The 62,100-nt window shown below is 45.8% G+C and overlaps 3 protein-coding genes across 5 annotated transcripts; all 3 read right to left on the bottom strand.

Moving 5' to 3' along the window:
- Positions 1-164: 164 nt before the first annotated feature.
- On the bottom strand, positions 165-5,290 carry PRG3 (proteoglycan 3, pro eosinophil major basic protein 2; the record flags this gene model as incomplete). Its single annotated transcript, XM_080928032.1, has 5 exons — positions 165-223; positions 764-872; positions 2,153-2,284; positions 4,537-4,850; positions 5,230-5,290. 5 exons carry the CDS (start codon positions 5,288-5,290, stop codon positions 165-167), a joined length of 675 nt encoding a protein of 224 aa, XP_080784158.1.
- A 6,291-nt stretch (positions 5,291-11,581) lies between these two features.
- PRG2 (proteoglycan 2, pro eosinophil major basic protein) lies at positions 11,582-13,834 on the bottom strand (the record flags this gene model as incomplete). The annotated part of the gene is made up of 5 exons (XM_080927436.1): positions 11,582-11,640; positions 11,776-11,887; positions 12,338-12,469; positions 12,886-13,193; positions 13,777-13,834. 5 exons carry the CDS (start codon positions 13,832-13,834, stop codon positions 11,582-11,584), a joined length of 669 nt encoding a protein of 222 aa, XP_080783562.1.
- Positions 13,835-38,535: 24,701 nt separating this feature from the next.
- SLC43A3 (solute carrier family 43 member 3) lies at positions 38,536-59,742 on the bottom strand. Of its 3 annotated transcripts, none has more exons than XM_080928128.1 (13): positions 59,658-59,742; positions 58,683-59,029; positions 58,255-58,384; positions 56,111-56,157; positions 53,383-53,459; positions 53,107-53,199; positions 49,532-49,671; positions 48,272-48,369; positions 46,527-46,718; positions 46,274-46,393; positions 41,802-41,988; positions 41,120-41,234; positions 38,536-39,270 (listed from the first exon to the last, which is right to left on the bottom strand). In XM_080928128.1, exons 2-13 carry the CDS (start codon positions 58,864-58,866, stop codon positions 39,172-39,174), a joined length of 1,482 nt encoding a protein of 493 aa, XP_080784254.1. In that variant the 5' UTR covers positions 58,867-59,029; positions 59,658-59,742; the 3' UTR covers positions 38,536-39,171. The 3 variants fall into 3 exon arrangements, with proteins under 3 accessions (XP_080784254.1, XP_080784256.1, XP_080784255.1); XM_080928130.1 differs by having other exon boundaries at positions 46,527-46,715; XM_080928129.1 differs by having other exon boundaries at positions 59,643-59,729.
- Positions 59,743-62,100: the final 2,358 nt, after the last annotated feature.

Raw genomic sequence — 62,100 nt, 5'->3', positions numbered from 1 at the left:
GGGTCTCCAAGAAAAAGCAATGAAGAAGCAAGACTTGGGGGATGCTGTGGAAAGCCTGACTTTATAACTAGGAGAGACTGAGGACCTAATCGGATGCCAAAGGATGGGATATGTACAGCCAGGACTGTGGAGGCAGGAGGTTCCAAGCAGGGTCTAGCTCCATCTTAGAAGGAACAGATGAAAGGCAGGTGACTTTTGCATGAAGCTCTTCGCCAGTGGCCTCCTGCAGCAGAGAACACAGTGACATGAACTGGCTGGAGCCCGCACTGAGCTCCGCCCCACCCTTAGATCCCAGTCCAGCATCAGCTCCAGAGGAGGAAACACACTGTAGCAATAGCCTGCCATACCATAGCAGGTGGGTAGGCAGCTAGGCTGAAATGGGACCCACGGCTCCTTTGCCCCAGCATGCACAGTTTCTGCCACATCTGTCATACATGCTGTTCCCCACATCTGTAGCTGAAGATGTCCCCACTGTCACTTATTCCTACATCCACACCTTCTATTCATATCTGCTGGTCTGTTGATAACAGAAGCCATTCAAGTTTGTCAGCCACCTATCAGAGAAGGTAAAGGACTCCCAGCTGCCTTCTCTACAAGGCACAGCCGGAGAAGCCTTCATACCTCAGCCCTCCCCACAGACCGACTTTGAGTTCTCCATGGAGTGAGTGGGTTTGAAGAGGTGCATCCAGGCAGCTCAAAGGAACAGGTGTAAAAGCTCTACTCTTACCAATGCAACTCCTTGGCTGGAGCCTATTCCTCTCACCTTTGGTACACAGAGTCACACAGTGTCCCCTCCCATTCCCAGGCTGCCCTGGGGCCCAGTATCCAAAATCCCAGCAGCTCTCATCAGTCCAGCAAAACTTCTTCCAGAAAAACTAGAGAAGAAAGAAAGCGAGTCTGAGAACCAACACCTGGCAGGAAGATCCAAGCCACGGCTGACTCCCCTCACTGACTGGTGGGAAGCTGCATGCGTGCCCTCACAGCCATCCCTCGGGGTTTGTAGGGGATGTGATGGGAAATAACCATTACTCCTGACACCATATTGGGCAGGTTTCCCTAGCTGTACTGTGAGATCTTATTAACAAGCAGGCTCAGCTTCAGGAGATCGGGCATGGAACCCATGATTCGACGTCTCTAGCTGATGGTGCTGGTTCGTTCATCTACCATCTTAGGACTACTCCTAGGGAAGTAGATCCCCATTTTACAGTAGAAAAAAAAGCTAAGAAAGCTCCTCGGCTAGTCAACTGAGATGTGGCTTGAGTCAGTCTCTTGGAATCTGTCTCCTCCCTTCAGTTTTATATGACTACATGTTCTGAAAAAACAAAAAACAGCTCTGAGGACTGAAGGATCTCTGGAACCCACATTAAACATCCAGGCATGTCGGTTCACACTTGTAGTAGCAGGGTTGGGAAAGGAAAGATAAAGAAATTCCTTGTGGTTCATGGTCAGCCAACCTACATGATCAGTGAGCACCAGGTTTTAAAAAAGTAAGTTAACCAGCTTCTGAGGAATGACACCTGAGATTAGCCTAAGGTCTTCACATGTACACAAAAAGGAAAGAGTGAGAGGGAAGTAAAAAGGAATCTATTGTAACATGCTCTAATTTTGATCTGAAGTGTCCCCCAACTCATAGTAGAGTTGGGAAGTGACAGAACTTTTAAGGGACAGACATTACTTGGAGAAAGTTAGACCATTTGGACCATGTTCTTGAAGAGGATACCAGGACCATGAAACTTTTCATTGTTTGATTCCCTGCACCACAGATCAATAGTCAGTCCTCTTCTACACACTCCTACTATGACATACTGTGTGTCCAGACCAACACGCCATGTGAACTGAAGTTTGCATGTCAAAGTAAGTCATTATTCCTTACAAATGGATTCCCTCCAGCATTTATTTCACAGAGCTAACTACGTGATGGCAATTGCCAATTTTACTGGTGTAAATTACCATGGCTAATTTTGAACCACAAGCCTGAATATTTTGAACATGGAGTTAGTGAAAGATATGGGTACCCAATTCTCCCAAGACAATCCAGGCCATCTTCAGCATCTTATTTCCATATCATTTGAAGGACACCTTAACTACTGAGCAAACAAATGATCCCTCAATATAATCAAAACCTTCTATACTGAATTGGGTCCTAACTTACCCATCCCTTGAGGATGCCTCCAATCCAGATGATGGACCCATTGATCTTCCTGGCCAAACTCTGAATTTGGTAGTTGAAACTATAGCTGTGGATGGAAGCAAGGTTGCCTCGGTAACATCTCCTGCAGAGCCTCTGCAGAGAGAAGAGGTAGGGTAGAGAATTCACTCTCTTTTGCTTCAAGATCCTGAATCTCCAAGAAAAATCCCTACAATTACTCACAGACTCAATATAAAGGACCCACTTGCTTCCCTCAAACCTATGTTTTGCTTCTTTATCAGTGGTCAGGACATCCTTGCAGGAAGTATTAGTCCTCGTAATTATAGCCACCATGTTTAGAGTAATGGTTCAAATGCAGTATCTCTTTTGCTTTCACCACACACACACACACACACACACACACACACACAAAGATACCATAGAGTGAACCCTCCCTTTATGTGGATATCTCACCCACATAACCAGCCATTCATTGGAGATATTTACTGTGTGGTTTGTATGCGAGGATGTGGGAGCAGTGTGTGTATGCGAGTGTGTAGATGCACACATGCAAAGTCCATAGTAGGACATCAGGTGTGGTGTCCTGTAGTATTCTTTGCCTTATTGTCTTGAGACAGGGTTTCTCACTGAACCAGAAGCTTGTTCCTTGACATAGGCTGCCTGGCTGGTGAACTCTCCGGTTCTACCTGTCTCTGCCCTCAGTGCTGAGGTCACAGGCATGCCCTATCACCGTCACATTTTTCCATGGATCCTGGAGACTGGAATTAAAGTCCTCATGCCTCATGCTTGGAGACCAAAGTTACTACCACATAGCCATCTCCCCTGAAAGTGTGCTTTTTAGTCATGTTTACTCGGAATAATACACTTTCCTTTGACAATAGTCTCCAAATAATAATGTATAAAGACTATTCTCATGACATTTACACTGCAGAAGGCACTATAAATAATGTAGAGATGGTTTAATGAATAGAAGAGGGGTAGGGAGACAGCTTAGAGAGTAGGTAAATGAGTTTGAGATCCCATGTGGAAGAAGGAGAGAGCAAACTCCTACAAGGTGTCTTCTGACCTACATGTATATGTCATGGTACATGCATCCCTACACAAACATACAATAAACAAACAAATGAAAACGAGCATAAAAATTAAAAATACTATGCCAGTTATATGTAAGCACTTTGAACATAGTCAGATATTGGTGTCCACGGTGGGGGTGCCAGTACCAAAATCTCATAGAGACTAAGGGACAATTATGTGTCTTCATTTGGAGGAGCTTGATTTCTAGAAGATGAACAGAGGTGTTCAGAAAACATTCAGTAGTCAATAGTCACTGAAAGGAGACAGTATTTAACACAGGGGTTTCCTTCTTTCCCTTTCTAGAGGTAAGATTACTCTCTTAAAATTCATTTCAGTGCAACTATCAAATCTTGAGATTTCCTAGTTATCATGTACATGTGTGTGTACACATGCACACACACACACATGTGCACACACACACACACACCATACATTGGGCCACACAGAAGTATTGACAGAGGTGCAAAAAAGGGCAGGTCTGTCATTTTGAATATTTCCTCTTACAGGAGTTAATAGTTAATGACTTATGTGGTTTTAATATAACATTTTATTTACTGTGAGGTTCTCATATATAGAATGTGTTTCAGTCATGTTCATGTTCATAGTCCCCTCCTCTAGCTCCTCCTGAGTCATGTACACACACCAGTTTCCCAGCTTCATATCCTCTTTCTAGCAAATATGTGACCCATGAAGACTAATTAATGCTCCCCAAACATGTATGACCATAATCAACCTACCAGTGGCCACACCCCTAAAGTTTACTTTCTCCCAACAGTCATCAGTTGCTAATAACCCTTGAACTAGAGATGAGGGCTTGTTTCCCCTCCACATCCATACTTGAATATTAAACGCTTGATACTGTGCAGGGCTTGTGCAAGCAATCACAACCATTGTAAGTTCACGAGCGCAATGCTTCTGTCATGTCCAGAAGACAACACTTCACCCTAATTTCCAGCCCAGCCTTTGGATCTTACACTTTTTCCACCTCTTCATCCATAAAACACAAGTGTCTCCATCACCAAAGTGTTTTTACTTTGTTTTAGATCAGTGGATCTACAGATGCTGTTCTCAGACCAAGAGGGTCTCTATTCCCAGGACTTCGTTACAAATGGCAATCCTCAGAACAACCCCCCACCCCAAGCCTCTTGATTTAAAGACTGTGAGGGTAGAACTGCAATTTCTATATCTTAAGAAGCCCTCCAGGCAGTTCTGCAGCTTTGAGAAATGCTGATCTAAATGAATAAAGAACAGAAGTTCTAGTCCAGTCCCTTTCCTTCCCCTTGACCTTTTCACCATGTCTTTCTGTCTCTTACCTCAGCCTTATAGAATGACTTGGGAGTCCTCACCAGCACATAGCGGCAGCTCTTGCACCCAGGAATTCCCTGAAAATGAGCTGTGTCCTCTTCCCTGGGGCATGCCGAGTCCTCATCTAAGACATCTATATTTGACTCCATTGCCTCCTCATCCTCAAAGATGTCTTGATGTTCAGAACCCTCAACCTCCTCTCCCTCTGTCTGCATTGTCTCTCGAGTCAGAACCAACTCTCTCCCCTGCTTCCCCGAACCAGCTGCTTCCTGCTGCAGTTCTTCCTCTCCGTTGGGAGTCTCCGGATGAGGGTGAACAGTCTCTAGGAAGAAGAGGTAGTCTGCCATCACTTGAAAGGCTCTCTTCCTCCAGCACCTCGGACAGCTCTGACTATCCACTTGTGCTTTCCCGGGTGCCAATTTGGGGCCACACAATAGAAAGGTTAGGTAAGGAGAGAGGTCTTAGACCAGACTCATAGGTGGTCAACAGCCTGAACTCTGTCTGACACCACAGGTAGGTAAATGGGTGGGAAGACCTTGTGTGCGAGCCCTGTTATCACTAGCCCTTTATCTAACCAGAGAAGTGTGAGCAACCTGAAAAGAACACACTGTCACCCTGGCTCTATGACAACAACAGTGACCAAGAGATGGGATAGAGGAAAAGAAGGAAGGTGGACATGAGACTAAAAGGGAAAGACTCACCCAGATGAAAAGCAGAAACCATCCCCAGCAGGAGGAGAGACAGGACCAGGGGTTGTTCCATGTCTACTTGATCCTGTAATAGAAACAACTTCACCTTCGTCCACACAGCTGGCGTTTGTGTCCAACACAGCTTCTGGCACATGGCATGATACTTGTTTAATTACAGGATAAAAGGGGGGCAAAGACCTACTGCCCCCCCTTCTAAGGACAGACCCTGAGCTGCAGTCTGAAACAGGCATCAAGGTAGGCAGGATGGGCACCTGAGCTGCAAAAGTTGCCTCCTACGATCTTCCTGACTGTTCCCTAGGACCACATTTTGCCGAAGTTCTAGACCAGCAGGGACAGGTCAGTCCCAAGCCAGAGCTGACTTCACTTATGTTGGGAAAGAAGAAAAGACAGTAGCTATGGTGGTCCTAAGAACAGGCCCCTTAGCCGCTTGCTTTATAGTGTCTTCCCATTTTCTCCATGAGCACTCACCTCTCGAGGATATATAGCCTCCACTCAAAGTGGCTGTGGCTGCTGCCCCACAATCAGCCCTTATACCGCGTTTTTGGGGAAGTAGGAAGGGACCAGGGTGATTGCCCCAGGCCAAGCTTGGGGCTCACAGAACTGATAAATTTTTTCAGTTTTTTCACCCCAGACCCTGCTCTCTGCTAACGTGGCAGAGAAGAACTGCTTTCAGGGACCTGTGACCCTAAAAGGAAGCCCACGCCCACCAGTTTATTTCAGAGGCATGTGTAAAAATCATGCCTATCAACCAGAGGTAATTAGTATTGGTGTTTCTAAAGTGTCCAGCCTGGAAGATATCCCTTTCTTCAGAAGCACCTTTCCGAAGTCATCCTAGGAAGTGGCATGCAGATTCCAGGGAACAAGCATCTAAAAACCTTGAAGGGGAGGAGGGAGGGGGAGGGGAAGCTGAGCATCTACATGAGGTGCTTCGACAGCGACAGCGCAAAGCCCTGATCCCCACCTTCACCTATCCCGACTGGAACTGTAGGGTTTCCCTGCTTCTCGGATGTAAACAGTAGGACTCAGAGGAGGAGAGTTCACCGAGCTTACCTGACGGCTTCACTAGTTGCTATGTCCGATGAAGAGGAGTGCTGTGGGTGCTGCCATCCTGGTGGACCTGGGTTCTACAAGAAAGCAGGCTGAGCCTTAACGACTTTCAAAGATGGACAGTTATAAGGAAGTGTGGGCAAAATAAGCCATTCCTCTCTCCAAGTTGCTTTTGATCATGGTGTTCCATCACAGCAATAAGAACCCTAACTACGATTCATAAGTCAGGGATCTTTCTAAGTCCTAAACATTCTCTCTCCCTCTCTTTCTTTCCTCCCCTATACCTCCCTCCCACTCCCCATCCCTCTCTCTCCCTCTCCTCCTTCCTCTCATCTCCCCCTCCTCTTCCACTCCCCCTCCCCTCTCCCTTGCTCCCTTCTTCCCTCTCTCTCTCCTTGCACCTTCCCTTCTTCCCTTCCCCACCCCTGCCTTCTTCCCTCTTCACAAGCCAATCCCTTTCCGTTCTCACCCTCAATATGCATACGGTTGCTTCTGTGCTGTGGATCTGCTTTGTTTCTCAAAACTTTGCTCTTAACACTTAGGACCACATATTAGTTATGGGGACTGCCCTATGCATTATCTAAGGTTTAATAGCACTATTACTCCATATCCATTAGATGCCTGATGTACACACACACACACACATACACACACACACACACACACACACACACACACATACACAGGAGGTTTTCAACCATTTCCACTGATTTCATTTCCTAATGTTCCATTCAGAGACCACTAGCCTAGACTATATCACTTCGTCCAGCCTCAGGGCTGGATAAGAAGTAGGAACTGGAATAAAAAACCTCATGCTAAGTCTTTCAATCAATCTGTGGACCACCTTGCCCTTCCCACACTCATTTCCTACTTCTCACCAGCCCCCTGACACCACCAGAATTAGGACTAGGATCTAGCAATGCAATGCTAATCTCACACCACAAATTTAAGAAGGCACTAAAAATTAAATATAAGTAATATTCTAACACAAATTTTCTTAAAACCAAATTGAATGCAAATATATTCCCAATGACTAATTTTATTTAAACAATCAAGCTCCAGTTCATCCACTGTTGCCCAAAGACAAAACAGTGAGTGTATAGCCCTGGCTTTGCTACCTCTTCCTGTCAACTTGAGCTGTGGATTGTTGGAAGTGAGGTTGATGCAGTTTGGAGGTGTTCTGTTGGACGGTGCAAACCTATTATTTATATACTGGCCCACATCTCCAAAAGAACAGACACAGGTCATCTAGAGAGCAAGATAGCCTGGGTGCCTTTCTTCCTCTGCTCTCCCAAGGGACCTACAATTGGAGGAGAAGCTAAGAGGTCATTTCCTGGCCTGATTTCAGAGCAACGGTCTTGACTCTTATCTCTCCACCCACAGACCAGACCACCCGATTATCTACCTGACACTGGGAAGGTTGGTCAATTCCAGTACCCTCAAAACTAGGTCTACAATTTTCAAGTTTGAGATTGCTCCAATGAGGAAAGGAGAAGCATAGATAACCTTATCTACTTTTCTCCTTCACCCTGGGGCCCATAAAGCCTTCACTAGATGGCTGGGATGAGCCCCGGGGGAATTGCTGTTCTCATGAGCCAGCACCACCATAAGCTTTGCACACATTGCTTCTCTTTACAGATCCCCACATGTTTAAAGGAGTTGCCCAAAATGCCATGGCAACTCAGATACTAGCCTAAGTCCAGGGGTTCTATGCCCCTTACCTACCCCATAGCAAACTTCTCATGCGTTCTCTCTTATCCAGCCTCATCCATCCATTCATTCATCCATCTATCCCTTCATTCATTCATGTGGATCCTATTTTCCATGCACTCAAATCCTGACAAAAGAGGTTTCGATGCCTCAACAGCCTTAACACCGTTCACAGTGTATCCTCTCCAACTGAAAACCAGAAGGAACATTTCTGAAGTTTTACTCCAGACCAGGCACAATGTTTCCATAAGATTCTTTTTACAAAAATCTTGACAAACCATCCTACAAATTGAGTATTGCCACCTTAAGTTTATAAATTTACTTTAAAAAAGCATAATAGAAGTAAATGAGTGTTCCAGTTCTCACAGCTCGAACACTCTTGTTCACACTCAGATGTGTTACCCTGACATTCCAGCCAGTGCTTCCAACAATCAGGACCACTATTCTCATTTATGTTCAAATGAGTTTCTAAATCAACCCCATTTTACCCAAAGGATGAGTCTCATGACGATGAGAAGCCAGCATCATGATATATAATGAACTCACAAGGTCAGAGGCAAGCCCTGCAAAAGTGACAGTGATAAGACCTCCCTCTAAAGCAGTGGTTCTCAAGCCGAGGGTCACGACTTCTTTGGAGGTAAAATAACCCTTCACAGCGGTCCCATATCGGATACCCTGCATATCAGGTACTTACATATGATTCATAACAGTAGCAAAGTCACAGTTATGAAGTAGAAATGAAGTAATTTTAAGGTTGAAGGTCAACCACAGTCTGAGGAACTATATTGAAGGGTTATAGCATTAGGAACGTTGAGAATCACTGCTTTAAGAAAGCAGCTGGGGCAGAGCCATCAGAGAATGAACTGGCATGTGGAGCAAGAGTGTCCTTGTGAAGTGAGGCACTTCAAGCTTCATGCGGCCCTTGTCAGTGAAGGGGTGATGAATGGTTCTTGCTCAGGAGGTTGTGCTTTTTGTAGTGGAGCAACTCTGGGAACTCCATCCCGAAGAATGGCCTCTTCTGCATGAAACTTCATCAGCATCTCACTAGAAAGGAAAAAATGCTCACACAATCTGCCTCTTGGGATACAAAACCAGTCTTCTTATTTTATTTATCTCATGAACTTTACCCCTCCTCCTTCTTCCTTAAGCGGGATCTTATGTAGCTCAGGCTGGCCTCACACTCACCATGTGGCTGATGCTCATGATGATCCTGAAGTTCTGACCGTCCTGTGTCGGGAGTAGAACCTAGGGCTTCATGCATGCTAGGCGAGCACTTTACCAGTCATACCACACCCTTAGACCCACTTTACTTTAAAAGACAGTTTCACGTATTAATAATGTATTCATCCTTCGTGTGGGCTTCCAAATCTTTGTCTTGTCCTAAAACTCAGTCCAACCCCATTGTCCTGAAAGAATGATCCTCTTTCCATCACTGTGATAAGTAATAAAATTTCAAGGTCAAAGCAACGTACAGGAGCTCAGCCTACTGAGAAGTCATAGTGCACTGATTACTCACTGACGACACTGGAAGCATTTGTGAACGGACTGGACAAGAAAACTATAGTCACAGCATGTAGACAGCCACAGCCAAACCCATGTGCAGAACACGGTGAAGGACCCTCCTGCCTTCTCCTTGGTATCCTCTAAAGAGACCTTCATGGAGCAGGGGTCACAAGAGAGCAATTTCTGAGAAGCAAAACAAAATTCTCCCTAACTCTCAGCCCGGAGTTCAGAATGTAGTAAATGCCTAGCAAATGGTGGTGGGGCATGTCTTGTCCCAGCCACGCACTTACTTAGCTGTTCACTTATTTTCATGCTCAACTCCTGCTCAGAGTTGCTAAGCAGCTCCACCACAGAGTCATAGTCCCAGTCCCTCATCGTCGGTATTATTAATACGAATGCGAAGACAGTGGTTCTGTGCCACAGCAGACTACAGCATCCATGAGAGTTTGCGGGTCAGCTCCGCCTCAGCTACATCCTCACAGCACCCACCACAGACGCAGAGGCATGGACTTCCAAAGTATAAAACCAACAGCTAACATGACATGGAGGTTACATGGACCAAAATGTGGCTGTCAGCTAACCTAGAACAGACAGCTCCCCTTCTCTGAGTCACTCAAAAACTCGGAGATCTTTTGCCTCCCCAGGTCCCTGGACCAATCTAGAGTTGGAAAATTCTTAAAAGAAAGGGGTTCTTTCAACCTGCTTGTCTGCCTGGTGATAGTAGAGTTGTTCATCCCATCTTTAATTGAGGTTTCTTTGCCTCCAGATGGGTTGAGTTTTATGCCTCAAGGTGAAGTCCAGAGTGAGAGACGTCAGTCAGGACTTCCAAAAATGGAAGCAGTGGATAAAAGAACAGGCTTTGGAGCTAAGAAAGTCAAAGCTCAGCATTGGGAACATCCAAATGCTCTTGCTTGAACAAGTCTTTCATCCGTGTATAACTTCTCTGGACCTGTTTCCACATGACAGGGACAATTGGTGGTATAATGTGATCTGTGCAAGGCACTTGCCACAGCTGGTGAGTGCTCAGGAAGAGGTAACAACCAGCACCACACACACACACACACACACACACACACACACACACACATCTTATATTTCCAGGCTTCACTGAAGGTCTGACTCATAATAAGGAGTTTAATATTGGGTTTTCTCCAAAGCAGAGCCTGAGATAAGGATTTGAGAACACATCCTATATTGGGGAAATGCAGAAACATTGCTAGAGGAAGAGAAGATTCATCTGGGGAGAGGCAAGCAGCCAATAAAATATACGCTGTAATGTCAGCCAGCTTAATAGATAACGGAGAAGTGGCGCCTAGTACACGCTGTGTGTTTGTTCTGTTTAATATGTGTGATGGTTAATATTGATTGTTAACTTCATAGGCTCCTCAGTTACCTAGGAGACCAGCCTCTGGTCATGCCTGGGAGGGATTATCCTGATTATGTTAAGTGAGGTGGGAAGACCCACCTTTCCCTGGGTTTGAATCCTGGATTGTGTTTGGAAGAAGCTCACCACACACACACACACACACATTCAACTTTCTGCTTCCTCAGAATGGATACAATGTAACCACCTGCATCCAGTCCCTCCACCAGGACTTCCTACCATAATAGACCTTTGACTTGTGAGCTCAAATAAGCTGTCTCCCTGAGTTAGGTCATTTGTCACAGCAACAGGAAAAGCAACTAACACAGCGGAGACAAAGAGCCTGGGTAGGTAAGAGTTCACCCAAAACCTTCACATGACCGGAAGCTGTTTGTGGGTTCCTGACAATACCCGATCCACATCTACTATGTAATTGGGTCTTCGGTGAGCACTTAAGAGACATTTGCACTCACTTCTCTATGGTCAGAATGTTTCTTGGACCCCGCTGCACCATGACTCTGAGGAGTGATAAGGTTGTGGCTCCTTCATAAAAGGATGGAGCAGAATGCTCAAAATGAGGTAGCACGACCAATTACCACAGGAAAAGGGGAATCTGAGTAAAGCGGCTTTATTTTAGGGAGGTGAAAGAAAGCAGACATCTGGCAGGAAAGAGGCAGTTACCCAGGAGAGGTTAAATTTGAACTCCCAGATGGGACCAGCTCAATACGAACAGATGAAAGGACGGCTCTGGCCACATGGAGATCGACGCCAATGGCCGCCTGTGAGGAGAGAAGGGAAGAGACTGAGCCTCTTGTCTACCCTCACATGAGACCAGGAAGGCCCCTGTTCCCACTTCCTGCTACTCTTCCTTGACTCTCCCCGCCTTCCCTTTATTCATCTATAGCCAGCCTCACCTCGGGTACACAGGGTTACACATCTGCCACCACCATGGCGAGGCTGCCCAGCAGCCCAGTATGCAAAATTCCAAGAACTTCCATCAACCCATTGAAAGCGTTTGCAGCGACCCTAGAGAAGGTAGAAACAAAGGAGTACATGGGGAAGGAAAAGAGGCAGAGCCAGATCTGTCCCTGTTAAGTACCCCTGAGATCCATGACCACAGGACCACAATAGATATTGGGCAGTTGAACTAATGGCCCACAGCGATCGGTACCACTCCATTGTCCTCATCTCTGTGGCATGAACATCCTTTTATCACAAACAAGAAATGGGGCAGAGGAAAACATGTGCAACCTACAGGTAAGGACAGAGTCCCCAGGCCTCAAAGATAGAAAAACTGAGAGGAACTTGGACTCAAACCTGATTCTAAACCCTTGGTGGCACCTCAATGTCTTGCCCAGGTGTCCTTCTGTCCCCAGCTCTTCAGGGGATAGTAAAGAGAAAATACAGACAAAGCTGCAGCAAGGTAGATACTAGGTGGGATCACAGGGGGACATTCGGGTCTGGTATTCCTCTTACCCAGCCTACGATCCTGCCTCCAATCCAGACTTGACCCTGGTTGATTCCCCTGACAAAAGACTGGATTTGGAAGTTAACACTGAAGCTGTGGATGGAGGCGAGGGTACCCCGGTAGCAGTTCCGGCAAATTGACTGTAGAGTAAAACAGAAGAGGAAGAAGAGAGTGTCCCTCTCCCACTAGGAATTCACATGGTCTCTGAGTCTCCCAAACCCATTCCTTTCCTCCCTCCCACCCTCTGCCCTTTCTTCCTGCTCCTTCCCCCCCTCCCACCCTCTGCTCTTTCTTCCTGCTCCTTCCCCTTCCTCCCACCCTCTGCCCTTTCTTCCTGCTCTTTCCCCTCCCTCCCACCCTCTGCTCTTTCTTCCTGCTCTTCCCCCCTCCCTCCCACCCTCTGCCCTTTCTTCCTGCTCTCCCCCCCTCCCTAGCTACAACCATTAGAAGACAATAGAACAAAGTACAGTACATGACTCTCCATCCAGCATCTCCGGCAGATGGAGACATGTCCCTTGTCTGTCCCTGCTCCCAGCCTCAGACACAGGCCACTTACCTGAGCTTTGTCAAAGCATTCAGACCTCCTGACTAGGAGGTAGCGACATGTCTTGCATCCAGAGTCACCCATCAAGCTAGTTGTGTCTTCTTCCTTGGGGCACTGGAGGTCCTCATTTGTCACATCCTGACCTGAGACAGCGCCTTCATCCCCAGGAGCGCCTTCACTTCCAGAACCTTCTTCATTCTCCTCCAGTGGCATTACATCTTCCCCAGAAGGACACTCTTCTACTTCTGGTCTTGATATCTCTGCATCCTGAGGCAAGTTCTCATCCATCAGTGGGCTTTTGGAATCAGAACTTTCAGAGCCTGGGCAAGTAGAAAACGGAAGTGTCCTTCCTTCATGCCTTCCCTTGCTCTCCCCAGAACTTGGGTGTTTCCTGCCCCACTCCCTGAACCAGTGTGCACAATCCTGCCTAGAAAGGAACCTATAGCCACATCTCCATGAGGAGACACTCCATCGCACACATGAGATCAAAATAGCTAAACAAGGTAGCTTTGAGTCCAGTCTTTGTGGGTTTGGTTTCTGGATCCAGCAACTACCAGCTCTATTTCTGTTTGTGAAATTAGTATGCAATCCCCAGTACTTCATGAGGGTGCTCTGGGGATTAAAGGACATAACATGCCGAGAAGATGCTCTCAGTAAACTCAAAGTAAAAAGAAGCCATGGTCACTGTGAAGGACATTAGAATTGAGTAGAAAGGACAAAATTGGAAATGGCACAATAGATCAAGGCTACAGACATGACAGGTGCTCTTGGAAGCCTTGCAGAGTCCCTGCTCCGATGGTGTACTGGGATCTGAAATCGGGAACGATGAGTGTGTGGTACCGGCTGTGATGCAGAGTTTATCTACTACACACAGAACAAGAGAGACCTAAGGTGACAACTCACTCAGATGAAGAGCAGATGCTCCACTGACCAGAAGAGCCAGAAGTAGAGGGAATTTCATTTTGACTTTGTCCTGAAATAGAGAACACAGATGTTTATACACACACACACACACACACACACACACACACACACCACAGCCAGACCATTTCAGACCTGCAGGAAGAAGGTGAAGAAAAAGAAGGCAAGAATTCAGAATGAACCAGCCCATGGTGTCCCAGAGAATTCATTTATTCTGGTTTTGCTTATAACAAGGTTTCATGTAACCTATGCGGTAGCCTGGAACTCTGTGTTTAGCATTCGAAGGTAGCATAGAATTTCTGATTATCCTGCCTCTACTTCCCAAGTGTTGAGATTATAGGCATGTACCCTCACACCTGGGGTGTGTTTTGTTGGGAAATGAACCCAAGGCTTTATGCTTGCTAGGCAGGTGCTCTATTGACTGAGCCCCTGCCCCAGCTCCAGGAAGTCCTTACTGAAGTAAAGCAGACCATTAGAAGCAGCTCAGGCTAGCCTTCCTACAAGCCTGTAAGTAAAATGGACTACTTATTTATTTATCTGTTTCTTCCCTCAAAGCTGCATATGACCTTCTTTTCCTCTCACCTTGTGCCCCTCCCTGACAAGGAGAGTTTGCCTGTTGCTCAGAAGCAGATTCATTGCATTAGCACCAGCAAAAGCTGAAAGCCTCATGAAGCCCTGCTAGCCTTCCAGAACCCGCAGCCTAGGTCAGGGGACCCCCAAAAGCAGGACATCCCAGTCAAGAAAACACTTACACTCGTGGGTCTTGTCAGGTTTGCAAAGCTGGATCCTCCCTCACGCTGTCTCACAGTGGCATTTATAGTCACCTTGGAGGAAGTCCCCTGGGGAAGGGAGGTTATGTCAGCCAGAGGTAGAGGGTGGGCTGATAAGAGCCCTTTCATCATTTCTTTGAGTAGTCTACTCCTTAGCCACCACATGTGGAGGGAAACACTGAGTTCTTGGTCGGAGCTCAGAATTCTCACCCTGGGCTGCATCTCTGACTCTCCTCTGGAGCTTCTCCATCTTCATCTGAGGCATTGGAGGAAGCACCATTCATTGTTAGAGGTTAACACGCACCTCTGACCAATTTTGCTCAGTATAGACTATTGTTTTAGACAAAACTATTTTCCCCACCTGTATGTAGGGAAATTTTTACAAAGTTATTTATTGGTTGATTGTACTGTCAAAACAGCTGGGCTACTCACAATGGGACAATGACTAAAATATGTCTTTCTGCTGGAGAGAATGTCCATATCTACACCTGTTCTTCCGAGCCTAAGGAGCCATGTGTGCGTGCGTCGTATTAGGAAGGCAACAAAGTAAGACAGACAGGAAGACATTAAGGGTCTTCGTGTTGTCTGTTCATTGCCTTTGTTTGTGCCTTTGTTCTTTTTTATTTCGTTTTATTATTTTTTTATTTGCTTTTAGTTTTCGAGACAGGGTCTTGCCATGTGGTCCTTGTTGGCCTGATATTCATTATAAAGCTCGGACTGTCCTCAGACTCGTAGCAATGCCCCTGTCTCAGTTTCTATAGTGCTGAGATGGCAGGCATGTGCTACTACCACACCCAGCAAGAAGAAAATAATGCAGTGTGAGAACACAGTTTCACAGGGAGAAACCTTGGGCGGCTCTTTCCTGTGAGACCATATTTAGATACGTGAAAGAATTCACACCAGCCTGATGACCTTGGTGGCCTCCACGAGTGAGCAGGAAAGTAGCTGCTCCTTCCTTCATTATTCTCTAGTGATTGCAATCTATGTGCACAGAATCTATAATGTGAAGTGAGACTTTATTAACGAGATCTTTTAAACAAAAACACATCAGACCTTCTCTGGGAATTGAAAACGGATAAATGTATGCCTGCATTTAACATGTTAAATTATTAGGATAGAAATAGGCCTGGGATCTAAATCACTGAGCTAGGGACCTCAATATCCAATAAACATTCTCCGGCTCCCAGCCACTCACCTTCAGAATCATAGTGTTGCTCCAACCCTGCATGTGGAAATATTATCTCATTTAATCTTTGTCTGCAGTATACACGTGCATGTGTGTCCACCTTAATTTTGGATGAAGATCTCTCACTGAACCTGAGACTCTCTGGTAAGCTAGACTGGCAAGCCAGCAAGCTTGGGAGAACTGACTCCATATTCCTCCCCTCCCCCATAGCATGGGGGTCACATATGTGTGTTTCATTTTGTTTTGTTTTGCTTTGTTTGTTTTTTTTACAAACTCAACCCAAACATAGGTCCCCACAACTGTGCCACAAGCACTCTATCCACTGTGTCATCAACCAGCCTTACTTAAGAAGGGAAGTGAGCTACTTAGTGATCTCCGTATTCACAGTCCACACATGTGCACACACACACACACACACACACACACACACACACACACAAACACAAACACTCAAGAGAGTATGGAAGGAACCAATGTCTATGTTGGTGCCAAGGGCATAAGTAAGAATGACATCCACTTTCCTAAGCCCTATGAGCAGAACAGTCTGTCCTCGAATCACAAGCTACAGTGTGATCAACTGGCTTATGCTTTGCATGAGCAAGGAGCAGGGGGCTCAGAGGCTAGTATCTTCCAGGAAGAGGGTTTGCTGACCATCATCAAACTCAGACTTGCCTCCTTCCCCAAGAAGTGGTGGATCTTTGCAGGGGCCTGATCTTTGGGAGTTCTTGTTTCAGGCCTCAAGGTCACATCAGTACTTCCGTAAAGGGCCTCTAAAGGCTACCCTTGCCTTTAGCTTTATAACGTCCTCTGGGATATATTCTACCTTCAAGCATATCACCCCAGTGCCAAGATGTTGACCTGGGAGTCAAGGGTCTATCCTGATATAATATGGGCTATTGCCCTAGGTGTACACATGTATATACCAGACACTGAATAAAAGTCACCTTGACCACTGTGGTCAAAAGCAAGAAATGAGTTTACCTCCCTTCCATGCTCACCCCCCTGGTACACAGCAGCTTGAAGGTAGAAAATGCTGCAGCTCCAGATACAATCAGTATCTCCAACATGCCTGTGAATTCCCAGCACCAGATGTTTTTTAACCACCTGGGAACTAAATAATGTCCAAAGAACCATGAAACCTCCAGTCATAGATAATTCATGTGTGATGTTCCCAGAGCAAAGATCCAAATCACCAGTGAAGTATTTTATGACCGATCAAAAATCTAAAAAGACAACTAACTGTATTGAACGATTTGTTTCTCCCGAGAACCAGAAATGACTCCTGTGATGGAAAGAGTCCTGTGGTTCTCTCTAAACTGTCACCATTCCTGCCTCATAGTATGTATACTCTACACATTCCTTGGGACTATTGGAGTGGGTTTTCCTCCTGTGGTCGTGTTATATATTCTATAGTACAATTAATTATAAAGTGGAGATAGGAATGGAGCTGTGGCTCCATGGTAAAGCACTTACCTAACATTCGTGAGTCCCTGGGTTCGATTCCCAGCATCGAAGGAAGATGGGAGAGAGGGAAGGAGGGAGGGAAAAAGAATAAGCAGGAAGAGAAGGAGGAGGAAGTGAAGGAGGAGATGGAGGAGGAGGTGGAGGAAAAGAATGAGGTGGAGGAGAAGATGGAGGAGGAGGAGAAGGAGGAGGAGGAGGAGAAGAAGGGGGATGAAGGAGAGGAGAGGGAAAAAGCAGAAGGGAGGGAAGAGAGAAAACAAGATGAGGGATGGAGGAGAAACAGAAAAAGAATGGCTATATTGGATGAATCTGACCTATCCAAACAAACCCTTAAAAACAACTGGACTCTTCCTAAAGTCACGGATCCTGAATATGAGGGGAACCTATTGCTAACTTTTAGAATAAAGAATACCATGGCAAGGTATGTGGCGGTCCTGAGGACCCAGCTGAGCACCTTCTTACAGACATTACGTGATCAGGAACCTCAGTGCCATACCCACAAGAAGCAGGACTCTGCCACAACCCTATTAGTTCATAAATGTCATCAAGCAACGTTTTCATTCGAGATGTAAGAGTCCCCAAACAGAAAGCCCCCAGCGATGCCATGCTCATATCTCTGATCTACTGACCTGTAATGATAAATGCATGTGGCCTGACATTGCTAAACGTGTAGCAATATGTCCTGTGTCATGAATAGCTAACAGCCTCAGGGCCACCTCCCTCTTAGTTGCCACACTGGGCAGAAGGGGTGCCATAGACAATTGTCCCAAAAATTGGCCTGAGGAGCAGGCAGTGGACAGTCCCTTCAGATCACAGAAAGATCAATAGTAGCCTCTTCTAGACTCAAGTTCTGCTCAGTTGAACTCCCTAGCCTCATTAAAAAAAAAAAAAGATGGAGTCCAAATCTGACCAACTGCCTGCTGGCTGGGCTTGGCCAACATTCTTGTGGGGCAGATAGAAGATGGTGAAAGTCCCATTATAATCCTAGGGGCAAGTGGCCCAAGAGATAGAGATGAAGCCGTTGCTCTGCGAAACCAGTCTTGACAACAGCTTCTCTGGCAGTTCCTCATTTAGATGTCCCAACAGGTGTTTAGATTAAGGTGTCCCACATTCTGATGTGGAAGGACACCCTGAATTACACTGGGAACCCTGATCCTTCCTGCTGCTTCTCCTCAGCTGCGCCTCACTGGCCCAAGCCACCATGTATGCTTTGATGATATACTAAACCCATCACCCCACACTTTCTGATAAGCCTCTCTGCTCACAAGCAAATAACCTGATCTCATTGCTGCTGTTGCAAGGTTGGGGCAGGGTCTCATCCGCTGATCCAAATTCACTAGAGTGATAGACTCTCATCATATTGATCCCGGCTTCACTGACCAAGCTAAAGCCTTTGTACACACTCCATCTCATCTGCTAATCTCCAGATAGTGCTCATCCACTCATGAAAGGCTCCTCTAAGAACTGAAGCCCACACACGTCACCATCATAGCCAGTTACTGCTGTCGCAAGTCATTCTGTTTCTTTTTGTATTTTAGTTTTACTTTACTTGACATTATAATTATATTTTTCCCTGATATTCCTCTAAGTCCTCTCATAAACCTTTCCCTGCTCCCCTTCAAATTCATTCCCTTTAAAACAAAACTACTTGTTATGGGAGGTGTGCTTGTGTGTGTGTATTCCTAAATGTAACCTGTTCTATGCACTCCTATGTACATTTTCAGGGCTGGCCGTTTGGCCCCAGACAACCAATCTGTCTGTTCTTCCCTGGGGAAGGCCATCTCTCCTACTCCTAGCTTTTACTAGTTGCCTATAGTTCTTTGTGTATAGGGTTGAGACTTTGTGGGCTTTTCCCTTTCTATCTTGGCATGTCCATTGGTGTCACCTTTGTTCAACTAACATATGGGCTGTCTTAGGGTTTCACTGCTGTGAACAGACACCATGACCAAGGCAAGTCTTATAAAGGATAACATTTAATTGGGGCTGGCTTACAGGTTCAGAGAAGTTCAGTCCAGTACCATCACAGTAGGAACATGGAAGCATCCAGACCTACATGGTACAGGAGGAGCTGAGAGTTCTACACCTTCATCTGAAGACTGCTAGTGGAAGACTGACTTCCAGACAGCTAGGGTGAGGGTCTTAAGCCCATGCCCAACAAGACCACACCTCCTAATAGGGCCACTCCTTGGGCCAAACATATACAAACCACCACATGGACATTTATGTTGATGGAACTTTATGGGTGTAGCTTCTGACACTAATAAGATACAATATCTCACAGCAAACTCCCTGGTTCTCTGGCTCTTACAGTCTTTATACCCACTCTTTCCCTGAACTTTAGGTATGGTAGTGTTTTATAGATGTAGCCATTGGGATTGGGCTTCACAACTCTGCATTTTGGTTGGTTGTGATTTTCTGACATGATCTCTGTCTGCGTCATTTAGAAGTGCCCTTGACTGTGTTTATCTGTGGGTATAGAGACAAATGTTTACAGGTTATTGTTAGGGATTATTCTGGTTTAGGAAAGTAGTGCCTACAGATGCTTCTCCAATAGTCATGACTTCACTAGCACTGAACAGTTAGCTAGGTTTCCAACACCAGGCATGGTTTTTCTCTTGTTGAGTGGGTCTTAAGTTTAATTAGAGAGTGGTTGGTTGTTGTAGTAAATATTTAATATGATGACTTATCACTTTATCAGCCTCCATGGTCTCACTCTGCGGATGCTGCTCTAGTGTGGAGCCAGCGCATGAACTCTGTCACACGGTTCACAAGCCACACTCTCCTCACGATTCCCTTCCCAGACGGTTCACTCCACCCACCCTGCTGCTTCTGTCTTGGGTGGATACAACCGCCCTGTGTTTCCTTCCTCCACTGCCCGGCACAAACATGATTCCAAATCCCAGTAGCTTTTCATGGTAGGTTTATATATTAAATTCTCAATCCACAAAAAAAAAAAATTACAAACTGCCCTTCTATAAGAGATAAAAGAACCTATAGAATCACTTAAGAATATTCATATCTACCTATCGCCAGTTACAGCCACCAGGACCTAGGTCTGCTTTCTCCACCTCCATCTGGATTCTCCCCCAATCTCTGCTCCTCTTCCGTTTCCTTACCTCTTTCCCACCTACCTCTCCTCTGTCCAATCATATATCACCTTAACATCAATCCACAGTTGGCTGTCACCAAGGTATGTGTGCCACTATTGAACCCGTAGTGTTATCACGCCAGGCTAGTCCCTGACGTGGCTCATAACCATCGTAGCTGCATGAGTGTTACTTGCCTCCCTCCTTTGGAAGGTTGCACGGCATCTTCTGGCATTACGGCAGCTAGCCACAGGGAGGGACATTTAAGTCAGTTCCACTTTAAGGGTCTCTGGAACCTATTTCTGAAGTTCATGGTGGCATCAGCACTAAGGGCTCACCTTCTATTTCTGGGAGAGGGACAACAGCAGTAGGTTGTATATTTGGGGGTGGTCCTGACAATAACTCAAAAGAAGGCTTCTCATGTCTAGTATTGAGATTCTGCTAAATGGTCTTTGACTTGTGAAGAGAAAACACCATCAGCCCAGTTGAAAAAAGTTCACTAAAAACTGTGTGTGTGTGTGTGTGTGTGTGTGTGTGTGTGTGCGCGCGTGAGCTCGCTCACACATGCACGTGCTCATGTGTATTATAGGTGTGTTTTTTAGTTAATTAGTTAGTAGTATAAATCCTTGTGGCATTTCCAGACATCCTTATTGTCACTATACCCTCTTTCTTTCTTCTTCTCTCTGTACCTCTCCTCCTCTCTTTAAATATCCTCCCCTTTTCCATTACACTCTACTATTCTCCTCTCTTCTGCTCCCAAACCCTCATTCAGGCAATGATTCTGGTTGTTCCAGGTTTTGTAGTTACTAAAAAATTATGAACTCAATTCTGAAGATCTGGAGGTAGGAGCCTCCACTGAAAGAGAACAACCAACATGCTTTTTGACCTACATATACTACGTTTTTATTATCCATTTGTTAGTTGTAGGACAGTTAGGTTGCTTTCATTTCCTAGCCATTGTGAATAGAGCCGTAGTGAACATGGCTGAGCAAGTGTCTGTGGAGTAGGTTGTTGAGTCCTTTGGCCAATGCCAAGGAGTGCTATAGCTGTGCTATACAATAGATATCTTTTCATCCTTTTGAGAACTTTCCACACTGATTTCCATTGTGACTGCTCCACTTTGCAATCTTACCAACCATAAATGAGGTCTTCCTTTTCCCTGAATCTCCTGTAGCATTGATTTTTAGTTGTTCTATTGATCTTTGCAATTCTGACAGGGGTGAGATGAAATCTCAAAGTTGTTTTGATTTGCCTTTTCCTCACTGCTAGGAATGGTGAGCATTTTTGACATATTTCTTTGCCAATTTTTATTACTCTTTATTTAGGCTTCAGACCTATTTTTTAAATGGGTCATTTTGTTTTGATTTTTTTTTTTTTTTTTTTTGTATTTTGAGTTCTTTGGGTATTCTGGTTAATAATATTCTGACAGACATATGGCTTACAAAGATTCTCTCTCATTCTATAGGCTTCCTCTTCACCTAGTTGACTGTTTATTTAGCTGTGCAAAAGCTTTTTACTTTCATGAATTCCCACTTGTTGATTTTTAGCCTTAATTCTTGGGCAAATTGAGTCCTATGCAGAAAGTCCTCTCCTATACCATGTTGGGCACCATCAATGTTTTCTTCTAGTTTCAGTGTTTCATGCTTCACGTGTAGATATTTGATGGATTTGAAGTAAATGGTTATACAAGGTGATAGACACGGGTCTAATTTCATTCTTCTATGTGTGGTCATTCGTTTTTTCCAGCACCATTAGTTGAAGAGTGTCCTTTCTCCAGTGTACGTTTTTTGGCTTCTTTGTCAAATATTAAGAGGCTGAAGTTACATGTATTTGTCTTTGGCTCTTCAATTTTGTTCCATTGGTCTAAAAGTCTGCTTTTGTTCAAGTGCCATATTGGTTTTTCTACCATGGCTCTGTAATGGGTCTTAAGAACTAGGATTGTACTGTTCCTTTTGCTCAGGATTGTTCTGGCTATCAGGGACTTTTGTTATTCCATGTGAATCTTAGGATAGTTTGTTTGTTTGTTTGTTTTTCCATTTCTGTGAAGACTGAAAGAGGGATTTTGACTGGGATTTCATTGAATCCGTAACTGACTTTTTGTAGACTTTTCCACAATCCTAATTCTACCAGTCCACAAGCATGGGAAGTCATTTCCATTTTCTAGCGTCTATTTCTTCAAAGCTTTAAAGTTTCCATCAAAGAGGTTCTTCACATCCTTGATTTTGTTTATTTCTAGATATTTTCTTTTTAAGGCTATTATGAATGAGAGTATTTCCATAATCTCCTTCCTTGTTTGTTGGTGGTGTGTAGAAAAGCTTTTGATTTATATGAGTTGATTCTTTTTCCTGTCACATTACTGAATTATTTATCTTTTCTAGAAGTTTTTTGGTAAAGTTTTGGGAGCTCTAACATATAGTAGCATATCATCTACAAATGACAGTTTGAATCATTCTTTTCTTATTTGTATTCTTTAAATTCCTTCTTTTGTCTTATTGCTCCAGCTGATATTTCTAGCACAATATTGAAAAGAAATGGAGAAAGTGAACATACCTGTCTCATTCCTGACTTCAGTGGGATGCTTCAAGCTTTTCTCCATTTAAAATGATGTTGGCTGTGGGTTTCTTGTAATCCTCTTACTGTGTGGAGGTATGTTCTATGTAGCTCTACATTCTTTAGACATGTTGAATTTTGTCAAAGGCTTTTCTGCATCTATTGAGAAGACCATGTGATTTTTGTCTTTAAAGCCGTTTATGTGCTTTGTTAATGTATTGATTGTATATGTTGAACTAGCCCTGCATTTCAAGGGTAAAGCCAACTTGCTCATCATGTATAATCTTTTTTATGTGTATCTGTATTCTGTTTAAAAGTATTTTATTATTATTGGGGCTACAATCATCTGGAACACTGACCTGTCATTTTCTTTGAGTGGTGTGTGTGTGTGTGTGTGTGTGTGTGTGTGTGTGTGTGTCTTTACATGATTTGTAAAAGAAGTTTGAGGTATTCTTCTTTCTTTATTTGTAATAAATTATGAAGGACAGATTATAGATCTTCTTTGAATGTCTGGTAGAAATCTGCTGTGTATCCATTTGGTCCTGAACTTTTTTAGCTGGAAGACTTCTTTATTACTATTTCAATTTAATCATTTATTATGGGTCTATTTAGGTTGTTGGTTTCTGGGTTTAATTTTGGTGGTTTGGTTGAATCTATAAATTCATTCATTTCTTGTAGATTTTCCATTTTAATAAGTGCAGGGTTTTTAATTGTGCCTTATGATTCATTATTTCTTTGGTGTCTGTTCTATTTCTCCATTTATTCCTGATTCTGGTAATTTGGGGCCCCTCCTTTTTTCTTAGAGTTAGTTGGGACAAGAATCTCTTAATTTTCTTTATCTTCTCAAAGAACCTGACCTTAGACATGTTAATCCTCTTTATATTGTTTTCTTTTTCCAATTTGTTGATTTCTGCTCTGATTCTTATTATTTCTTGCCATCCACTGGGTTTAGGTTTGGTTTATTCTTGTTTTTCCAGCTCTTTGTGTTGCATCACTAAGCCATTTATTACGATCTTTCTGGTTTTAGTTGAAGCTCTTAATGCTATAAATCCCCCTTGTGGAGTGCGTTCAGTATGTCCCAGAGGTTTTGTGCTGTGTCATGTTTTCATTTTCATTTAGTTCCAAAAAGTTTTTGTATTTCTCTCTTGATTTATTATTTAACCCATTCATCATTCCATAATAAGATGTTTGATCTCCTCCTGTTTGCATGTTTGCTGGAGGTTTATTTGCTGTCAATTTTAAGTTTTTATGTATTGTGGTCAGGTAGAATACAAGGAAATGTTTTATTTTTTTAATTTAAAAAGATTTGTTTTCTGTTTCAGACTGAGATCTATTTTAGAAAACCTTCCATGTACTGCTGAGTGGGACATGTGTGTTCTCTGGAATCAGAGTAGAATGTTTTGTACATGTCTGTTACGTCTGTTTGATGTATGATGTCAATTAATCCTGCTGGTTCTCTGGATTTGGTTGGATTTTGTTGTTGGTAATGGTAGTGGTGGTGGTGGTGGTTGGTTGGTTAGTTTTGGGGGTATTTAATCACTTACTATGAATGGATTGGTATGAATCTGTGTATCCAGGAATCATTTTTTAATAAAAATGGGTGTCCTAGAGTTTGGTGTGAAAGAGTTACAATTTTAAGCTAAGCCCCACTGACCCTACCCTGGAGACAAGTATGCCTCAAGGCTAAGAATAACAACATGTTTCAAGAAGTGGCCTGATCACAGACACCACAAACCATCTGGTGTTGACGAAGTCTGACTCTGCAGTCTGGAGAATAACAAGTATGAAGGTCAGTGTGCCCCAAAACAGGGTGGTCTGGAGTTGAATCATATCCAAAAACAGACAGAGAGTGCCAATTTGAATAAACCAATGAAATTGCTATGTGCTTGTTTCTAAATACCTAGGTAATTTTCCCTATAAATATATCCCCTTAATTGAGTTCGGGGTCGACTTCTCTATTTCCTGCATTTGATAAGAGTCCTCAGAGCTCTGATTTCCTAAATACACCTCTTGCCTGATTGCAGCTCTTTGTGAGTTCTCAAGTTTGCATACTCCTGGTACTTGAGTAAGGGGCTTCCCCAATTCGGTGTGTATGTATTTAAGAGTAATGTAATGTCTTCTTGGCCAACTGTTCCTTGCTTAGGATGAAGTGTCTCTCTTTCTGTCCTTTAGTTTTACTTTGAAGTCTGCTTTGTTAGATATTAGAATACCGACACCTGCTTACTTCCTGGTCTCATTTGACTGGACTATTCTCCTCCAACATTTTATTCTAAGACATTGCCTATCTTAAAACTAAATGTGATTATTGGAGGCAACTGAGAGGGATTTTATTTATTGATCCATTCAGCCAGACTGCGTCCTTCATTGTAGAATTGGGGCCATGGATATTTAAAATTACTATTTGTTTGTTTTTGTTTTTTGAAATATGGTTTCTCTGTACAGACCGGGCTCACCTCAAACTTGGGGGTCTGCCTGCTTCTGTCTTCCAAGTGCTGGGATTAAAGGTGTGTGCCACTGTGCCCAGCAGCATTTAAAATTATTATTAGCAGGTGTGTTAACTGCTGTCATTGTCTTGTTGATTTGGGGATGGTATTTTTTGTGCTCTCAGTGGTATTTTGTGTTTTAATAATTATGGCTTCATATTTCAGCCACAGTTGCTGATACCTTAATCCTCTCTTCAGCTCAACATAATGCTTCCTGTATTTTGTTTAGGTTTGTTTTATTGTATATAAAATTTTCTAGGCTATGCTGTGGAGAGATTTTTTTCCATCCTCCAATGATGAAAGGTACTTTTACTAGTTATATATATTCTAAATAAGCCATTGTAGTTTTTTCAGTAGTCTTGGGATGCGTTGCCCTGGGCTCTCTGGCTCTCAAAGTCTCCAATGACAAGTCAGCAGTTATTACGATGGTCTTTCCTTTATATGTGACTTCTGGGTTTTCTTTTGCAACTTTCAATACTCTCTTTGTTAAGTATACTTAGAGTTTTAACTGTGGGGGTTTCTTTCCTGGTCTTGTCTATCTTGTGTGCTTTTTGGGTGTATGTTTTCTTACTTTGGGGAAGTTGTCCGCTGTGATCATGGGATGAGTTGGTCTATGTCATAGACTTGAGATTCTTCTCTTCATCTATGTCTAAAATTCAAATGTTTGATTTTTTATGGTGTCCTATGATGCCTGTGTGTTCTTTTCCTGTGCCTTTTTAAAAAAAAATCCATTTTCCTTGTTTACTCACCCTAGATCCTTTACTTGGTCTTTGAGACCTAATATCCTACGCTCTGCGGGGTTCAGTGTGCCTGTAAGGCCTTTATTCGAGTTTGTTTTTTTTTTTTTAATTGAACAACTTTATTTTTAAAAACAAAGATAAATGTACAGATTTTAAGCGTTTATGCATAAAAGTATGCGAATATATTTTTGTCAATACTTGATTTTTTTAAAGCTTTGATAGTATGCATTAAAATCTTACTAGTTACAATGAGCATAAAGTACATATAAAACAAGATGTAACCTGGAAATAGTCAAAGTTTTCGTGGTGTGTAAAGATTAAGCATAATGGTTTTTCATTTTCTTTCTTTCTTTCTTTCTTTCTTTCTTTCTTTTTTGGCCTTTGTTTTTTCTTGAACTTCATATACTCTGTGAGTTGTTTCTGGCGTATTCAGAGCTTTCTGGGGTTAGTATCCAGTTATCAGTGACTGCATATTATGTCTGTTCTTTTGTGACTGGGTTATCTCACTCAGGATGATATTCTCTAGATGTATCCATTTTCTTAAGAATTTCGTAAAGTCATTGTTTCTGATAGCTGAGTAGTACTCCATTGTGTAAATATACCACAATTTTTGTATCCATTCATCTACTGAAGGACATCTGGGTTCTTTCCAGCTTCTGGTTATGAACTTTGTGGTGCATGTGTGTTTGTTGTATGTTGGAGCTTCTCTGGGGTATATGCCCAGAAGTGAACTAACTGGGTCTTCAGGTAGTACTATGTCCAATTTTCTAAGGAATCGCCCGACTGATTTCCAGAGTGGGTGTACCAATTTACAACCCCACCAACAGTGGAGAAGTGTTCCTCTTGCTCCACATCCTCGCCAGCATCTGCTGTCGTCTGAATTTTTGATCTTAGCCATTCTGACTGATGTGAGGTGGAATCTCAGGGTTGTTTTGATTTGATTTTCCCTGATGGCTAATGATGTCAAGCACTTCATTAGATGCTTCTCAGGCATTCGATATTCCTCAATTGAGAACTTTTTGTTTAGCTCTGTACCCCATTTTTTAGTAGGGTTGTTTGATTCTCTGGTGTCTAACTTCTTGTGTTCTTTGTATACCTTGGATATTAGGCCTGTATCAGATGTGGGGTTGGTAAAGATCTTTTCCCAATCTGTTGGCTACTGTTTTGTTTTATTGACAGTGTCCTTAGCCTTACATTATTCGAGTTTTCTAGTTGAGTTATTTGGTTTTTTTTTTTTTTTTTTTTTCATTCCATCTTCACTTCTGCTTGAGTCTTCCTCAATGTTTCTATCTCCTGATTGAATTCCATTCTCAAGCCCGGGACTCTTCTTCATCTCAGACTGTCTAATGTTTGTGTTTTCTTGGGCATCACTCAGATGTTTATTCTCTTTAATTTCATTGAGCCACTTCTTTGTCTGTTTTTTAACTCCTTGAGTCCTTTTATGGAGGTGATGGTTTTCGTTAATTCTGTCTCCTGGAGCTCATCTAGGTAACTCCCATTGCCAAAACATCTCTTCAGGACTGGTAAGTTAAGTTTGTGGGAGAAGATACTGGCTTGATCTTTCATATTTTTGGTATTCTTGCAATAAATCTGAGTGCATGGACTTCTTTTGTTAGCTCAGACTTTGGCAGTGGACAGAAGTCTGAGTCCACATCATTCCATTTCCCTCCGTGTTAAGCCAAAAAGTGTCTTGGTCATTTCTTACTCCCCTGTTTGCTGTCAGTTTCTCCCTTACTCCTAAAAAGAAATAAGCTTGAAGTGGAAACTTAAGGGTTCTTTGGAAAGTCAGTTGTGCTGGATGGTGCTTTGCTGGGCAAACATGTGAAGGGGCATTTTCCTGAAGAGCACACAGGAGAAAGGCTAAGGCCGACTCCTAAAGGAACATTTAGCTGAAGCAGACACGGTGAAGGATGTTGTGCTAAAGCAAGCGCGTGAAAGGACACGTGATGAAGGGTCCTTTGCTAACAACACGCATGTATTGTTCACCTTACATAGCTGAGCTCCATTTGTCAAGATTCCATAGGGAAAAAACCCCAGCAAATCTTCTGGGGATGTGCCAGGGTTTCTTGTCACTTCTCTGGTCTCCGGCTGATTGGCAGAGTGATGTCAGCTGAGACAGATGCACGTGCTGGACACACGCACCCGTGGAGAACACATGATGCTTGGAGGAAGGACTCCACTGAGAGAGACACAGATAAGAACTTCTGGTGCTCCTGCTGGTCCCTCCTGCTGGCTTGTGCTGAGGCAGAGGCCTGGCTGTCTCTGCTTGGTAGTGCCTCTGCTGCTGGTTTGTGTTCTCTAGTCTGACTCTACCAAACTGGACTGCCGCTGTATCCATGAAGTGTTTGCTGGTGAACTGAGCTGCTGATGCTGACCTTTGAACTGAGCACAGTTCACAGACAACAGACAGGACAGACACACGGACACACCTTTCTAGACAACACAGATGGGAGTTGCTCCAAAGAACCTTTCTAAACAGGTCCATTTCCCCCATATCTTTTCTTTTCTACTGTCTCTGGTGGGTGGTGGGCTAGAGGAAAGGTTAAAGCATTTAAGAGCCATTATTAAAAGCAGACACTGAAAAAAATTTAAGTTACATAAGCTTCATTACACCAGACGCTACCTGCAACTCCGCCATAAATCATGCAAAGTTTGCAATGATGTGCTGAATTAATTAAGCAATCGAACCATATATGCTGGAGAAAGTCCAGTTGAACTTAGGTCAGAGTATAAGGCCATTCATTTTGATTCTGCAAATGTTTCCTGGGCTCACCCTATCATAGAGACAATGGAAGGCCTGACTACGTGCCCTGAATCACTCATTTGCCAACTCACTTGTTCATTCATCAGCTCCTTAGAAGCGTCTCTGCTCTCTGGGAAGTTTAATATAACAAATAAATGTGGCACACAGAATAATCCTACTAATAAACCATTGTACTTAGAAGCACACATCATGTCTAAACTGAGAGCCCCAACTTCCAACACTTCAAGAGTCATATGGCAGCCAAAAGTGACAGAAAGAGCCTCCCCTTAGGAACTGGCAATTATGAATGTCTGACAGGCAGGGTAAGGCAGGCAGAGACAAACTTAAAGGACATGAGGCCAGCTACATGGCTCATGTGGCCACCCGCCACCAAACCTAGTGACCCAAGTTATGTATCCCTGGACCCCACATGGTAGAAGGGGGACTGAAAGGGACCTGGTACTGGTAAAATAGGATCCAGATAATAACTGCTTCTGTCCTCTCCAACTGTCCCTCCTGCCAAGGCCCTAACTGTCAGTCCAGTTGCCAAACTCAACAGCCCGTCTTCAGTCCCTACCCTCCTTGGTTTCTGTGGTACACGGCACTTCCTCTTTCTCGATGTCTTCATCGTTAGAGGTGTGTGTAGCCATTCTCTCTGAGTTTCTAAAGACAGGCTTCTCCTCTGCAAAGCTAAGTGTTGGAAGCCATGTGGGTCCTTGGCACTCTCCTCTCCAACCCCACACACTCTCTATGGGTAAGGCCGATCATGCGCATGACTCCAGCTAATGAATACATATCGTTTCTTCCCCAGTGGTTGTCTGTAGGCCACAGCTTCTGGGATCAGCAGACTCATCCGGAGAACCACAAAGGTGTGCCTCAATGTGTGTTTCTTTTTGTAAATTCAGTGTGTCTCAGACTGAACTCACGTGTCCTATTCTCCTTGGAAAGCTTATGAGCCAGGCCCCCAGTGCACAGGTTTCTCTCAGCATCCTGACCCTCTAGACTCCTATCAGAATAGCTTTGCTTACTTAGCATTCTAGGGTTCTCTAGCTCAAAAATCCTCCTATAAAGAATTCAATAAAAATAAAAATAATTCCAGGGGCTGGAGAGATGGCTCAGTGGTTAAGAGCACTGACTGCTCTTCCAGAGGTCCTGAGTTCAAATCCCAACAACCACAATGGTGGGTCACAACCATCTGTAATGGGATCTGATGCCCTCTTCTGGTGTGTCTGAAGACAGCTACACTGTATTTATATACATAAAATAAGTAAATCTTTTTTTAAAAAATTAAAAAATCTTCTAAGGGCCCAAGAGCCAAGTGGTCAGGGTCATCACATCGACAGCCTGAATTCTCAGCACCGGTTTTCTGTATTTCCATATGTCTATGACTTAAGATTGATTTGGCCTTACAATTTGAATAGGTACATCCATCATGGTGGGAAAGAAAGTATGGCAACAGGAGCGTGAGGTGGCCGATGACATCGCCTCCACACTCAGGAAGTAGAAAGACGTGACTACTGACGTTCAGTCTACTTTCTCCTTTAACTCAGCACAGGACCTGAGTCCCTAGGACATGTCATCCACGTTCATACCATCTGGGAACACAATTACAGTCCGGCACAGAGGAGATCTACACGCTAGTGCAGGTGATAACGAAGACTATCACACCACATAGGTAAATCCATTCTGAGAAACGTCTCTTGTCTAAGTCTGACACCGCTAAAGTTAGGCAGACCTCTCTCAAATTTTCAGGCAGAAATTTTAGTGACGACAACAGCAGCCACTACTGAGGAAGTGTTTTCAGTGCTATTGTCACTGATTCTTATAATTCAAAACTCTAAGCAGCTCTAAGAGGTAAGGAACAGACAGAAAGAGCAAGGCTCTGCACCTAAGAATCAGAGCTGAGCCTGAGTCCGGAGCTCAAACTCAGCTTCTCAGCAGTGAGCAGCAGCAGCTCTTTAGTGTGAGGTTGTGGCAGCCCACATAAGCCCTAAAAACGTAAGTGTAATGTCCCAGGCTCTGCCACTCACCACCTCGACCACACCCGCAGTGTCCTTGCCTCCTAAACGCCTTCTACCCATGTGTGAGTCACAGATGACCACCTCTGGGACTGCTGAAGAAACAAACAAGATGCCAGTAACTACAGACCTACTGTGTGCCGGGGCCAAACATGTTCATGGCCGTCTTCACTGGCCCTCACCACTCGGTGAGTAGGCTGAGTGGGTGTAACTGAGAATGACGTAGTGTGAGGGCTCGAACTGTTGCCGGGCCCTGTACTGACAAGCGGACGCAGCAGCTCCGTTTCAGGAGTAAATACAGAGAATATCCAACAAAAACAAAAAAGAGAAAGAAAAATATTACTTTTTTTTTAGTGTATACAGTTGGATGAAAAATAGACATTTATTCAAAAGAGAGACTCCCTATTTTTACAGTTTTTAATAAAAAAATATAAAAGTTTTATTTAAGAGAGAGAGAGAGAGAGAGAGAGAGAGATCAAAAGGATGAAGTTGTGACTCCCATCCAACCTGCTTGTAAATGGCGGAGCTTAGGAGAGAATTCTGACTCAACTGTCACTCCCAAGAGTCTTTTAAGGGTTGATTTGCTTGTTGGTTTCGGCAGTGTTGGCTAGTCATATAGCTCAAGATGACCTCCAACTTGTAACCCTTCTCCTGTCACTTTTTCTGTGCTCAGCTTACGATCCGGCATTGTCATTTTCATCCTGAGTATCTTTCCCACAAGTCTATCACCTTGTGGATCAAGTCAGTTGCTCTACCAAGAGTCTGACTGACACGCATTTGGATGGTGATTCTGCTCTTACTTGCTGCAAGCTCGGAGCTCTGATTGTTTCCATGTCTGAGAAAACTGAGACTAGGTAAAAGATAGGGGAAAATGGAGAAATTGGAGCCAAGAGATAAAGGGCCTTCGGGAACAAACTATGGAAAGGCTGGGGCTTATTTAGAAGAATAAATCAAACCATGTCACACTTAAATGGAGCACAGATTTGCAAGGTGACTTTTGCATCCTTCATGAAAAACGATGTGTCACTAATTATAGACCTACTGTGTGGCAGAGCCAGTATATTCACAGGGAGCCCTACTGATTCTCATTCCTCACTGAGTAGGCATGATTAAACACACACACACACACACACACACACACACACAGATGGCTATCTAACTCTCAAGGACACCTGGCCCAAGGACGTGAGAACAGCTCTCTCCTCTCCACCCCCTGGGCTCCAGGGAAATCAAAAGCCTTCCCCCAAGCACTGACATTTCTGTGCATTTGGATTTTCCACATTGACTGCTGGAGAAACAAACATCTCACACACACACACATTTATATATAAATGAATATAAAGATTGATATTTTCATTGACTTTGGCTTCAGGTTTTGGATAACGAGAAAGTCTGTTGTTTCCTTTTGCATTTGCAGTTTTCCCATCGCAAGCAGTAAGGAAGAGCGGGCTTTCCTTCACTGGGCAGAAACAAACCTGAGCTAAGGCTTGCAGGGTGGTTTTCCATCCCAGCCTAAGGTGGTGCCTTTCCATGATCCAGCAGAACCGAAATGTCCTCCCTCTGCTCGTCCCTTGTCACTGCAGATCTCTGGAGCCATGCTCGGCACACCTGTGGCCAGGCAGGTGGTGTGTGTACAGGTCTGAGGTGCGGGATGTTCCCTGGGAAGCTTCATCTCTGTGTTACAGTTAAAACAAATGCTAGCATTAAAACAAATGTGAAAGGTGGGTAGATGACTGGAGTTTGGTGCCAAGCCTGGCCAAGTTTGATCCCCACATGGTAGAGAGAGCCAAAAGAGAACCTACCTCCAGATGTTACCTCACATGCGCACTGTAACGCGTCCTCCCCTCCCCCACACAATAAATAAATAAACATGTAATCTTACAAATGAATGTTAGGCCGGAGCTCTGAGGTCAGGAATAGCGGAGATGATTGAAGTCAGAAGACTCACACCTGGGTATGACCTATGCACGATAACTACATAGCAGGGAGGGAAAGGAAAAAGTATGTGTGGTCCTGGCACATTTCAGCCTGCCGGTTCTCCGGGGAGTGTGCACAGGGCACAGGGAAGCTAACTTTATGGGTAGTCTCACGTAAGTGTTGTAAGTCATCTAGGTGAGACAGACTGCGCCGTGGGTAAGCATCTAGAAAAGGTGCTGATTCCAAGGACGCTGTCACCCCCCAGACCTTCCAAAGGAGGTTTGGCACCAAGTTAATGATGTGCTGGAAAGAAGGGAAGATAGAGAGACAGGAGACGGGGACCTGAGTGTGGAGGCTGCCTTTGCGACCCTCCTCCTGCTTCTCCCTGGGCCTCAGTGTGGGTTCTTCTCCTTTGAGGAAGGCTGTGGAGGTCAGCTTCAGCAGGAGGCCGCAGCTCCTCAGCTCCAGGACAGTGAAGAGATGAAGGACAGGAAGCCCCACAGCCCCAGAACTCCCAGATGCCAATGCCGGGGCCTAAGACAAATTGAGTCTTTAATTCCCAAATTTCCTCTCTCATTCTTGGAGTTTATATCTCCCCTACAGCTGGGGAATGTGAACTCTGCCGTGAGCAAGGGTTTGTTACTCCCCCAACCCCCACCCTGCCACCCCCAAGATCACATAGCTGCTGAAACCTGCAACATCCAGAGTCTTTCTCCCACACACATCGGACCCAGGAAACAAACTGAAGAGAGACATGAACAAATGTTTGGTGTTAGAAAATGAAAACTTAAAACCCCTGGAATAGAATCTGGTATAGGTGGCCATAGTCCTGGACTTTAAGACCATGCTTGGTGAGTGAGCCCCGCTGTGGGAAGCCACACAGGCTGCTTATACATCCAGAAGCAAAGAGGCTCTGTGAGCTCTTTATTTGATCAACAAAGCACAGGAACAGGCTTTGAAGTGGACAGAAATGCTGTAGCAAAGAATGTTAGAGGGAGGGCGGCTTACTGTCTGCTGAGAGGGGGCTTCAAAACAAAAGCACGGGGGTCCTTGCTCAAAGCCCTGAATCTGGGGAGGAGTGTTGTCTGTACTGGGACATTGACATGCGGTACCTGCAGCTGAATAAATTAGCATCAGATGATCAGTGAGGATTAAGGGCTGCACATCAGGTCATGACAGGAATCACGAGCCTGAGGCAGCATGGTAAACGAATGCACCAGACCAGAAGTGGAATAAAAGTTTAAACTGTTAGTTTGATTGTTTGTGCATGTGTGCGACATGAAACTGTAGAGGTCATAGGACAACTCTTATAACAGTCCTTTCCTTCCTCCTACAATGTGGGTCCCCAAGAATCAAACCCAGTTATCAGGTTTGGCACCAAGTGCCTTTACCCACTGAGCATTCTCATCATCCACAAAAAGTTTAATAGTGAACAGACACACTCTCTCTGTATCTCTCTTTCTCTCTCTGTCTCTCTGCGTGTGTGCGCATGTGTTCGTGTGTTTGTGTGTGTGTGTGTGTGTGTGTGTGTGAGAGAGAGAGAGAGAGAGAGAGAGAGAGAGTGAGAGAGAGAGAGAGAGAGAGAGAGAGAGAGAGAGGGAGAGGGAGAGAGAGAGAGAGAGAGAGAGAGAGAGAGAGAGAGAGTGTGTGAGAGAGAGAGAGAGGAAGGGAGGGAGAGAGAGAGAGAGAAAAAAAGAGAGAGAGAGAGAGAGAGAGAGAGAGAGAGTGTGTGAGAGAGAGAGAGAGGAAGGGAGGGAGAGAGAGAGAGAAAAAGAGAGAGAGAGAGAGAGAGAGAGAGAGAGAGAGAGAGAGAGAATTGTTTCTCTGAGAAGGAATAGGGGTCTTTGATAGTAGTTAAGAATAGAATTCTAGGGCTGGAGAAATGGTTCAGTGGTTAGAGCAATGACTGCTCTTCCAGAAGTCCTGAGTTTAATTTCCAGCAACCACATGGTGGCTCACAACCATCTGTAATAGAATCTGATGCCCTCTTTTGGTGTGCTGAAGATGGCTACCGTGTATTCATATATATATTTGAAAAAAAGAATAGAATTCAAAAGCTATCTTGCTTATTTCTAGTAAATCTCATAATACTACGTGTCCCACTGGGAGACCATTTGAGGTTTGGCACCAGGGGTCATTAGGAGTCAGGCTATGGTTGCTTGAATACATTATTACAAGTCACTGTATCTGACTGCTAGGAAGTTTCCATTTTATTTTTGTTCCTTATATTTGGGGACTTTTTGTCTCTATACAGCACTCTCTGGAAACTCCCTTTGTGACAGTTTTGCAATGAGACCTGACAACGTCTTGCCAGTTTCTGACTTCTGCTGTATTCCCGCTCTCTAGTCTGCTTGCTCAGTCTGTTCTGTGACTCCAGGCGGTCTGGAACCCCTGTGCTGACAGCAGAAAGAAAGTAGAGGCACAGCATCCCAAGGATATGTGTAAGAACAGAGTATCAGTAACGGGATGGATGAATGTAAGGGAATCATAGCCTCGTGATAGCATCATAAACAGCTGTTTAAAATCACGATGCTGGTGACTATTTGATGACCCTGGCTGATAATCTTATAAAATGTTTCATAAGCTTATAAACATTGATAAGCTCATAAAACACTGGTTTCGATTTAGAAAATAGGGCTGACCACATATACTTCTCTGGCCAAACAGGCCTAAGGAGAGCACCATACAAACCCTTAAGCCAACCGCGAACTAAGCTTCCTGTGAATGGTACTCCGCCCCAGTGGCGACCCCCCACGGTGCACAGTGAAAACAGTTGCCTCTGGTCTCTGCCAGAGGCTGGTGGCAGAAGTCCAGGGTTACACTGAAAGTGCAAGTGTCACCTCAAACCTGGTGAACCCTGCACCGCTGGCTTCCTGCTGTGAAACTGCAGAAGGTCCCTTCCAGGAAGAGGCTGCCCAGGGAGGGAGAGCTCTCTACATAGGCTCCCAGGGGAGGACGGCTGTTCTCACTTCTTTCTTGCTTAGTTTCCCAGGAATCACTCCTAACGCTCAGGAAGTGAGTGTTCTCTGAATTTCTTAGCATTTCCAAGCATTTAAAAAGAAGCTCTTCTCTGTGTATTCATGTCCCACAGGGCACATCCATTTCTGTATAAAACGCAGTGCCTTCGCCTCCCTCAAGTTTTGTTATTTATGATCAATGTTTGTGGTGGGTTTCTTTGTTTGTTTGTTTGTTTGGTTCATTGTTTTTTTGGTTTTTTTTGTTTTTTGGTTTTTTGTTTTTTTTGTTTTGTTTTGTTGTTGTTGTTGTTTTTTTTTTTTTTTTTTTTTTTTTTTTTTTTTTTTTGAGACAGAGTCTCTCTGTAGCTTAGCCTGGCTGTCCCGGATTTATGTAGACCAAACTCTTGAGGGCTAGGATTAAAGGCACACATTACCATGACTGCTCTAACATTTATTTGGCTTTCTTTCTTTCTTTGGTTTTTCAAGACAGGGTTTCTCTGTGTAACAGCCCGGCTGTCCTGGACTCACTTGGTAGACTCACTGGCTTCTAACTCACAGGAATCCACCTGCCTTTGCCTCTTGAGTGCTAGGATTAAAGGTGTGCACCACCAAGCCTAGCTTTGCTCTAACAGTTTTTAAAAGCCCAGTCACTACCAATGCCCTGCCCACCAATGCAGACAACTACCAGTAGGCCTCCGTCTCCACGGAGTTGCACATGCTGAACATTAGTATGTAAACGAGAATCTATAATCTTTCACGTTCCTTCACATTATGGCATGTTATTGTCTTGTTGGTTTTTATTACCAATATTCCATTGTATGAGTATGTTTTGTTTGCCCTCTTCCCATTGACAGACCTTAGATGTCTCTGGAGCTTTATCATGTCGACTGTAATGATAGCTGTGTTTGTCACGGTAGTGTCTATGGGCCATGCATTTGACCGAATTCCTATCCCTAGCAACACCTCACAGAGACAAGTCTCTTTTTCCCATAATAATGATGAAGGACATGAGGTGTAGGGGTGAAGTTGCCATCCGAGGTCATACAGGTAAGTGGCAGAGCTGGGATTCCCAGGGGACCCCACTTCACCTTAATCCTTCCTACCTGATATTCTTGTTTCCTTCCAGTTGGCAATGAGGCCGGAACAAGGGAAACTCTATTCATCCCGTGGCCTTTCACTCTATGGGCTGACTGGTTTCGCACTGACTTGACACAGCCTAATCAATGGAAAGGAGGGAACTTCAAATCCTTTCCTAAGATCCAGCTGGAGGGCATTTTCTTCATTAGTGATCGACGGAAAAGAGCTCAGCCTGTTGTGGGTGGTGCCACCTCTGGACTGGTGGTCCTTGGTTCTGTAAGAAAGGAGGCTGAACAAGCCATGAGGAGCAAGCCAGTAAGCAGCACCCCTCCACAGCCTCTGCATCAGCTCCTGCCTCCAGGTTCCTGCTGCATTTGAGTTCCTGACCTGCCTTCCTTCAACTTCCTTTCCTCCTCAACTTGCTTTTAGTCATAGTTTCATTATCGCAACAGTAACCCTAAGGGAGACTCTATAACTTTTCACTGACAGCCTGCACACAACAGGCCTTCCAGCAGGTGCTACTCGGAGTTTTGATGCCCAAGGCAAAGCCGTCTGATGTTGGTTGTCAAGGAAGGTGTGACCAAGTGTTGGGACTTCACACTGCTGGAAAGCCCAAAGGACTTTGTAGAGATTTGAACACAGGAGGTTCCCCAGCAGAGAAAATTGACTTGTCTACACAGAGGGATCAGCAGACAGAGACCAGGACCCTTGGTCCACAGAGTGGGCTGTGCTCCCCTGAGGATGGAAGTGGGGGAGGCAAGATTGAGGGGTCACACTGCAGGGACAGACTGAAGCTTAGATTAGTGGTTCTCCTTTAGATCTGTGAATCTCAACTCTCTCAGGGGCCACATATCAGATGTTTACATTATGACCCATAACTGTAGAAAACTTATGTCTATGAAGTGCACACCTTTGAACTCTGGGCTGTTTGTTCATCGCTACCTACATCCCTGCACCCAAGACAGCAGCACCTGATGCCTTGTAAAGGTACAGTGAACAGTTGCTGAACGGCTGAATGAATTAGTGACTATCAGCTGACCCTCTCTCTTCCTGTTACCTTTTCTTTGCTTCCCCTTTGCTGGGTAGAGTAAAAAGACAGAATGTTCTGGATGCTCCCACCTTACCCACCCCCATCTCTACGTGAGAAATGGCGCTCACGAGCTCCCAGGCGACAGGAAGGAAACTGCCCCTTGCAGTTGGGAGGTCTGCGACTCAGTAGTCACGTGGCTTTCCCTGGGGCTGCTGACAGAACTGAGACATATCTGTGGATCTTCTGAACACAACCAGTGCCATGAGTCAGGCAAACAGGGTACTGACTGAGGTTGAAGAAGGGTATAGAGAGGGGGACTCAGAGTTCACACCTGAGGATCCAGGAGCTTGCCCCACCCGAGCCCCAATTCTGTGCCAGGCTGCCATGCCTGTGTGTACAGCCAGAAGCCTCCACCTCCACCCTGCACCCAGTCCCCAAAGTGACACCTCCCCACAAGCACACCCATTCACTTGTGCAAGCACATGCTCATACAAACTCAAAGAGGGGGCTGGACAGGTTGCTCAGTGGTTAGAGCACTGACTGCTCTTCCAGAGGTCCTGAGTTCAATTCCCAGCAACCACATGGTGACTCACAACCATCTGTAATGGGATCTGATGCCCTCTTCTGGTGTGTCTGAAGACAGCTACAGTGTTCTCACATGCATGAAATTAAAGAAACAACCCTCATAGAGGTAGAAGCAGTAGTTACCTTAAACACAGAAGCTTTATTACTGTATAAAATCATTACCTAGAAAAGTTATTTATTTACTTAATGTGTACAGATGTATTGTCTGCATATATGTCTGTGTATAAACAGGCAGCACCCATGGAGGGACTGTAGTTACAGTTTGTTAGTTGCTTTGTGGGTGCTAGAAATCAAACCCGGTTCCCCTGGAAGAGCAGCCAGTGCTCTTAAAAGTTAAGCCACCTCTCCAACTCCAGGCTCATTACATATAAAAAGTGGCCCAAGTCAATAAACATCCCTTTTCCTGAAGAGGGGACATTGGCATGGCTCTGTGACATGTCTCCCCGTCCCTTCAGCGAGCTCTGCTGTGGCCCTGTGCAGGGAGCAACTTTCTGCTCCCAAACTAAGAATTCACATAGAGCTTTGCTTCCGATTGGTATGAAGGCTAGGTACTTGGCCAACTGAACTTCTCTTCTTGGTAATTAAAAGTCCTGGATGACATTTTAATCCTTGGTTTTGTTTGTTTGTTTGTTGCTATTGTTGTTTAAGAAAAACTATGGCTGCCTACTCCAGTTCTCCTAGGTAGGCAAAGTCTTTGTGGACACCGGATCATCAAAGTCGGGTAATGAGCAGGGAAGACGTCATCAAGGCTAGAGCGTGAGGGCTTCTGGGTCAGGCGTCCGCAGACGCTTTTGACTTCTCCACACGGCACTCACGGTACACCAGGCAGGGATGGACCAGTGTCAGAAATATGGCAAACCCCATTGATACCTGAGGAAACAGGAAAGAGGGGTCACTCCAGCAACGCGGAGCTGCACCCATCACCAACAGAAGGACCAACGGCCTGCTGGGTCTGTAGCCTATTTACCACCTAACAACAGGTGACCTGAGGACTTCTGGGTTGTTTTCATCTTCTTCTTTCTTAAGAGAGGCTCTCAGGCTGACCTTGGAAGTCTCTGTCTCCCAAGTGCTGGAATTGTAGGCATGTACCATGCTACGTGACTGAGTCAGCGCTCACAGCTGGACTCGGCCTTGTGCTAAGCAAGCCCCATAAACCACACCCAGCCCTGTTAAGCCCATTCTATGGATGAGCAAACAGTGGCCTAGAGGGCACCAGTGACCTGCACCAGGTCCTGTGAGAAGCTGGGGAGGCATCTGTCAGACTCCATCTAGATGTTGAGTTAGGGCTCCTGATGCCTTCAGCATGGTCTTGTTCCTTCTAGTGACAGACTTTTACACTTACTTTACAGTTTGAACTTTAAAAAAATTATTTTATTTATGTGTGTGTGAGTGTATATCTCTGTGTGTGCATGGATGTGTGTATCAATGTGTGTGTGAATGTGTGTATCAGTGTGTGTGTAAATGTGTGTATTAGTGTGTGTGTGAATGTGTGTATGAATGTGAGTGTGTACCAGTGTGTGTGTGTGTGAATGTGAGTGTGTACCAGTGTGTGTGTGAATGTGAGTGTGTATCAGTGTGTGTGAATGTGTGTATCAGTGTGTGTCTGTGAATGTGTGTATGAATGTGAGTGTGTACCAGTGTGTGTGAATGTGAGTGTGTGTGAATGTGTGTATCAGCGTGTGTGTGAATGTGAGTGTGTAAAAGTGTGTGTGTGAATATGTGTATCAGTGTGTGTGTGTATGAATGTGTGTGTGTATGAATGTGTGTGTGTATATGAATGTGTGTGTGTGTATGAATGTGTGTATCAGTGTGTGTCTGTATGAATGTGTGTGTGTGTGTGTGTGTATAAATGTATGTGTGTGTGTGTCTGTGTGTCTGTTTGTGAGTTTCCAAGTGCCATGAAGTACATGCAGAGGTCAGAGGACAACTTCTAACCTTTGGGTCTTTCCTTCCACCATGGGTCCTAAGGAATCAAACTGAAGGGACTTCATTCAGTGGCAAGCACCCTTACACACTGGCCATCTCCCCACCCCGATGACCTCTTTAATGAGGCAAGCAGGTCCACCAGCGACCAGAACACTGGCTCCCGGGTGCAGAGACCTCTATGCCTTAACTGACCATGGCTCTGAGCATCTGAGTTTGGAAGTCATTTAATCTCTTTGGTCCTCAAGTTCCCCCCAAAGTTGGAGATTCCCCGACTCCTTCCTAGGGCCAGGCCATTAGTATCTACTGAGTACGGGGCCCAGGGATGAACGCATGAAGCTCTAGCCCTCAGACAAATGTAGTATATGCCATAGTCTCAGGTAGAAGTCAGGGTTAGCTTGCACTAACTGAACGTAGAGAACCCTTTTGCTTGAAATTCTGAGAGGATTTTGCATCCTCTTCTGGAGTAAGACATATTTGTTTATACTCCCAAACTGGTTTTCTCCAGACCTATGAGAAGCAAGACTTTCTGGGAAGTAGTACCATGTTAATCCTGCGACTTTAGGAAGTCCCAGCTTGAGCCAGGTTTCTGCCTGGGGCCCTAGTTTGAGAAGTAAAGCCCTGAATATTTCTTTTCTGCACTACAGAAGCCTCTAACAAACACATCCAGGCCTCCTGAGTCATCTTAGGGCGCCCCCTGCTGGGGCCCTGTGCAGTAAGTCCAGCCTGGGTAACCTGTCTAGTCAAGGGCCCCCACACATGCCGGCCAGAGAAATGAGCCCCACATAGTACTCACATAGACAGCGTTGCTCTCGGGGGAGACTTTGAACAGGGGAAACTGCAGCAAAGACACAACAGCTGACAAGGCCATCACCAGCCCAAAGAGCTTTCCAAAATGCTCTGAGGGAAAACTAGGGAGAGAAAGAGGTTTCAGTGAGTTCCACAGATACCTCCCCCGCCACACACACACACAACTACTCCCACTCCAAGCAGGAGTCTGTTGTCCGTGAACATTTATCAGCTAGCTCTCCTGTTGTAGGCCTGCCCTTCACCCTCCCATGCAAGTCCTTTCTTCTCCTACTCTACTCGGTTCTTCTAGCCACAAGATACAGAGAAGGCACTAACTACACTGGGCCCAGGAGAACAGAAGGACCCAGGCCCAGGCTATGCCTAGGGAGGTCTTAAGGAAAAGACAGATGCAGGTGCTATCAAAAGAAGCAAGAATGGAGTGCCAAGGACACAAAGATGGGGAAATACCTTTCTAACTCCTCTCTGGCAGGGTTAGAACAGAAGTGGGCAGTGGAGGGACACAGAGATTCTCCCTGGACACAGAGCCTCTGGTGTGCGAATGTTCCATCCTTCCCACCTGTCTCCACATTTAGCCATGGCCCCTTCTACATGTACCCTCACCTACAGGCCCATCTCACCCCACCATTTCTTCATGGCCAGCCCACTTCCCCTTCCCTCAGCTTACTCACGCCAGTGTGAGGAAGGCAGCATTGCACCCATACAGGAAGGAGCGGCTGACCACTTGCAGGATGAAGGTGGCATACTGTAACTTTATGACAGGGATGGAGGCACACAGGATAAAGCCCAGGGACAGCAGAGACGTCAGGGTCAGCGAAGGTACCATGGAGCTGAGAGCCACGGCCTCAGCAGAGGAACCTGGTTCAGAAGGAAATAGAGGTGCCTATAATTATGCCCAAGAAAGATCAGAACTAACCAAACAGAACCAGGTCACATCTCAACACCAGCTCCTCGGCGTTAATAACTGTCCTCCTACATGTCAGTCAAACGTATCCAATCTTCTCAGTTCCACATGGCTTCCCAACTCAGAGATGTAGTGGCCTCTGGTCAGGCTCACACTCACGGTTGTCCCCTGCAGTTGTCCCCTGCAGCCTAGAGCCAGGAATGAGGACGGTGATGCTGACTGTTCATACAGAACTGGTAATAGCAAAGGACTAAAGGAATCCGAACTGTCACCAACCAAGGCACATGGTACCAAGTACAAGCCAGCCACAGAACAGAGCCAGGCGGCGGTTACCAGGGTGACGAGGGTGATTACATAGGTGACTGCTGTATTTTAAAGAGAGACAATAAAGAAAGGAGGAAATGAAGGAAAACAGGAAGCAGAGGAGGAACTATATGTCTCATTCCCCACTTCTGGCTTTGAGGAAATGTAACTGCTTAACTTGAGAGTGTTTTCAAAGAGGAAAAGAGCAAGTGAAGCAATCTCAAAATATCAGAGACAGAAAGACACAAAAAAAAAAGAGACCAATGGACAGAACTGTGTCCAGCTGGACTCGTGTGTATGTGAGCATGCATGTAGCCTCACTGGAGCAAAAGAAAAGCAACCAAGGGAGCACAGAAATAGCCGCTATGAGAGAGGGTGACACGCAGGAGGGAGGCTGTTTGGGGGAGGATGGGGACCAGCAGGAGGGATGCAGTGGACACAGGGGGCAGGAGAGACGAATGAATAAAAATGGCAGATACTGAACACACACAATGCCATTGTACACATCTGCAATGCCATTCTCACACACACCGAAAGGAAGAAAGGCCATAACGAAGCCCACCGCCCACCATGTGAACTTTAAAAATTAATTTTAAAAAGGATGAGCATACAAAGAGAGAAAACACCCAACCTGAAGACTCTAAATATTGTTGTCCACCAGGGACCCAAGACTGGCTGGAGAAATGGCCAATTTCAAGTTTGGTGCAGGGAGACGCCCAGCAAGAGAGACCCAAACCTTCCGAGGCACTAACGGCAGGGCACCGACTAAAGGCGAGCGGTGTCTGAAGGTCCCACACTTTAGACTGGAAAAGTTTCCAAAGACTAGTCAATGCAAGCCTGAAGAATGGCGAGGGCCCGTAAGGTGGCTCAGCAGGGAAAGGCGCCTGTCACCAGCCTGGCAACCTGTGTTCCGTTGCTGGGATCCACACAGTAGGAGAAAACTGAGACCCAGGAGCTGTCCTCTGAGCTTTGCAGACACGCCCTGGCATGCACCCACCCACCCACGTATGCCTTATACGCCTTTATCCTCAGCACTGAGGAAGCAAAACTCACACACACATCTTTGTGAGTTCAAGGCCAGCCAGGGATACGTAGTGAGAGCCAGGCAAAATAAATAAACAAATAGCCCACAGAATAGTGAGGGCCAGCTTGCAGTTGAGAGGAAGAGAATTTGCAGAACACGTGAGAAGCCCTGAGCCCCATCTCCAGCACTGAAACGGAAGACAGAGCAGGATGGGACCATGTCAGACACACTGTGCAACCTAAGTGTTGTCAAACAAAGCAACCTTCCCCCCCCAAAAAAAAGAAGGGAGAGAGAGAAAAAACAGGTAAGATCCTATCTCATGCTATACACATATGAAATTCCCAAAAATAAAGTTTTTTTTAAGCAAAACCCAAAGTTTTAGAAACTCAGACACAAACTAAGACGACTGAGCTTTGGTACGCACACAGATGGAATCTAAAGACAGTCACCCCACTTGTGGGACGTGCGGTCACTGTGTCGTCCTGAAACTGGTTAAGCAGAGGAGGAAGGTGAGCGAGTGCTTCAGTGTAAAGAAACAGTGTGAAAAGCTGGGTCTTCTGAGGAACTGGAGCTGCTAAAAGCCAGAGGAAAGCTGGAAATAGCACCCTAATCAAATCATGGCTCTCAAATTGATCACAGTGGTTGCAAAATCATTAGCTGCCTGGGCTGATGGGAAGCTGTGTAATAGATGGACTGACTGCGTTCTGAAGCAGCTGAGCCATCTCAGTGTCAAAGCGGCAAAGACAGTGCACAGCCGGGGCCTGTGAAGGCACCAGAGAGGCCACAACTCCATTTCTACTTACTCTTGCCAAAAAAAAAAAAAAAAAAAAAAAAACACTTTCTGCCTATTCACCGGAAATGCCCAATCAAAAGAACCCATTCATGAAATACCCAAAAGATGCCAAGTCCAAATGTGGGAAATCTGACAGGAAAAATATCCCACTTTCTTCAAACAAACAAGGGAAGAGACGCTGACGTAAACTGTGAAAGAGGAAATTGGGGCTGTGGCTACAACTCAGTGGCAAAAGTATTTGCTTACCATACATGAGACTTAGGTTATCTGTTCCAGGCACCAAAAAAAGAAAAGGGAGAAAAAGTCTGTTATCGGGGTGTGGCAGCAAGCCTGAAATCCTCGACTTGGGAAGTGAGGCAGAAAGATCGGAAGTTCAAGGCCACCCTCAACTTCATAGTAAGTTCAAGGCCAGCCTTGGGTACATAGTAACATGAAGGCTAGCCTAAGCTGGAGGAGACCCTGTCTTAAATAAATATTAAAAAATGAAAATACAAAGGGCACATCAATTGTATGGAGATGCTGAACAAATCAGTCAGGAAACAATGTACTGTAAAAGGCAGTTACCTGCATATTAGAAAATATTAAGAATTAATGCGGATTTTCATGGTGAAATTTATGGAATGAAGACTGCTTTTTGTTTGCTTGATTTTTAAGATTAATCTATTTGTTTGTTTGTTTATTTCATGTATGTGAGTACACTGTAGCTGTCTTAGACACACCAGAAGAGGGCATCGGATCCCATTACAAATGGTTGTGAGTCACCATGTGGTTGCTGGGAGTTGAACTCAGGACCTCTGGAAGAGCAGTCAGTGCTCTTAACCGCTGAGCCATCTCTCCAGTTTGAGAGTATTTTTATTAAGGAAATCCTATGAAGCATTTGCAAATAAATACAGTGCTCAGCCTAAATTTGGTTTAAGAATCCTGCAGCGGGATTGGGGTACAGAGAGCTGAAAGGACAGAGACAAAGCAAACAGTAACCGGTGCTCCCTGCGGTGCTCCCTCCCTTTTCTCCCAGCTCACACAGCGAGAAACATCCCAGCATCCTTCAGCTCTGCCAATCACACCCAAGGAGCACTTTTTAACTCTGAGGTACAGCGAGTAGCCTGAAGCCTTCTCATGTTCTCTCTTGGTTTCCCTACAACTCCCTCAAACTCTGCCCTCCGACGAGCTTGAATCACTCACAGGAAGGATCCAGATTCCTGAATACCCGTCTCTGTGGGTCCTGTCACACCATCAGACTCTTCCCCTTCCCCTCCCTTCTTTGTCTTTTTCATCCTGGCTCTGTCGCTCTCTCTGAAGAAGACTTCCCTGACAGCCCTGCCTCACCCAGAACAGGTAGTGCGCCCTTCGGAGTGCCCGTAGTCCACCGCCCGTTCATGCCGCATGCTCACAGAGGCTCTGTGACTCACAGCAGAGCTATATCCAGAAAACCCCATCGGAAGACAAAAATACCAGCAAGTTGAAAATGCATTAAACATGCTTAGCCTATAGGTATCATGGCTCGATGTACGCTAGCTCAAAAGGGCTCAGAATATTTCACATTAGCTGCGCAAAACCACCCAACAGTAAACCCACCATCCAATAAAGTGCTGGCTATCTCATTGCTCTGTGGACAGTAGAAATAGGAAAACAGAATGGCTGTGTGTGTGTGTGTGTGTGTGTGTGTGTGTGTGTGTGCGTGCATGTGTATGGAGTGTGTGTGTGTGCTTGTGTGTGGAGTGTGTGTGTGTGCATGTGTATGGGGTGTGTGTGCATGTGTGTGTGCATGTGTGTGCTTGTGTGTGTGGTGTGTGTATGTGTGTGTGTGTGGTGTGTGCATGTGTGTGGTATGAGTGTGTGCATGTGTGTGTGTGTGTGTGTGTGTGTGTGTGTGTGTGTCATGGACTCCAGCAGTCTGTCAGTAACAGGCCATCTGTACTTTATGGATTGCTACTACCAAAATTTACCCGTCTTGTCATTGCTAAATCCCCCATGGGTCTAGTACCATGGCGAACACAAAATGTATGACCAAGGGTTGAACGGGTGGATGGATGAGCCAGTCAGGGAGAAAGGGCAAAGGCAAAGACAAGGTGACTGTGGAAGTCTGTGAAGGTCTCTCCTCCCGGCTCCCCAGGCTTACCTGTCCTTTTGGCTTCCTTCTGGTACTTCTGTTTGAGGCAGTCCATGAGTAAGCCATTCCAGGGGGCACACAGCACGCCAAAAAACTGGGTGACGGCAAAGGCATTTGTGTAGGCACTGACTTGTGAAGGCATAAAGAATAGAGAGGGTGGGGTGAGAAGAAATTTCCAGGCTGTTCACAGGAGACTCTCCCATCCCGCCCTTCTCTTCCCCTCCTCAGGCCCTCCCGACAGACTCCTCTGAAGCCCACGTACCTTTCACGTTATCCTCACCAGCCAACCTGGTGAGCAGAGAGTTGAGAGTTCCAATGAAGAGGTAATGCCACAGCTGTATGATGGACAGCCACACCACGTGCAAGATAAATCGGCGAGAGAGCACGCAGCGCCGAAAGGAGCGTGGCTGCTGTTCTTGCTGCTGCTGCTGCTGCTCTGGCCCAGGGTTCTCTGCTAGGGAAGGGAGGAACTCAGGAAAGAGGAAGGGTTGATTGGGCCACAGCGGCCCTTAACAAGGCAGCCTCAGGCCTAAGTTCACCGGCCATGCTTGTCTTCTACGAGCCCCTCCACCCTCTCCACGCTTCATCACCTTGTCCCTCCTGCTTTCCTCGCTGTCTTGAGATCTGTCTCTCACAGCCTGCTCACTGACACTCTTGCTGTAGTACTTTCCTAGATGTTCTCAGCCAAGATGGTGAAATCGGTCCCAAGGACAATGTTGGGACCGATTGAGGGCAAAGATAGACAGCTGTTGTTTTGGTCAACTCTGTATCCCCCACCTTCCTTTTGGTCCCAGAATCCCACATTTCCTTAGGACTCCCCTGTTCTCTCTGGTCCAATCGGAACCATGAATTCAATATTCTGTTCCTCACTCAATCTCCCTAAGTAGGGAGATTGGCTAAGACTTTAACATACGGGAATGCTCAGAGGCAGCCAGTTCCACACCTCTGTAGCCTGGCAGGTTCTCTTTCCTCTTGAATATCTGAGCCTCCCACAGTCCTCTTACTGTTTTTATTGTTTGAGACAGGGTCTTTTGTAGCCCAGACTGGCCTCAAACTCACGGTGTAGCTGAGGTTGACGTTGAACTTCTGACTCCCCTTTCCATTATGTCTGGGTGCACACAGTGCCGGGACTGAACCCACGACTTTACATACACTAGGCAAGGGCTCTACCCTGGCCCCTACTCATTTTTTTAACAAATAAATTTTATTGTGTGTATTTAAAGCACACAACATGCTGTCATCGGGTGCATATAGATAGTAAAATGGTTACCATAGCAAAGCAAATTAACATATCCATCACCTCATATTGTTGCCCATTTTTCCATGTGTGCCAAGAACAACTAAAAATCTGCTCATATAGAAAAAAATATCTCAAATACAATGTAATTCTATTAACTGTCCTGCTCTGGAAACTGCTTTCTTCTGCCCAGCTGCTACTTCTGCCCTGTGACCTGCCTCCCTCCAACCCCTCCCTCCTCCTCCTATTTTTACTTCTACTGTGACTAGCAATGGTTTATAATATTCATAAGCAAAGACCCAGAGCAGACAGAGGAGGGAAAGGAGGAAGTGATGGAGATGGTACAGATGGAAAGAGGTCACGGCCAAGAGACATAAAGAAATGGAGACACAGATGTCAACCTTGGTGCCCTAGAATCCCAGGGGAGGGCAAGACCAGAGACTAGGGATCAGGGCGAAGGAAGATAGATTTCACCGTGAAGAGAGCTGAGGCATGAGGTGGATAAAGCAAGAAAGAGGCGCTGAAAACACACAAAGACCTTTCCCTTTCTGGGCCCTCTCGAGAGTGAGGGCATTGAAAAGAAATGCTTATGGGCTCTCCCTTGCATAGCCTGGCCTCATCCTCAACCCCTGGGATGACTTCGTGGCAGATGAGAAGCCACCAAGGTGGCTGGGGCTGCCAGTGTCTGCGGGAGACACCGGTGAAGCGGAACTCACCTTCCTGCGCTGACAGGCAGTGTCTGGCGGGGACAAGGGTGAAGCGAAACTCACCTTCCTGCGCTGACAGGCGCTCCTTGGGCTGTAGCTCCTTGGCTTCCTGCTCAGCTGCTTTACTCTCTTCCTTCCTGGTGCCAAACCTGGAGCACAAGCTGTGGAAACAGCAGCCCCCGCACTCAGCCCAAGGGCTATGAGCTTGACCAAAACAGGACCAGAAAACAGCGCAGGGGGTCCTCATCTTACTTCACACGGAATCACTTTTGAACAACCTCGGTGGCCAAGTGACAACCTAGGCCAACTGGATCAGAGTGCCTATTGGCTAATAGCCAGGTTTCCGTGTTTCCAATTTTTAATTGTAATGATCTGATTGATTCTGATAGACAGAAAAGTTTGGGGTGTCCTAGAAGTATGGAAGAAGAGAATAGGTCTTGTTACAAGTCTCAGCTCTGACTCTCACGTAGCTCCAAGCTTTACCCCGCAAAGCCTCATTTTCACAGACGTAAAACAAAGGCACACCCATCAGTACACGGCCATGCGTAGAAAGTGAGACCGTAAGAACGAACTCAAAGAGCATATGGGGCACAACAGATAGCAAGGGAGCAGCAAATGAAGGTGCCCCTTGGCTCCTGGTGACCGCCGGTGTGACCATGGCAGCCCTTGTCTCCTTGGCGATGTCTACCCATTCCTCATCATCATGTAGGCTAGACATGAGAATGGCTTCGGCCAAGATAATGTAGTGAACAAATGACTCATTAATTCCAAGTTGCAGCCTCAAAGAACCGTGTGTGTTTCTGTCCCCTCTCTGACCCCCAGAACCACTGTGTGCACACACCCAAGCCTGTGACACAGACATTCCTGTTATCAAACCCATGTAAGCACAGCGCTGGCAGAGCAGCCAACTCCCTGCTAACACATCAGACGATCGGAAGCATAAATGATGAGATGATCCAAGTCTGGCTCAGATGTCTGAGGAGCTGGAGAGATTCTTAGCCGTTAAGAGGACTCTCCGCTCTCTCAGAGGATCCAGGCTTGGTTCCCAGTACCCATATAGCAGCTAAAGCTCATCTGTAACTCTAGTTCTAGGGGACCTGGTGCCCTCTTCTGACCTCCATGAACAGCAGGAGTACACATGGGCACTTACGCAGGCAAAACACATATACACAAAATAAAAATAAGCTAATTTTTAAAGAAAAGCAATGCTGGGCATAGTCGTTATGCAGGAGTAGCTAACGAATACAATCCTCTCCTGTAGCAGGGTCAGTCTTCCCTTTTTCCTACCTCAGATCAGATGGGATATTGGCCAATCATCCTTACCCATAGCTGTAGTTAGGAGGCAGTGGGTAGGGGATATGTCCCTGGGGCATCAGAAGGAAAGTACGCCCAACATGCCAGATACTGCAGACAGACAGGAAGATGAAGGAATGCCTGAGGCTGATGCCCTGCTCATAAAGAAGCTGTGGGGAAAAGAGCAACATGTCAGGATAACACCGGTACTCACAGGAGCATCACAGACTGTAGTCAAAAGTGCGGAGAGAAACCAAACTGTCTGTGGAGAGGTGAACAAATGAGCAAAAAGTGGTATCGCCACTTGATGGGTCACACCACAGCCTGTACAAAAGGGAGGATGTCATGGCACACATCTCCCTGGGGACATGCTAACTAATGAAGACAGTCCCCAAAAGACAAATTTCGTATTACTCTACTTCCAGGAGACTCCTAGGGTAGTCACACCCATAGAAAGTGTCCCAGCAACTACCAGGCTGAACACAGGGGCAGAAGGATTTAGTGGGTACAGGCTTCCAATTTTAGAATGTGACATTTTCTCCAGACAGATGACAGTGCTGGTTGCTCAATAGTATAAATGCAGCTGAACTCCTAACCTGTGCGCTTAAAAAATGATTATGGGTTGGCAAAATGGGTCAGTGGGTAAAGGTTCTGGATGCCAAGCTTGATGATCTAAATTCAACACCTACAATCTGTACGGTGACTGGACTCCCTCAAGTTGTCTTCTGTCCTCCACAGACATGCTGTGAGGCACACACGTGTTCACACGAACACATACACACACATACATACATACATATACATACACACATACACACACACACACATACACATACACACACAGACACACACACATACACACACATACACACAGACAGACACACACACACACATACACACAGACACACACACATACACACATACACACAGACACAGACACAAACACACACAAACACATACACACAGACACACACACACACATACACACATACACACACATACACACAGACACACACACATACACACACATACACACAGACACACACACACATACACACACATACACACAGACACACATACACACAGACACACAGACACAGACACACACACACATACACACACAGACACACACACATACACACACATACACATACACACACATACACACAGACACACACACATACACACACATACACATACACACACAGACACACATATACACAGACACAGACACAGACACACACACACACACATGCGCACACGCACACACACCCTCCAATAGATAATTTTTAAGTTTTTTGATAGTATATTTTATACTATATGTATTTTATCACAGATGAAAAGCCTAGGAGGCAGAAGCTGGAAGCCACATGTCCAAAGCTTTAGCAGAGCCTCCCGTCTGCCCTCCTGGAGCTGCAAGAAAGATCCCATGTCCCTTTACTCAGGGCCTAGTAAGCAGCAGGGAGACATCTCCTCTCAGGACTCTGAAATCCTTTTGATTAATGCTATACCCTCCCCGACCCTCCAATAGTAAGAAGTCCTGGGCAACTCTTCACACAGAGGTCAGCTTACAAAAGCTACAGAGGGACCCTCCCTGTGGTCTCCTGGGTCACATAACAAAAGAAAACTCTAAATTCAACTTCCAGGTTAGAAACCACAAATTAAGTCAAACCTCTTCCTTTTACAGAGGGTGACACTGAAGTCTGGAGAGGCAAGATGGCCACACAGGAAGCAACCTAGTCAGATTAAACGGAGTCTCCTACTCTTGCTCCAGCCCTTCCCTTCCACCTTCAAGGAGGAGATGCATCCAGGTAAGCCTTACCCAATGAGGAGGAGGAAACTTAGAAAATGGCTCTTGTACTTCCAGCAAAGGGTCTGGAGAGCCCCAGGGACTCAGACTTCCTTGCCGAAGTGCTCATGGGACTAAGTGACATTCATGAGCCTGTGCGCGGCCTAACCAGAGAGAAGCCCAGGTTGGACAGTTTGGGGTTCACCATTTTTTCACTCCTGTTGCCAGACCTTGTGTTCCAACTGGTTGCCTCACAATCAAAGCATGGTTGCTACAGTGTTGCCTGTCACCCCTTCCTTCCCACTGCAGTCTTCAAAGAGGAAGGACAGAGAGAGCCAGGGTAGGCTTTATTGTTGCAGCTGGGTCTTGGATAGGTCATGCAGGCTCAAGCTCACTGTAAAAGATGGCCTTGACTTTCTGGTCCTCCTCCCTCCATCTCCGTGGTGCTGGGATTACAGATATGCTACCAAGCTTGATTGTACAGTACTGGGGCTTGAACCCAAGGCTTTGTGCTTGAGAGGCAGGCATTCTAACAACTGAGCTAGCCCCCAACCTAAAGGTTTTCTTCTACTCTGTTTTTGAAAACCCTCCCCTGAAGTTCTATATTATACATCCACTTTATCTCATGGCAAGGATATGGCATGCCCGCCTCTACCTCCCAGTGGGAGTAGAGACAGTTTCCCATCATTAGCTTAGACCAGCCAGAAATAATCCCATGGGTTAGGCAAGGCACTAACCAGATAAAACTGTTAGCAGTAACTTACACGAAAATCATTAACAAAGCCAGGTGTGATGATCCCTGCCTGTAACCTCAACACTGGGGAACCTAAAGCAAAAGAATTGCAAGTCTGAGGCTAGCCTGGGCTATAAGATTCAGTCCAGTCTGCTCTACACAGTCAGATGCTGTCTCAAAAACAACTTAACTGAAGCTTGGTGTCAAGACACATTTATAATCTGAGCGCTTAGAAGGCTAAAGATGAATAATGATGAGTTGGGGAACACACTGGACTACACAGTGAGTCTTGAGCCAGCTTAAGAGGCCTTTGTCTTAAATGATAATAACAATTAATTTAATAAAAAAGCAAAACCATTAGCAGAATGGTTGTTAATGGGCTTCTCATATCCTTGCCAACAGTTTGTTCTCCTGACACTTATAACCAGCCCTTGGGGGGGATAGAAGGCCCTGTGTAGTCTCTAATGCCCTCAACAGCCTTTCCTACCCACTTTCCCAAGCGGGTAGGAATCAGCAAATGCTAGTTTTTACAGAGTTCCCAGTTTCTGTCCATCCCTGACCCATGTATATCATGATCACATCTTCCTTCTTCACCGAGCAGAGAGTACAGTGTAAAGAGAGGGCTTGGTGGTCACGAGCTCATCTCTAGAGATAGACAGGCCCAAGTGCAAGTTCGATGTCACAGTTACCAGTGCTGAACCTCTGACGGGCATCATGATCACCCCAACACTCAAGTGTGTCACCTGACGAATGTGCCAACCTCCAGGGCTGGCAGAAGCCATGCAGGGTTCACAGGACGAGCACTTGGAATTAATAAGGGCTCAGGTGTTCAATAAATGTTAAGTCAGTATGGTGTGTGTGAAAGTGTACGCAGGCCAGAGGATGTCCTTAAGTGTCGTTGATCAGGAGACTGGGACCTTGAGATTTGCTGTTTGCAACTCTCCACACCGGGAAGACAAGCGCACACCAGGACACTCAGCCTTTCCACCTGGATTCTGGGGATCCAACTCGGGTAGTTGTGCTCACACAGTGGGCCCTTCACTGACTGGGTTATCCCCTCAGCCCAGCTTCCGGTATTCCTACCTTAATGATGAGGAACACTGCCGAGGAGGAGTCAAATGCGCCATTGTAGAGGGTGATAATGGTTGAGCGGTGTTTGCCAAAGAGATTCCCAATCTGGAGAAGACAGACAAACTTAGCTGATTTACTTACTCATGAAACAATTTTACCCTCCTCAGCTCCCAAGCACGCGCCAGGCAGGATTCATGTCCCCAGCCTCTTGCGCCCCAATTCCTTCTGTGTTCTGGTCTTGGTCAACCCTCTGCTGCCTGGGATGGGGGAACGTGGGCTCACACCCACCTGTAGGTTGGTGATGAGGAACAGGATTCCCCCCACTGCAAGCATTGGCATGGCCAGGAAGAGCAGCATGGCAGTGTCTGGAACCACAAAAGTCACAGGAGTGAGCGGCGACTTCACCCGAAGCCCCAGAAGCCTCCAGCTCCATCAGCTCCAAACTTGCAACAGCACGCTTGCAGCTCGCTGCAGCAGCCTGCCGTCGGGAACGGTCAAGAGACTCCAGTCATGCCTTCTAATGTGTCCTGAGGCCCTTCTCCTTACCAAAGGCAGTTGTCCGCAGCAGACCACAAACGCCTGTTTTATCACCGTGGGAGAGGAGGACTCCGGAGTCAGCCCCAAGTCCAGCCTCATAGTCTCTGCGTCATCATGAGCATGAGCCATTTTCTGAACCTGCCTCGCTCTCCTCACCCGATGAACAGAAACAAGAGACGCTACCCTGCTCCTCTGGAGCACCGTGCCAACAGAGAGAGAAACGCCTGTGAGCCTGCTGTTTGCTTCTAAGATTTTGAGCATGGCTTTGTGGCATGGTACTTGGCATTAGAAATGCTGCATGCCAAAGTAATGCTCCTCGTTCTAAACAAAACAACAAAACCAAACAAGCAAGCAAAACTGGCATGCAAGCAACAGGCCTCCTAAGTGCTGGATAATCTCTAAATGACTCCCAATCAGAGAAAGGAGCAATTTTTGCACCATATAATTCAGAGGTTATTGGTGTGTTAGCCCTGTTCTAGCATACTCTATTTTTCCCACATTTTATTTGTATGTGTGTGCTGTGTGTGTGTGTGTGTGTGTGTGGTGTGTGTGTGTATGGCAATACATGTGTATGTGGGGGGGTATCTGTGTATGTGTGTGTGTTTGGTATATATGAGTGTGTCTGTGTGTGTGCACTGGCATATGTGTGAAGGCCAAAGGACAACTTGTGGGAGTTGGGTCTCCCTTTCTACCATGTGGGTTCTGGGAATCAAACTCACATCATCAGACCTGTTGACAAGCGTCTTACCTGCTAAGACATCTTGACAACCTCTTAACCTCCTCTTAAGTAACTATTATTCAATGACCAGAGAAGCTCTGGAAAGGGATGATTTTAGAGATAAGTCACACTATTTGCCACTCACTTTCTGTCATTTACAGATGACATTTGTCATTTACAAATGTCTCTCCTAATGAGCTAAAGATTAGAGATCAGCCTCACAATAAAATAATCCTAGCATAAATACTACCTTTCTCGGAACAAAAGTCTTGTTTTATGGAGGAAGAGGGACTTTTAGGAGAGGAGCTTTGGGATTCCAAAAGCCTAAGACAGGTCCATGTCTCTGTCTCTCCCTCCCTCTCTCCCTCTCCCTCTCTCCCTCTCCCTCTTCTTCTCCCTCTCTCCCTCTTCTTCTCCCTCTCTCCCTCTCCCTCTCTCCCTCTCTCCCTCTCCCTCTCTCCCTCTCTCTCTCCTCCCTCTCCCTCTCCCTCTCTCACTCTCCCTCTCCCTCTTCTTCTCCCTCTCTCCTTCTCCCTCTCTCCCTCTCCCTCTCTCCCTCTCTCCCTCTCCTCCCTCTCCCTTTCCCTCTCTCCCTCTCCCTCTCTCCCTCTCCCTCTCTCCCTCTCTCCCTCCCTCTCTCTTTCCTGCTGACTGTGGATCCAGCTGTAGAACTCTCAGCAACCTCTCCAGCACCATATCTCCGTATGCCAAGGCTCTTCCCACCATGTTGACAAAGGAGTAACCCTCTGAAACAGTAAGCCAGTCCAAGAGTTGCCTGGGCCATACGTCTCTTCCCAGCAATACAACATTGCTGGCAGCTGGGGTGTTGGCTTAGTCAGTGAGGAATTTGCCCTGCAGGCATGAGGGTCTGTGATCAGCAAGTATAGCCTAACCAGCACAAAGCAAGAAAACTAGATAGAGAGTGAGAGCTGTTGCCTCCAAACCACAAGACACATGAGGGGGCTAAGGTAGACTTCTGGCTTCTTCTTAGATGTAAGTAAGTAAGCCACACACTTTGCATGCACACTCAAGTGAGAGCACATGTCAACACATATACGTAAGTAATTAATAATATAAATACGTAACGGGATTCTTGCTCAAAACTCACAAATGTGAATAAATAAATAAATAGGTGTATTGCTCAACTCTTACAAATGAGACTTCATTAGATTTGTTTCGACCAAAACACCAAGCCCCTGGGTTGGCTGAGCATAAGCAGAACCTCCCTCATGAGGTCAGCTGGCTCTGACACAGATCTGTTTTTATTTCTCTACCCCCTAACATTAAGACACCTCAATTGCCTTTGGAGAAGAACCTCTTGGCCAATGGAACCTCCCGCTTCTAAGTCCTCTTCCCACGTACTTATCCACGGCCTTAAGAGAGTCATTAAACTAGCCCCAGCTCACCTCACCTCATCTCCCCCACATAACAAAGGAAAGAAAAGCAGGCAAGCCTGGAGTGCCCAGACTTTTATAGGAATCACTGGGAGCAATGGGGCCGTTGATTTTGATTCCACTAAGTGAAGACTATTTTCAAAATTATCATGCATGCTACACACACACACACAAAAAAAAAAAAAAAAAAAAAAAAAAAAAAACCCACAGAACATTTTAATGCTGTATAGGTATAATTCTTTCTTCAGTAGGATACATTTTTCCCAGACAATGTGAATCTGTGAAAACATCATGGGCCCTTTGCCTTCCATACCTGGCCCAGACATCCACTCCCAACTGTCCCTCCCTCCCAGCTGTCTGCCCTCACCTGCATCGGTGAAGGCAATGATGAGTGTGGCGCTGGTATAGAAAAATCTGAAATACAGAAACATCCAATTAAAAGAAGAAACGTGAGGAGTCGGCTCAGCTGACATCCAACACCAGCAAGAACTTGAACTAGCCAGGGAACTCCAGGGGTACAGCCCCTTCTGAAAAGTCAGCACCCAAGAAATCCTGACAGACTGAGAGGTAGTCCTGACACCACAGCTAGTAAGTGTGGCAGCAAATCTCAGCGGTAAGCTTGATGAGAGCCTAGATCCATCTGGGCAATGGGTTGGTGACATTAACTGATATGAGAAGACTGGAATGGATTCGAGTAGAACTATTGGACGGCAGAGGATCCTGGACTGTATAGAGCAGGGAAAGTGAGTTCAGCACCCCCATCTCCTGTGTCACCTCAGATGCGCTGTGAACAGCTCCCTCAAGCTCCTGCTGCTGGGACGTCCCACCACGGAGGTCTGGAACCTGGAGCCATGAGAAGGCTTCCTCCTTTAAGTTGCTTTTGTTACAGTATTTTATCCCAGTAACAAGAAAGTAACTAGAGTCCAGAATCTAAGACCAAACTGGGAAACCTTGGATAATGAGTTCAATTGATGTGTAAAGGACTCAGGCATACAGTAGGCAGGGCACAGGCCACCCAGTCCAAATGCCTACTTTGCAAATGAAAGCCTTGTATTCTAATTTCCCCTCCATATATGACTTTGGACAAGGTGCTGCCTTTCTCTGGGCCTCAGTAGTCTTTTCTGGAAAAAGAAAGCATCATTTGACATCATTTGACATGCAACCAAAAATAGCTATGAATCTGAACTAAGAGAATCATAAACTTAGTAAAAAAAAATTATCAACTGTGTGTGTGTGTAAAACTGAACTGCATAGTTGTTGAGAGTTCAGATGAAAACTTGGTGTCAAAATGTCAGAAGGGTTGGGCATGCCTGGATCACGAAGATCTAGAATCCAAACTCCAAGTCGTTGAGTTCACAAATAGGGGTGTGGCTTAGAAGTTTTGGTGGTTTGAATGAAAATGCCCTCAATGGGCTCATACATTCCTGTATTTGGTTTCCGTTAGTGAAGAGGACTAGGAGCCATGGCCTTGTTTGGGGAGGAGTGTACTGGGGCTGTGATGTCACCCCCATTGTACTCTCAGCTTCCTGCTTGTGGTTCCAGATGTGAGCTCCTCCTGCTGTCCTGGCCAAGCTTTCCCTACACCATCAGAAGCTCTGGAACCATACGCTTAATTAAACATTTCCTTTTGGAAGTTGCTTTGTTCATATTTGTTTTTAATCACAGCAACAGAAAAGTCACCAACACAGAAGTAGATACTTGCCTGGCTTTCATGAAGCCCTGGGTTCCATTTTTGGCAGCATTAAAAAACAAAAACCGAAGTTCAAGTGATCCTAAGATAAACCCCAAAGTCCCGGGGCCCCTTAGTGGTGGGGGACTTTGTAAAGACAAATAACAGAAAGCAGAAGTTCAAAGGACATGTGGTGGAGAAGAAGAAAATCCAAACGCCTGTCTGACTTACTGTCCCCAAAGCTTAAGTGTAAGGGACTTGTTTTACTCTCTGTTCTGACAGCTCACATGTGTTCCTGCTATGGGCTGTACGGGGCCTTGGCAGACCTGCTTATCAATGAGCCTGGCCACAGGCATTACTGCAATCGGGAGAGAACAGAACCCTTTAAAGACCAGGCGGTCTCTGACTTATTTGCAAGGGAAACCCCAACTACAAGAGCCCCCTGTCTAGTCCAAGGGAACCTGACATGTCGCCGTTGGGTAGGGCTACTCAGAAAAGGATACGCAGGACAGAAAGCAGGCAAAGTCTGAGCCACCTAGACCCGAGGCCCTGCCAGAAACAAGACTGGGAATCCCAGGGACAAGGAAAGCGGACAGCATGGACTGCACATTTTGTTAATTTTGAAATCCTGACCTCTCAGGAAGTTGAGTATGTAACAGGATAAGGCATTACCAACTACAGGGGAAGGCGGGAAGGAAAGGGAGGCCAGCATGGAGGAAGAGGGTGGTACTACCGAAGGGTCCACAAAATGCGACCCATCTGCCGGGGCAGCGTTTCCCGCCAAGCCGGAGTGCAGCCTCACACTCCCTTGCTTCTGCCCAGGCTGAGGGCTCTACACTTACATGGCTATCAGGCGAGCCACAGTGGTCTTGAAGCGGTCAAAGATGTAGCCCGTGGGGAAGGTCATGAAGTTGTTCATGAAGGATGCGAGGGTGAAGATGAGAGAGAACTTCTCATCCTGAGCTTTGGTGTCTGGATGGAAAGAAAGGCTCTTAGGAACCCTGATTATGTGAGACAGAGAATCACCCCAACCTTCCTGCCAGGTTACCTTCCAGACTGGACTCCCCTCCACCTTGTACAACTTTGCTGACCAGAAAGCTATCAGTCACATTAAAATGTATTGGTCTGTAAAGGCTGATAGGACTTCCTCCCTTGATAGCCTCTCCTCAGAGAAAGACCAGCAGGCGAAAATGGACAGGGACCTCCCTATTCTTTCCCAACTCCCAGGAACGAGGCATAGCTTCCTTTAAAAAGCCATCTTTGTCCTTACCAAAGGGCCCTGTTACATTGCTCCGGAGCAAGCAGTCCTGTTCACAGGGTTTTACGAAGTAGTTTTCTGCTTTGAACACAAACAGCAGTGACGTCCAGCCAAAGAGGACGCCAGCAAAGCCGATGCATTCCAGAAGCCCAGTCAAGAAGGTGGCCAAGTAAAGGGGCAGGCCCTGGCGTGCCATGGTCTGAGCTGAAGTGGGTCCACAAACCCTATCCTGAACTTCAGAGACCACTGGTGGTGATCTGTGGAAAATTCCTTCGGCAAACCCTCGACTTCAATGAGCCCTCTTGTTCCAACTGTCTCTGGGTTGAGCAAGAAATGCCATGGAATGGTTTGTCTGGGTCCTGGAAAATAAGGCAGAAGCAGCCTGGTACAGGCTTGTGAAAAAGACAACCGAGGGAAAAGGGTCCCAGGAGAAAGGCCGTGATGCTTTGGGAAGTAAAGACTTTCATACATGACCAGGAAATGTGGCTTAGCTATAGAATATTTATCTAGAGTTCATTCCCAAACATAGAAAACAAACACCCACCCACCCCCAACACCCGCCAAAATACTGCTCACACAGCCTATCATCCACAGCATCTGCGAAGCTACCCATGGGTAAGACAAGGCAGGTCTCAACAGCAACACGTGTCACACAGACAAAAAATGTCCTGCCCAATGTGTGGGGACATCAGAAGCAGAGGTAGGAACCCCCAAGAACCCCCGACTGAATTCAGTCCACCAGCAGCCACCCTGAGCCACTCGAAGGCCACTTGGGACCTTGCCCCTGACTACAGGCAACTGCTCAGTCTACGGCTGGAACTCTTCAGTGCGACATAGTGAAACAAATTCTTCTGAAAGGTTTTGTGAATTTGCCCCAAGGTCGCACGGGTACTTGGTCACTATGAAAAAATACCCCAACAAGAGCTTTGTCTAGGACCACAGTCCCCACCCCACCCCCACCCCATGCCTCACCCGACATTTACTAACTTCCAGCAAGCCATAGGTCGAGGGAGCTCCAGCGGCAGCCACTCTCCCAGATCGCTGTCCCCCACGACCCGCCCGCACGTTTCCGCCGCCTGGGTCGGGTTTCTTGTCGCCCCTCCCAGTCCTCCGCTTCCTCCTGCTTGCCTCCTTCTGCTTCCCGCCTCCGCCTCCCGTGAGGGCTTAGGTCCCGCCCCCGGTCTCCATCACTAAAGAAACAAACAAACAAAACAAACAACAACAACAAAAAAAAAAAAAACTCTTCTTTTTCCCTATCCCAACATCTGCCTAGGATTCTGACAGGGTCTTTTTTTGCTCTCTTTTGACTAACTTTAAGCCTTAGATAATCCTGCCTGCACCTCCCTAACCAGGCTAGTTTTAACACATTTCCAGGCATTGGTCCAGCCAGAGAGCTCATTGTTTCCAACGCTTTACCTTGACCGCTCGGGTAGACGCGGTACACAGTTTCCCACTTGCTCGTCAGGTTGCCCCCCACCCTAATTTTATCTCCAGAGCTGCCGAGAAAACCCCAGGATAAAATCATGGAGCTGGAATCAGGGCAGAAGGGTTTATCAGAAACCATCACTGGAGGGGGCCTTGCCTTTCACCTCTAAGGACCCTTTTCATTGTTCCCCACCCCCACCGCTGCTGAAACCCCCAGCCCAGGTTCTGAGAGAGGCTTCCTGCCGGACTGCATTGATTAACTATTCATTCATCACCCCATTTTTTATTAATCAAAGACATTTATAATTGCTCATCGGAGCTTGTGATCAGCATGAGACAGCCGACCTAACCAGCTGCGGTGCTCACTCCAGCCCAGAGCAAACGAGCTGATGTCTTCCTCCTCTAAACCGCGGTTCACTCCTCACCTTTGAGGGAGCTTCTTCTGAATTAGAAGCCAACACCGTGGCTCAGCTCTCTTTTCACAGAGAGATGGCGGGAAGGTCAGCACCAGGAAGTGTTGTCCAGATCACCACCAAAACAAAGTATCAAAAAGGACTATCTAAGTGACTTACTGCAGAGGGGGAGGGTGCTGTCACCCCACATCCCGGTGACAGTGACACTGACTTTCCGATAGGTTCAGCACACACACTCACTAGCTGCTCCACTAAAATGGGTTCAGAGCACCTTAGTTACAGGAGCTGTCCACAAAGAGAAGTCCACTTGGAGCAGATTCAGCAGGCTAATTGCAGAGAAGTGGGATTTCTAGTTTTAGTCATCTCTGGGTCAGAGAGGGAGCTTAGTGGAGAATCCTAAAAGTACTTTGACCCTTGGGCTGGAGGGATTGCTCAGTGGTTAGAGCACTGACTGCTCTTCCAAAGGTCCTGAGTTCAAGTCCCAGCAACCACATGGTGACTCACAACCATCTGTAATGGGATCTGATGCCCTCTTCTGGAGTGTCTGAAGACAGTGACAGTGTACTTATATATAATAAATGAATAAATTTTTTAAAAAGTACTTTGAATCAAGGTCATGCCACACAGCCTAAAAAAACTGCCTAACTCCTAATTCTTAAGTTGTTCAGTCTTAACACCAGATATTTGAAAAGACTCAAAGTGAGTCTTAACTACTGGGAGACCTCCCCCAAGTGAGACCCGAGAACGGAGCTCGATGCAAACACAAGAGGTTTATTTTCTGGCAAATTGGGGGTCGACCCTCAATCAGCCCCTCGTGGTGACTGACTGGAAGGTGACCCCAAATGACTGTAACAAGCAGTTTTTATACTTTTTAGGGGTACAGGTTACATCACCAAGGTTACAATTTAAACTTATTGGCTAAGCATATTGACCTTTGTATCTATTGGCTAGCAAGCACACGACACAAGCTTTCAAGCTCTATCTGGGACCAGAGGGTGAGGTGACTATCAGTCACTACTTTCTGTGTTTTTTCAAAAATGTTCCCTGCTTCTTCCGAGAACTGTGGGTGGAGAATGGAACTTGGCCTAGCCTTGACACACAGCAGGAAGCTGATACTTGGTCTAGGCTTGACCTGAGGCAGTGGGTGTAAGGCTGTGAAAGCCCCTAGGGTCCTTCAGGACATTGCAGAAAACTTGTCTTTTTCTTTAAAAACAAAAAAATAAAAACTGGGGAGGGTGAGGATGAGAAACTAAAAATACAACTCAAGACAAAAGGAAACACAGAGCAAGATTTTCTGTTTGACTGCCAGTCACAGAGATACTGCTAGAAATGCAAGCCCAGTCTCAGCACTGGGCTGGTGTGTTGCTCTCCTGAGGACCCGGTAGATCAGGAAATGGGAAGAGCAAAGAAGCAGAGAAAAGGTCAAAGCCAAGATAAAGAGAATTTAGAATGCAAATTGGCAGGAGCAGTCCAGAATAGCACAACTTCTGGGCCACCAGAGCACAGAACTCAGGATAAACCAGCCTAGACTTCCTCTCTCCCAAGTAGAAGCCCCACCTTATACGGGATTACAGAAGGCACTGCCTCTAGTA

This window comes from Micromys minutus (assembly GCF_963924665.1).
Source record: "Micromys minutus genome assembly, chromosome: 13".
In the NCBI taxonomy this organism is placed as follows: Eukaryota; Metazoa; Chordata; class Mammalia; order Rodentia; family Muridae; genus Micromys; species Micromys minutus.
The sequence above is the reverse complement of the archived record's forward strand: the minus strand, read 5'-3'. Positions and strand labels throughout refer to the sequence as shown.

Bases quoted from the DNA above. Each gene is read 5' to 3' on its own strand.
- SLC43A3 (XM_080928128.1), bottom strand. From the start codon at position 58,866: ATGGCACGCCAGGGCCTGCCCCTTTACTTGGCCACCTTCTTGACTGGG. The intron at 48,370-49,531 runs GTAAGGATGATT...CTGTTTCCACAG, and splicing joins CCTCCTAACTACAGCTATGG to CTTGTGCTCCAGGTTTGGCA. The intron at 41,989-46,273 runs GTAAGCCTGGGG...CTTCTGAACCAG, and splicing joins GAAGGAAGCCAAAAGGACAG to GTTCCTCTGCTGAGGCCGTG.